The following is a 72,089-nucleotide window of genomic DNA, read 5'->3' as shown; positions in this document are numbered from 1 at the left end:
ATTGTATATATGTGCCACATCTTCTTTATCCATTCATCCGATGATGGACACTTAGGTTGCTTCCATGTCCTGGCTATTGTAAATAGAGCTGCAATGAACATTTTGGTACATGACTCTTTTTGAATTCTGGTTTTCTCAGGGTATATGCCCAGTAGTGGGATTGCTGGGTCGTATGGTAGTTCTATTTTTAGTTTTTTAAGGAACCTCCATACTGTACTCCATAGTGGCTGTATCAATTTACATTCCCACCAACAGTGCAAGAGTGGTCCCTTTTCTCCACACCCTCTCCAGCATTTATTGTTGCCAGATTTTTTGATGATGGTCATTCTGACCGGTGTGAGATGATACCTCATTGTAGTTTTGATTTGCATGTCTCTAATGATTAATGATGTTGAGCATTCTTTCTTGTGTCTGTTGGCCATCTGTATATCTTCTTTGGAGAAATGTCTGTTTAGGTCTTCTGCCCATTTTTGGATTGGGTTGTTTGTTTTTTTGTTATTTAGCTGCATGAGCTGCTTGTAAATCTTGGAGATTAATCCTTTGTCATTTGCTTCATTTGCAAATATTTTCTCTCATTCTGAGGGTTGTCTTTTGGTCTTGTTTATGGTTTCCTTTGCTGTGCAAAAGCTTTTAAGTTTCATTAGGTCCCATTTGTTTATTTGTGTTTTTATTTCCATTTCTCTAGGAGCTGGGTCAAAAAGGATCTTGCTGTGATGTATGTCATAGAGTGTTCTGCCTATGTTTTCCTCTAAGAGTTTGATAGTGTCTGGCTTTACACTTAGGTCTTTAATCCATTTTGAGTTTATTTTTGTGTATGGTGTCAGGGAGTGTTCTAATTTCATACTTTTACATGTACCTGTCCAATTTTCCCAGCACCACTTATTGAAGAGGCTGTCTTTTCTCCACTGTATATGCTTGCCTCCTTTATCAAAGATAAGGTGACCATGTGTGCGTGGGTTTATCTCTGGGCTTTCTATCCTGTTCCATTGATCTATATTTCTGTTTTTGTGCCAGTACCAAACTGTCTTGATTACTGTAGCTTTGTAATATAGTCTGAAGTCAGGGAGCCTGATTCCTCCAGCTCCATTTTTCATTCTCAAGATTGCTTTGGCTATTCGGGGTCTTTTGTGTCTCCATACAAATTGTGAAAATTTTTGTTCTAGTTCTGTGAAAAATGCCAGTGGTAGTTTGATAGGGATTGCATTGAATCTATAGATTGCTTTGGGTAGTAGAGTCATTTTCACAATGTTGATTTTTCCAATCCAAGAATGTGGTATCTCTCTCCATCTATTTGTATCATCTTTAATTTCTTTCATCAGTGTCCTATAATTTTCTGAATACAGGTCTTTTGTCTCCTTAGGTAGGTTTATTCCTAGATATTTTATTCTTTTTGTTTTTGCCTCCATTCTTTTGCCATGGTCTTGGATCATCTTCACTATCTTTATTCTGATTCTTTTTCTGGAAGTTTCCCTATCTCCACCTCATTTCGTTTTTTTTCTGGGGTTTTATCTTGTTCCTTGATCTGGTATAAAGTCCTCTGCCTTTTCATTTTGTCTATCTTTCTGTGAATGTGGTTTTCTTTCCACAGGCTTCAGAATTGTAGTTCTTCTTCCTTCTGCTGTCTGCTCTCCAGTGGATGAGTCTATCTTAGAGGCTTGTGCAAGCTTCCTGATGGGAGGGACTGGTGGTGGGTAGAGCTGGGTGTTGCTTTGGTGGGCAGAGCTTTAATCTGCTTGTCTGCGGATTAAATAAAACTTTAATAAAAAGTTTAATCTGCTTGTCTGCTGATCCATGGGGCTGGGTTCCCTCCCTGTTGGTTGTTTGGCCTGAGGCAACCCAGCACTGGAGCCTACCTTGCTCTTGGTGGGGCTAATGGCGGACTCTGGGAGGGCTCACACCAAGGAGTATTTCCCAGAACTTCTGCTGCCAGTGTCGTTGTCCTCACGGTGAGCCACAGCCACAGCCACCACCTGCCTCTGCAGGAGACCCTCTAAAACTATCAGGTAGTTCTGGTCATTCTCCTACGGGGTCACTGCTCCTTCCCCTGGGTTCTGATGTGCTCACTACTTTGTGTGTGCCCTCCAAGAGTGGAGTATCTGAGTGGAGTTGAGACTCTGAGACTCTGCGTGGAGTCGCACAGACTCTGGGTCCTGCGAAGCTTCGATGTTTTGTGGTTCTAGAAATCCTATAGGAGACGGTCCACAGCAGGTGAAGCTAATGCTCTCAGTAGAGGTGATGAAGCTAAAGATCTGCAGTTCCAACTAGAGGTGCCGATGTACATACAGGACAAAATCATCTCGTGTGAATGTAGTTCAGGCATGTTTAAGATGAATGGAGCCATGTTAATGCCTACCATATTCTATCTTGAGCCTCTCCTCAGGGAACCCCTCCTGAGTTCCTGAGGCTCCTGTAAGTCATGTACAGGGGACTGGAGAGTGGGCTCTGTCCAGTCTGAGCCCTGAGTTACCCTGTGTGTATCTTAGGATACTTTGTATTTCTGTGGTGTCTGTTGTAACATCATCTCTTTCATTTCAGATTTATTTGGGCCCTTTCTTTTTAAAAAAAAAAATACTATTGTTTTCTTTTATTCTTTACAGAAGTGTAATAAGTGTTTGATCTACTATCCTCACTCTATGTATACTTCTTGCAGTGAGATTTCTACTTTACTTTGTTGTCTTGCTACTATCAATAATTAGTGAGACTTCTTTTAAGCTATCTTCAACATTGCTTATAAAGCTGCTTTATTAGTGATGACAGAGCCTTAATGGAAGTCATGTTCTGGTTGTAAAGTAGAATGCAATGTGCCAGCAAAAAGCCCCTTAAGTTTATGTCTCATTACTTCTTGTTCTTTTTTTAATTTAATTTTTATTTTTTATCAGAGCAAATTTGATTAAAATGTTTTGTTTCTTCTAGGTGTGCAAGATGTGGTTCTTTTAAACATATACATATATCTATTCTTCTTTGGATCATTTTCCCATGTAGGTTATGACACAATGTTGAGTAATCTTCTCTTGGTATTACGCAGGTGTTTGGTGGTTACATATTTCACATGTGTTTCTATATCTATGTTAACCCCAATATCCTAATGTATCCAATCCTCACACCTTTCCATTTGGTAAAACATAAGTTTCTTTAATGAATCTGTGATTGTATTTCTCTGTGGAAATATCTTCATTGGTATCAATTTTTAGCTAAGACCTATAAGTGATATTATAGGATATGTGTCTTTTGTTTTCTGACTTAGTACAATTTGCCTGATTACCTGAAGAATCATACATGGTGCTACAAATGGCATTGTTTCATTTTTTTCCCTGGCTAATATTCCATCTGTACATGAACCAGTTCTTCTTTGGCCACGCAAATCTTGATGGACTTTTTGGTTGCATCCATGTCTTGGCTATTGTAATACTGCTGCAATGCACATTTGCTTGCCTGTGTCTTTCCAGTTCTATCTTCCTATGTTATAGGCCAAGGAGTGGGCTTGCTGTATTATATGGTAGCTCAGTGTGTACGTTTTAAAGGCACCACCATTCAGTTCTCATTAGTGGCTCTTTCCAGGTTACGTCCAACTTAAAGTTGAGGGTATGCATTTCTCCAAAACACCTTCAGTATTTATTGTTTGTAGTTTTATTGCTGATGGTTATTCTGACAGGTGCGAGCTGAGACCTCTTTGTGGTTGAACTTGCATGTGTGCCATAATCTGTTGAAATTGAGCTGTAAAGCATGTCCTTTTTATTTATCAAACTGTGATTACGGCTTAGTTCTTCAAAGTGTTTACTTAAAGTATGTGTCACATTTTGAAATTTTTTGGTCATTACCTCCCTCAAGACATTTTGAGGGCAGGTTTCATTTACAGCCCTGCAGTACTTGTTCATATGAAGTGACCATTAGCACAGGCTTTAAAGCTGCTTTTGCGGGTAACGGCCAGAAGGCGGCAGCCTTTCTATGTTCCCCACTCTGGTAACTAGGGAAACACACCTTCCGGCCACTGGTGGCCCTCGGTTATAAATTAGAGTGCAATGTGCCCAGATAAACCCACAAATGCTGATGTCGCCTTAATTTTGTTTTGTTTTTTAGATTTAATTTATATTTATTATTGGAGTAATATTCCATTGTGTACATGGACCACTTCTTCTTGGTGCATTCCTCGGTTGATGGACATTTTCATTGCTTCCAAGTGGTGGCTATGGTAAATATTGCTGGAGTGCGGGATTGCCAGCATGTGACTTTATGATTTTCATTTTCTCAGGTGATAGGCCCAGCAGTGGTTGTGACTGATTGACTGGTAGCTCAATGTTTCCCTTTTCAAAGCACCTACATTGTGTTTTAATTAGTGGCTCTTTACATGCCCCCCCTTATAACCGAGGGTACGCATTTCTCCACACTCCTTTCAGCATTTATTTTTTGCAGCATTTTTCCTAATGGCCATTCTGACTGGTGTGAGCTGATACGTTTTTTGTAATATGGGTATTCATGTCATTAAAATTTCTAAAATTCATCAGTTTTCCACACCTTTTTTTTCTGTTTAAAAAAAAAAGAAAAAAGTGTGCGTACAATATACCTCTTGAAAGTGTCTTCTTGGAACGTTGCCCTCATTTGAATTTTTTGGTCAATTTTCAACCCCAGGATTGTTTTGGAGGGTAGGTGTCATTTACAGGCCTGCGGTTATGTGAAAACTTAGTGACCTTAAGCAATGGGTTTAAAGCTGCTGTTGTGGGAAACGCCTACAATGAGGCAGCATTTCTCCATTCCCAAATCTGGGTACTAGGGCAAGAGCCTTTCTGGAAGTCGTGGTCCTAGGTTGTAAATTAGAATGGAATGTGCCAGGAGATAGTCCCATATGTTTAGGTCTCATTACTTCTTCTTGTTTTTTAAAATTTTTTAAATAGCGGTTAAGATTAGAATATTGTTTGTCCTAAATGTACACATTCTGGTTCATTTATACATTATATACGTCTATTCATGTACAGATCCTCTTCCCATGTAAAATATTACAGAGTGTTCCGTAGACCCCCCTTAATATATGGTCTGGCTTTTTGATAAATGTATATAATATGTATTTATATATGTAGAGTACACACTAATCTTCATTTATCCATTGCCCCCAACTTTCCTTATACAGGAGCAGAGTTTGATTTCGAAGCACGTGAGTGTCTTGCTCTTTGGAAATATGTTCATTTCTGTCAGTTATTAGATACCACCATAAGTGATATCATAGGTTATAGGTCTTTTGCTTTCCGACCTACCTCATGTTTTGTGATTATCTCCAGGCTCATCTATGGTGCCTCAAAGAGCCGTGATTCATTGTTTTCCATGGCTAATATTCCATTGTGTACATGGACCACTTCTTCTTGGTGCATTCCTCTGGTGATGGACATTTTCGTTGCTTCCAATTGTTGCCTATGGGAAATATTGCTGGAGTGCAGGATTGCCAGCCTGTGATTTTTGATTTTCATTTTCTCAGGTGATAGACTCAGCAGTGGATATGATTGATTGACTGGTATGGTTGCTCAATGTTTACCTTTTAAAGACACCTCAATTGTGCTTTCATTAGTGGTTCTTACAACGTCCCCCTTAGAATCGAGGGTACGCATTTCTCCACATTCACGTCAGCATTTATTGTTTGCAGCATTTTTGTTGATGGCCATTCTTACTGGTGTGAGTTGATAGGTTTTTGTAATTTGGGTTTACATGACTATAAAAATTCCTACAATTCATCATTTTTCCATGCCTTTTACTTTTCTGTTAAAAGAAAAAAAAAGTGTGAGTACAATATACCTCTTCAAATTTTCTTTTTGGAAGGTTGCACTCTAGATTTTTTCGTCGATTTTCGACCTCAGTTTTCTTGGAGGGCATGTGTCATTTACACAACAGCAATTGGTGAATATTTAGTGACCTTTTGCAGTGGGTTTAAAGCTGCTGTTGTGGGAAATGGCCACAAGAATGCAGCATTTCTCCATTCCCAAATCTGGGTACAAGGGCAGCAGAGCCGTTCTGGAAGTCGTTTGCCTATGTTGTAAATTTGAATGGAATGTGCCAGGAAAACCGCCCATGAGTTTATGTCTCATTACTCCTAGTTCGTTGTTTTAATTTTTTCAATTGGAGTAATGGTTAGAATGTTGCTTGTCCAAGGTGTACACACTCTTGTTCATCTACATATTCTATATACCTATTTACGTAGAGATCCTCTTCCCATGTAAATTATTACAGAGTGTTCCGTAAACCTTCCTTGCTATATGGTCGGTCTTTTTGATATATGTGTATAATATGTATGTGTATACATATGGTAACGCTAATCTTCATTTATCCATTCCCCCCACCTTTCCCTTTAGATAAGCATAGTTTGTTTTTAATAAGTCTGTGATTGACTTTCTCTGTAGAAACAAGTTCATTTGTGTCAGTTATTAGATAACGCCTATAAGTGATATCGTAGGATATGGGACTTTTGCTTTCCGACTTACCTCATGTTCTGTGATTATCTCCAAGATCGTCTATGCTGCCTCAAAGAGCAGTGTTTCATTGTTTTCCATGGCTAGTATTCATTGTGGACATGGACCACTTCTTCTTTATCCTTTCATCTGTTGATGGACATTTTGGTTGATTCACTGTCTTGTCTATTGTGAACAAGGCTGCAGTGCAGCTTTTGCAGACCGGGTCTTCTTCATTCTGGTCTTCTCAGGTGAGAGGCCCATTGGTGCGCCTGCTGGATTGAATGGTACCTCAATTTTTCCTTTTAAACGCAGCTCCTTTCTGTTCTCATTATTAGCGTTTAACCCTTTTACATCTCACCAGTAGCTAGAGGGTACAGAGTTCTCTAAAACCTCTTCAGCATTTATTGTTTGTAGACTTTTTGCCAATGGTCACTCGACTGGTGTGAGTTGAAAACTTTTTGTAGATTAGATTGCATGAGTCTAATACTTCCTGAGGTGAGCTTTTATCCATTTTCCTTTCTTGAAAAAGAGAGTGAGTAAAACTTACCTCTTCATACTATCTTCGTGACCATTTTGCCTGTTTTGAATTTTTTTTTTATCCATTCCCTACCTCAGCACAATTTTGAGGGCAGGTGTCCTTTACAGCCCTGAGTCCTTGTGAATGGTAAGTGACCATTAGCTGTGGGTTAAAAGCTGCTCTTGCGGGAACCGGCCACAAGGCGGCAGCATTTCTCCTTTACCAAATCTGGTTACTAGGGCAACAGAGCCTTACTGGAAGTGGTGTTCTAGGTTGTAAATTAGAATGGAATGTGCGAGGAAAAAGCCCTTTACATTTATGTCTCATTACTTCTTGTTGGTATTTTTAACTTAATTTTTATTTTTTATCACAGCAAACTTGATAACAATGTTTTGTTTGTTCTAGGTGTGCAAGATGTGGTTCTTTCACACATATACATATATCTATTCTTCTTTGGATCCTTTTCCCATGTAGGTTATGACACAACGTTGAGTAGTCTTCTCTTGGTATTGCGTAGGTCTTTGGTGATTATGTATTTCACATGTGTTTGTATCTCTCTGTTAACCTCAATATGGTAATGTATCCAATCCTCACACCTTTCCATTTGGTGAACCATAAGTTCTTTTAATGGATCTATGATAGTGTTTCTCTGTGGAAATATCTTTGTATCATTTTTTAGGTAACACCTATATGTGATATGATAGGATATGTGTCTTTCGCTTTCTCACTTACTCCAAGTTGCGTGATTACTTCTAGACTCATCTATGGTGCTGCAAATGGCATTGTTTCATTTTTTCACTAGCTCATATTCCATCTGTAGAGGTAGCAGTTCTTCTTTGTCCACCCATCTGTCGGTGGACTTTTTGGTTACTTCCATATCTTGGCTATTGTAATCCTATGCAATGCAGATTTGCGTGCCTGTGTCCTTCCAATTCTGTCTTCTTAGTTTATAGGTCCAGGAAGAGGTCTGCTGGATCATATGGTAGCTCAATGTTTACCTTTTAAAGGCACCTCTATTCTGTTCTGCTTAGTGGCTCTTTCCAGGTTACGTCCCACTTAAAGTGGAGGGTATGTATTACTTCCCAGCACCTTCAGCATTTATTCTTTGTAGTTTTTGCTGATGGTTATTCTGAGTGGTGTGAGCTGATACCTCTTTGTGGTTGAATTTGCATGTGTCTCATAACGCGTTGAAATTGAGCTTTAAGACATGTCCTTTTTATTTTTCCAGCTGTGATTAGAGCTTATTTCTTCAAAGTGTTTTCTTAAAGATTGTGTCACCGTTTTGAAATACTTTGGCCATTATCTCCCTCAAGACGTTTTGAGGGCAGGTTTCATTTACAGCCCTGCAGTACTTGTTCATATGAAGTGACCATTAGCTCAGGCTTTAAACCTGCTTTTGCAGGTAACGGCCAGAGAGCGGCAGCCTTTCTACGTTCCCCTTGCTGGTACTAGGGAAACAGAGCTACCGGCCAGTGGTGTTCTTCGGTTATAAATTAGAGTGCAATGTGCCCGGATAAACCCACAAATGTTGATGTCTCCTTGTTTTTGTTTGTTTTTAAATTTAATTTTTATTTATTATTAGAGTAATATTCCATTGTGTACGTGGACCACTTCTTCTTGGTGCATTCCTCGGTTGATGGACATTTTCATTGCTTCCAAGTGCTGGCTATGGTAAATATTGCTGGCGTACAGGTTTGTCCGCCTGTGACTTTTTGATTCTCATTTTCTCAGGTGATAGGCCAAGCAGTGGTTGTGATTGCTTGACTTGTAGCTCAATGTTTCCCTTTTCAAAGCACCTACATTGTGTTTTCATTAGTGGCTCTTTACATGCCCCCCCCCTTAAAACCGAGGGTACGCATTTCTCCACCCTCCCTTCACCGTTTATTTTTTGCAGCATTTTTCCTAATGGCCATTCTGACTGCTGTGAGCTGATAGGTTTTTGTAATATGGGTATGCATGTCATTAAAATTTTTTAAATTCATCATATTCCTACGCCTTTTTCTTTTCTCTTAAAAGAAAAAAAACGTGAGTACAATATAGCTCTTGAAATTGTCTTCTTCGAAGGTTGCCCTCTTCTGAATTTTTTGGTCGATTTTTGACCCCAGAAATTTTTTGGAGGGCAGGTGCCATTGACAGAACTGCAAGTTGGTGAAAATTGAGTGACCTTTTGCAGTGGGTTCAAAGCTGCTGTTGTGGGAAACGTCCACAAGGAGGTAGCATTTCTCCATTCCCCAATCTGGGTGCTAGGGCAGCAGAGCCTTTCTGGAAGTCATTGTCCTAGGTTGTAAATTAGAATGGAATTTGCCAGGAGAAATCCCCAGAAGTTTATGTCTCATTACTTCTTCTTGGTTTTTAAATTTTTTTTAATCTGGGTAAAGTTTAGAATATTGTTTGTCCTAGGTGTACACAATCTGGTTCATTTGTACATTATGTATGTCTATTAATGTACAGATCCTCTTCCCATGTAAAATATTACAGTGTTCCGTCGACCTCCCTTGCTATATGTTCGGTCTTTTTGATATATGTATATAATATGTATTTGTATATGTATGGTAACACTAATCTTCGTTTCTCAATTCCCCCCCTCCTTTCCTTTTAGATGAGCATAGTTTGTTTTCTAAGCCTGTGAGTGTCTTTCTCTTTGGAAATATGTTCATCTGTGTCAGTTATTAGATAATGCCATAAGTGATAATATAGGACATAGGTCTTTTGCTTTCCGACCAACTTCATGTTTTGTGATTATCTCCAGGCTCAACTATGGTGCCTCAAAGAGCAGTGCTTCAATGTTTTCAATGGCTAATATTCCATTTTGTACATGGACCACTTCTTCTTGGTGCAGTCCTCTGTTGATGGATATTTTCGTTGCTTCCAAGTGTTGCCTAAGGTAAATATTGCTGGAGTGCAGGATTGCCAGCCTGTGATTTTTGATTTTCATTTTCTCAGGTGATAGACCCAGCAGTGGGTATGATTGATTGACTTGTATGGTAGCTCAATGTTGACCTTTTCAAGGCACCTCAGTTGTGCTTTCATTAGTGGCTCTTACCACGTCCCCCTTAGAATCGAGGGTACGCATTTCTCCACAATCACGTCAGCATTTATTGTTTGCAGCATTTTTGTTGATGGCCATTCTGACTGGTGTGAGCTGATAGGTTTTCGTAATTTGGGTTTACATGTCTGTAAAAATTCCTACAATTCATCATTTTTCCACGCCTTTTTCTTTTCCGTTAAGAGAAAAAAGAAAAAAAGTGTGAGTATAAGATACCTCTTCAAATTTTCTTTTTGGAAGGTTGCACTCTAGAATTTTTTGGTCGATTTTCGACCTCAGTATTTTTTGGAGGGCAGGTGTCATTTACAGGACTGCAATTGGTGAATATTTAGTGACCTTTTGCAGTGGGTTTAAAGCTGCTGTAGTGGGAAACGGCCACAAGGATGCAGCATTTCCCCATTCCCAAATCTGGGTACTAGGGCAGCAGAGCCGTTCTGGAAGTCGTTGGCCTAGGTTGTAAATTTGAATGGAACGTGCCAGGAAAACCCCCCATAAGTTTATGTCTCATTATTCCTAGTTCGTTGTTTTAATTTTTTCAATTGGGGTAATGGTTAGAATGTTGCTTGTCCAAGGTGTACACACTCTGGTTCATCTACATATTCTATATACCTATTTATGTAGAGATCCTCTTCCCGTGTAAATTATTACAGAGTGTTCCGTAAACCTTCCTTGCTCTATGGTCGGTCTTTTTGATATATGTATATAATATGTATATGTATACATATGGTAACGCTAATCTTCATTTATCCATTCCCCCCACCTTTCCTTTTGGATAAGCATAGTTTTTTTTTTTTTAATAAGTCTGTGATTGACTTTCTCTGTGGAAATATGTTCATTTGTGTCAGTTATTAGATAACGCCTATAAGTGATATCGTAGGATATAGGACTTTTGCTTTCCGACTTACCTCATGTTCTGTGATTATCTCCAAGATCATCTATGCTGCCTCAAAGAGCAGTGTTTCATTGTTTTCCATGGCTAGTATTCATTGTGGACATGGACCACTTCTTCTTTATCCTTTCATCTGTTGATGGACATTTTGGTTGCTTCACTGTCTTGTCTATTGTGATTAAGGCTGCAGTGCAGCTTTTGCAGCCCGGATCTTCTTCATTCTGGTCTTCTCAGGTGAGAGGCTCATTGGGGCGCCTGCTGGATGGAATGGTACCTCAATTTTTCCTTTTAAACGCAGCTCCTTTCTGTTCTCATTATTAGCGTTTAACCCTTTTACATCTCACCAGCAGCTAGAGGGTACACAGTTCTCTAAAACCTCTTCAGCATTTATTGTTTGTAGACTTCTTGCCAATGGTCAGTCGACTGGTGTGAGTTGAAAACTTTTTGTAGATTAGATTGCATGAGTTTAATACTTCCTGAGGTGAGCTTTTATCCATTTTCCTTTCTTTAAAAAGAGAGTGAGTAAAACTTACCTCTTCATACTATCTTCGTGAACATTTTGCCTGTTTTGAATTTTTTTTTATCCATTCCCTACCTCAGCACAATTTTGAGGCCAGGTGTCCTTTACAGCCCTGAGTCCTTGTGAATGGTAAGTGACCATTAGCTGTGGGTTAAAAGCTGCTCTTGCGGGAACCGGCCACAAGGCGGCAGCATTTCTCCTTTACCAAATCTGGTTACTAGGGCAACAGAGCCTTACTGGAAGTGGTGTTCTAGGTTGTAAATTAGAATGGAATGTGCGAGGAAAAAGCCCTTTACATTTATGTCTCATTACTTCTTGTTGGTATTTTTAACTTAATTTTTATTTTTTATCACAGCAAACTTGATAACAATGTTTTGTTTGTTCTAGGTGTGCAAGATGTGGTTCTTTCACACATATACATATATCTATTCTTCTTCGGATCCTTTTCCCATGTAGGTTATGACACAACGTTGAGTAGTCTTCTCTTGGTATTGCGTACGGCTTTGGTGATTATGTATTTCACATGTGTTTGTATCTCTCTGTTAACCTCAATATGGTAATGTATCCAATCCTCACACCTTTCCATTTGGTGAACCATAAGTTCTTTTAATGGATCTATGATAGTGTTTCTCTGTGGAAATACCTTTGTTTGTATCATTTTTTAGGTAACACCTATATGTGATATGATAGGATATGTGTCTTTCGCTTTCTCACTTACTCCAAGTTGCGTGATTACTTCTAGACTCATCTATGGTGCTGCAAATGGCATTGTTTCATTTTTTCACTAGCTCATATTCCATCTGTAGAGGTAGCAGTTCTTCTTTGTCCACCCATCTGTCGGTGGACTTTTTGGTTACTTCCATATCTTGGCTATTGTAATCCTATGCAATGCAGATTTGCGTGCCTGTGTCCTTCCAATTCTGTCTTCTTAGTTTATAGGTCCAGGAAGAGGTCTGCTGGATCATATGGTAGCTCAATGTTTACCTTTTAAAGGCACCTCTATTCTGTTCTGCTTAGTGGCTCTTTCCAGGTTACGTCCCACTTAAAGTGGAGGGTATGTATTTCTTCCCATCACCTTCAGCATTTATTCTTTGTAGTTTTTGCTGATGGTTATTCTGAATGGTGTGAGCTGATACCTCTTTGTGGTTGAATTTGCATGTGTCTCATAACGCGTTGAAATTGAGCTTTAAGACATGTCCTTTTTATTTTTCCAGCTGTGATTAGAGCTTATTTCTTCAAAGTGTTTTCTTAAAGATTGTGTCACCGTTTTGAAATACTTTGGCCATTATCTCCCTCAAGACGTTTTGAGGGCAGGTTTCATTTATAGCCCTGCAGTACTTGTTCATATGAAGTGACCATTAGCTCAGGCTTTAAACCTGCTTTTGCAGGTAACGGCCAGAGAGCGGCAGCCTTTCTACGTTCCCCTTGCTGGTACTAGGGAAACAGAGCTACCGGCCAGTGGTGTTCTTCGGTTATAAATTAGAGTGCAATGTGCCCGGATAAACCCACAAATGTTGATGTCTCCTTGTTTTTGTTTGTTTTTAAATTTAATTTATATTTATTATTAGAGTAATATTCCATTGTGTACGTGGACCACTTCTTCTTGGTGCATTCCTCGGTTGATGGACATTTTCATTGCTTCCAAGTGCTGGCAATGGTAAATATTGCTGGCGTACAGGTTTGCCAGCCTGTGACTTTTTGATTCTCATTTTCTCAGGTGATAGGCCAAGCAGTGGTTGTGATTGCTTGACTTGTAACTCAATGTTTCCCTTTTCAAAGCACCTACATTGTGTTTTCATTAGTGGCTCTTTACATGCCCCCCCCCCCTTAAAACCGAGGGTACGCATTTCTCCACCCTCCCTTCACCGTTTATTTTTTGCAGCATTTTTCCTAATGGCCATTCTGACTGCTGTGAGCTGATAGGTTTTTGTAATATGGGTATGCATGTCATTAAAATTTTTTAAATTCATCATATTCCTACGCCTTTTTCTTTTCTCTTAAAAGAAAAAAAAAACGTGAGTACAATATAGCTCTTGAAATTGTCTTCTTCGAAGGTTGCCCTCTTCTGAATTTTTTGGTCGATTTTTGACCCCAGAAATTTTTTGGAGGGCAGGTGCCATTGACAGAACTGCAAGTTGGTGAAAATTGAGTGACCTTTTGCAGTGGGTTCAAAGCTGCTGTTGTGGGAAACGTCCACAAGGAGGTAGCATTTCTCCATTCCCCAATCTGGGTGCTAGGGCAGCAGAGCCTTTCTGGAAGTCATTGTCCTAGGTTGTAAATTAGAATGGAATTTGCCAGGAGAAATCCCCAGAAGTTTATGTCTCATTACTTCTTCTTGGTTTTTAAATTTTTTTTAATCTGGGTAAAGTTTAGAATATTGTTTGTCCTAGGTGTACACAATCTGGTTCATTTGTACATTATGTATGTCTATTAATGTACAGATCCTCTTCCCATGTAAAATATTACAGTGTTCCGTCGACCTCCCTTGCTATATGTTCGGTCTTTTTGATATATGTATATAATATGTATTTGTATATGTATGGTAACACTAATCTTCGTTTCTCAATTCCCCCCCTCCTTTCCTTTTAGATGAGCATAGTTTGTTTTCTAAGCCTGTGAGTGTCTTTCTCTTTGGAAATATGTTCATCTGTGTCAGTTATTAGATAATGCCATAAGTGATAATATAGGACATAGGTCTTTTGCTTTCCGACCAACTTCATGTTTTGTGATTATCTCCAGGCTCAACTATGGTGCCTCAAAGAGCAGTGCTTCAATGTTTTCAATGGCTAATATTCCATTTTGTACATGGACCACTTCTTCTTGGTGCAGTCCTCTGTTGATGGATATTTTCGTTGCTTCCAAGTGTTGCCTAAGGTAAATATTGCTGGAGTGCAGGATTGCCAGCCTGTGATTTTTGATTTTCATTTTCTCAGGTGATAGACCCAGCAGTGGGTATGATTGATTGACTTGTATGGTAGCTCAATGTTGACCTTTTCAAGGCACCTCAGTTGTGCTTTCATTAGTGGCTCTTACCACGTCCCCCTTAGAATCGAGGGTACGCATTTCTCCACAATCACGTCAGCATTTATTGTTTGCAGCATTTTTGTTGATGGCCATTCTGACTGGTGTGAGCTGATAGGTTTTCGTAATTTGGGTTTACATGTCTGTAAAAATTCCTACAATTCATCATTTTTCCACGCCTTTTTCTTTTCCGTTAAGAGAAAAAAGAAAAAAAGTGTGAGTATAAGATACCTCTTCAAATTTTCTTTTTGGAAGGTTGCACTCTAGAATTTTTTGGTCGATTTTCGACCTCAGTATTTTTTGGAGGGCAGGTGTCATTTACAGGACTGCAATTGGTGAATATTTAGTGACCTTTTGCAGTGGGTTTAAAGCTGCTGTAGTGGGAAACGGCCACAAGGATGCAGCATTTCCCCATTCCCAAATCTGGGTACTAGGGCAGCAGAGCCGTTCTGGAAGTCGTTGGCCTAGGTTGTAAATTTGAATGGAACGTGCCAGGAAAACCCCCCATAAGTTTATGTCTCATTATTCCTAGTTCGTTGTTTTAATTTTTTCAATTGGGGTAATGGTTAGAATGTTGCTTGTCCAAGGTGTACACACTCTGGTTCATCTACATATTCTATATACCTATTTATGTAGAGATCCTCTTCCCGTGTAAATTATTACAGAGTGTTCCGTAAACCTTCCTTGCTCTATGGTCGGTCTTTTTGATATATGTATATAATATGTATATGTATACATATGGTAACGCTAATCTTCATTTATCCATTCCCCCCAACTTTCCTTTTAGATAAGCATAGTTTGTTTTTAATAAGTCTGTGATTGACTTTCTCTGTGGAAATATGTTCATTTGTGTCAGTTATTAGATAACGCCTATAAGTGATATCGTAGGATATAGGACTTTTGCTTTCCGACTTACCTCATGTTCTGTGATTATCTCCAAGATCATCTATGCTGCCTCAAAGAGCAGTGTTTCATTGTTTTCCATGGCTAGTATTCATTGTGGACATGGACCATTTCTTCTTTATCCTTTCATCTGTTGATGGACATTTTGGTTGCTTCACTGTCTTGTCTATTGTGATTAAGGCTGCAGTGCAGCTTTTGCAGCCGGGGTCTTCTTCATTCTGGTCTTCTCAGGTGAGAGGCCCATTGGGGCACCTGCTGGATGGAATGGTGCCTCAATTTTTCCTTTTAAACGCAGCTCCTTTCTGTTCTCATTATTAGCGTTTAACCCTTTTACATCTCACCAGCAGCTAGAGGGTACACAGTTCTCTAAAACCTCTTCAGCATTTATTGTTTGTAGACTTTTTGCCAATGGTCAGTCGACTGGTGTGAGTTGAAAACTTTTTGTAGATTAGATTGCATGAGTTTAATACTTCCTGAGGTGAGCTTTTATCCATTTTCCTTTCTTTAAAAAGAGAGTGAGTAAAACTTACCTCTTCATACTATCTTCGTGAACATTTTGCCTGTTTTGAATTTTTTTTTATCCATTCCCTACCTCAGCACAATTTTGAGGCCAGGTGTCCTTTACAGCCCTGAGTCCTTGTGAATGGTAAGTGACCATTAGCTGTGGGTTAAAAGCTGCTCTTGCGGGAACCGGCCACAAGGCGGCAGCATTTCTCCTTTACCAAATCTGGTTACTAGGGCAACAGAGCCTTACTGGAAGTGGTGTTCTAGGTTGTAAATTAGAATGGAATGTGCGAGGAAAAAGCCCTTTACATTTATGTCTCATTACTTCTTGTTGGCATTTTTAACTTAATTTTTATTTTTTATCACAGCAAACTTGATTACAATGTTTTGTTTGTTCTAGGTGTGCAAGATGTGGTTCTTTCACACATATACATATATCTATTCTTCTTCGGATCCTTTTCCCATGTAGGTTATGACACAATGTTGAGTAGTCTTCTCTTGGTATTGCGTACGACTTTGGTGATTATATATTTCACATGTGTTTGTATCTCTCTGTTAACCTCAATATGGTAATGTATCCAATCCTCACACCTTTCCATTTGGTGAACCATAAGTTCTTTTAATGGATCTATGATAGTGTTTCTCTGTGGAAATACCTTTGTTTGTATCATTTTTTAGGTAACACCTATATGTGATATGATAGGATATGTGTCTTTCGCTTTCTCACTTACTCCAAGTTGCGTGATTACTTCTAGACTCATCTATGGTGCTGCAAATGGCATTGTTTCATTTTTTCACTAGCTCATATTCCATCTGTAGAGGTAGCAGTTCTTCTTTGTCCACCCATCTGTCGGTGGACTTTTTGGTTACTTCCATATCTTGGCTATTGTAATCCTATGCAATGCAGATTTGCGTGCCTGTGTCCTTCCAATTCTGTCTTCTTAGTTTATAGGTCCAGGAAGAGGTCTGCTGGATCATATGGTAGCTCAATGTTTACCTTTTAAAGGCACCTCTATTCTGTTCTGCTTAGTGGCTCTTTCCAGGTTACGTCCCACTTAAAGTGGAGGGTATGTATTTCTTCCCATCACCTTCAGCATTTATTCTTTGTAGTTTTTGCTGATGGTTATTCTGAGTGGTGTGAGCTGATACCTCTTTGTGGTTGAATTCGTGTGTGCCTCATAATCCGTTGAAATTGACCTTTAAGGCATGTCCATTTTATTTTTCAAGCTGTGATTACCCCTTAGTTTTTCAAAGTGTTCTCTTAAAGTATGTGTCACATTTTGAAATCTTTTGGCCATTACCTCCCTCAAGACATTTTGAGGGCAGGTTTCATTTACAGCCCTGCAGTACTTGTTCATATGAAGTGACCATTAACTCAGGCTTTAAACCTGCTTTTGCAGGTAACGGCCAGCGAGTGGCAGCCTTTCTACGTTCCCCACTCTGGTAACTAGGGAAACAGTCCTTCTGGCCAGTGGTGGTCCTGGGTTATAAATTAGCATGGAATGTGCCCCGATAAACCCACAAAAGCTGATGTCTCCTTACTTTTGTTTGTTTTTTAAATTTAACTTTTATTTTTATTGTTGTAATATTCCATTGTGTTCATGGAGCACATCTTCTTTGTGCATTCCTCTGGTGATGCACATATTCATTGCTTCCAAATATTGGCTATGGTAAATGTTGCTGGAGTGCAGCATTGCCAACTCCTGTCTTTTTTATCCTCATCTTCTCAGGTGATAGCCCCAGCAGTGGGCATGGAAAAATGCTCAACATCTTGAATTAATAAAGACATGCTAATCCAATGTACAAAAACATTTACCTCACAACAGTCAGAATGATCATCACCAAAAAATCTACAAACGATAAATGCTGAACGGGTATTAGAGAACTGTGTACCCTCTAGCAGCTGATTGGATGTAAACTGGTAACAGTCAGTAGTGAGAACATAATGGAGGTGAGTTTAAAGGTAAACATTGAGCTACTATATGATCTGGAAAGCCCACTGCTGGGACTATCACCTTAGAAGACCATAATCAAAAAGACACAGGCTGGCAATCCTGCACTGCAGCAATATTTACCATAGCCAAAAGTTGGAAACAACCAAAATGTCCTTCAACAGATGAATGCACAAAGAAGAAGTTTTCATTGTACACAGTCGAATATTAGCCATGGAAAAGAATGAAACAGTGACGTTTGCAACACCATAGAAAGACCTAGAGATAATCACACAACTTGAAGTAACGAAGAAACTGAAAGACAGATATCCTATGATATCACTTTTAGGTTTTACCTAAAAATTGATACACATGAACTTATTTCCAAGACAACGGCCCTAATGGATGAAGAAAACAAAATTATATTTAACCAAATGGAAAGGTGTGAGGCATGTATAAATTAGGATATGCTGGATGACAGACCTATACTAATACATATGAAAAATATAAATCACCAAAACCTAGGCTATACCTACAGAGGTCTACTCAACACTCTGTAATATCCTATGTGGGATAGGATCCAAAGATCTATAGATACATACATATAATGAACCAGATTCTGTACACCTAGAAGAAACACAACATTTTAATCAAATTTGCTCTAATAAAAAATAAATTTAAAAATCAAACATAAAGTAAGGAGATATAAGCTGTTGGGTGTAGTCTTGGCACATTCCACTCTAATTTTCAGCCTACTAACACGATTTCCACGAAGGCTCTGTTGCCCAAGTGCCGAGAGTTGGAAATGTAGAAATGCTGCCTCCTTGTGGCCATTTAACACAAGACCAGCTTTAACCCCACAGCTAATGGTCAGATAATATTCACAAGGAATCAGGGCTATAAAGGACACCTGCCCTCAAAAAATGTCCTGAGGCAGGGAATGGGCAAAAAACTCAACACACAGCAAATTTTTCAAGAAGATCATTGGTAAGCTTTACTCAATTTTTTTTAAGGGGTAAGTTTTTCTCACTTTTTTTTAAAAAGGAAAATGGATATAAACTAAAAATAAAGAATTATTAGACTAATGCAAATCTAATCTACAAAAAGTTTCAACTCGCACCAGTCAAATAACCATTAGCAAAACGTCTACGAACAATAAATGCTGAAGGGGTTTTAGCCAACTCTGTGCCCTGTAGCGGCTGGTGAGATGTAAAGTGGTAAGAGCCAATAATGAGAAGAGAAAGGAGCTGCGTTTAAAAGTAAAAATTGAGCCACCATTTGATCCAGCAGGACCAGAGCTGGGCCTATCACCAGAGAAGAGCAGAATCGAGAAGACACAGGCTGCAAAAGCTGCACTGAAGCAGTATTCACAATAGGCAAGACAAGGAAGCAACCAAAATGCCCATCAACATGAATAGACAAAGAAGAAGTGGTCGGGGTACACAATGGAATATTGGCCATGGAAAACAATGAAACTGCTCTTTGCAGCACCGTAGATGAGCCTAGATATAATCACAGAACATGAGGTAATTCGGAAAGAAAAAGACAAATATACTATGATATTACTTATAGGTATTATCTAACAATTGACACAAATGAACATATTTCCAAAGAGAAAGACACTCACAGAGTTAGAAGAAAAACTATGCTTATGTTTAAGATAACAGTGAGCAAACGTATAGAAATACATATTAAATACATATATCAAAAAGACCGACCATATAGAAATGGAGGTCTATGGAAAACTCTAATAATTTACATGAGAAGGTGCTCTGTACATGAAGAAATATATGTAATGTACAATTGAAAGAGAACTTGTACACCTAGGAAAAACAATATTCTAAAAATTAAAATAATGAACAAGAAGTAATGAGACATATATTTCAGGGTCTTTTTCCTGGCACATTCCATTCTAATTTACAACCTAGAGCACCATTTCCAGTAAGGCTCTGTTGCCCTAGTAACCAGATTTGGTAAAGGAGAAATGCTGCCGCCTTGAGGCCGATTCCTGCATGAGCAGCTTTTAACCCACAGCTAATGGTCACTTACCATTCACAAGGACTCAGGGCTGTAAAGGACGCCTGGCCTAAAAAATTCTGCTGAAGTAGGGAATGGACAAAAAAATTCAAAACAGGCAAATGTTTCAAGAAAAGAGTATGAAGAGTTAAGTTTTACTCACGCTCTTTTTAAAAAAAAAGGAAAATGGATAAAAGCTCAACCTCAGGGAGTGTTAGACCCATGCAATCTAATCTACAAAAAGTTTCAACTTACACTAGTCGACTGACCATCAGCAAAAAGTCTACAAACAATAAATGCTGAAGGGGTTTTAAAGAACTGTGTCGCCTCTACCTGCTGGTGAGACGTAAAGGGGTAAGAGCCAATAATGAGAAAAGAAAGGAGCTGTGTTGAAAAGTAAAAATGGAGGTACCATTCCATCCAGCAGGCGCACCAATGGACCTCTCACCTGAGAAGACAAGAATCGAGAAGACACAGGCCGCAAAAGCTGCAGTGCAGCCTTATTCACAATAGCCAAGACAGTGAAGCAATCAAAATGTCCAACAAGAGGTGAATGGAAAAAGAAGAAGTGGTCCATGCACACAATGGAATATTAGCCATGGAAAACAATGAACCATTGCTCTCTGAGACACCACAAATGAGTCTGGAGATAATCACGAAACATGAGGTAAGTCGGAAAGTAAAAGACCTATATTCTATGATATCACTTATAGGCGTTATCTAATAACTGACACAAATGAACATATTTCCACAGAGAAAGACACTCACAGACTTAGAAAACAAACTATGCTCATCTAAAAGGAAAGGTGGGGGGAATGGATAAATTAAGATTAGTGTTACTATATGTATACAAACGCATATTATATACATACCTCAAAAAGACCGACCATATAGCAAGGGAGATCTGGCGGAACCCTCTGTAACATTTTACATGGGAAGAGGATCTGTACTTGAATAGACATATATAATGTACAAATGAACCAGATTGTGTCCACCTAGGACAAACAATATTCTAAGCTTTACCCCAATTACAACACTTTTAAAAACCAAGAAGAAATAATGAGACATAAACTTATGGGGGTTTCTCCATGCACATTCCAATGTAATTTACAACCTAGGAACACGACTTCCAGAAAGGCTCTGCTGCCCTAGTACCCAGATTTGGGAATGGAGAAATGCTGCCTCCTTGAGGCCACTTCCCATAAGAGCAGCTTTAAACCCATTGCTAAAGGTCACTAAATATTCACCAAACTTGCAGTTCCGGAAATGACACCTGCTCTCTAAAAAAACTCTGGCGTGGAAAATCGACCAAAATATTCAAAAGAGGGCAACCTTCCAAGAGGACAATTTCAAGAGTTATATTGTACTCCCAATTGTTTCCTTTTTTTAACAGAAAAGAAAACGGCGGAGAAAAATGATGAGTTTTACGAATTTTCAAAGACATGCAAACCCAAATTACAAAACCCTATCAGCTCACAGCAGCCAGTAGGACCATTAGCATAAATGCTGCAAACAATAAATGCTAAATCGATTGTGGAGAAATGCGTACCCTCGATTCTAAGGGGGACGTGGTAAGAGCCACTAATGAAAACACAAAGAAGGTGCTTTGAAAAGGGAAACACGGTGCTACCAATCAATCAGTCACACCCACTGCTGGGCCTATCACCTGAGAAAATGAGAATCAAAAAGTCACAGGCTGGCAATCCTGCACTCCAACAATATTTACCATAGCCAACAATTGGAAGCAATGAAAATGTCCATCAACCGAGGAATGCACAAAGTAGAAGTGGTCCACGTACTCAGTGGAAAATACTCCAATAAAAAATAAAAATGACATTTAAAAATCCACCAAAAGTAAGGAGACATCAGCTTGTTTGGGTTGGTCCGGGCACACTCCACTCTAATTTATAACCGAGAAACACCACAGGCCGCAAGGGCTTTTCCCTAGTTACCAGGGTGGGGAACATAGAAAGGCTGCCGCCCTCTGGCAGTTAGCTGCAAAAGCAGCTTTAGAGCCTGTGCTAATGGTCATTTCGTAGGAACAAGTACTGCAGAAGTGTAAATGGAACCTGCCCTCAAAATGTCTTGAGGGAGGTAATGGCCAAAAGATTTCAAAATGTGACACATACTTTAAGAGAACTCTTTGAAGAACTAAGGGGTAATCACAGCTTGAAAAATAAAAAGAACATGCCTTAATGGTCAATTTCAACGGAATATGAGGCACACGCGAATTCAACCACAAAGAGGTATCAGCTCACACTTGTCAGAATAACCATCAGCAAGAAAACTACAAACAATAAATGCTGAAGGTGTTGTGGAGAAATGCATACCCTCAACCTCAAGTGGGACGTAACTTGGAAAGGGCCACGAATGAGAGCAGAATGGAGGTGCCTTACAAAGGTAAACACTGAGCTACCATATGATCCAGCAGGCCCACTCCTCGACCTGTAATCTAAGAAGAGAGAATTGGAAAGACACAGGCAGGCAAATCTGCATTGCACAGTATTACAATAGCCAAGATATGGAAGTAACCAAAAACTCCACCAACAGATGGGTGGAGAAAGAAGAACTCCTCCATGTACAGATGGAATGTTCACTAGTGAAAAAAATGAAACAATGCCATTTGCAGCACCATAGATGAGTCTAGACATAATCACGCAACCTGTAGTAAGTGAGAAAGCAGAAGACACATATCCTATCATATCACTTTCAGGAGTTACTTAAACATTGATACCAATGAAGATATTTCCAGAGAGAAAGGCAATCACAGATTCATCAAAAAACTTACGGTTCACCCAATAGAAAGGGATGAGGATTGGATACATTACCATATTGAGGTTAACAGAGATATACAAACCATGTGAAATATATAATCACCAAAGACGTCCGGAAGACCAGGAGAAGACTACTCAACATTGTGCCATAACCTACATGGGAAAAGGATGCGAGGAAGAATAGATACACGTATATGTGAGAAAGAACCACATCTTGCACACCTAGAACAAACAAACCATTGTAATCAAATTTGCTGGGATAAAAAATAAAAAGTAAATTACAAATATGAACAAGAAGTAATGAGACATAAACTTAAAGGGCTTTTTTCCTGGCACATTCCGTTCGAATTTACAACCTAGAACACCACTTCCATTAAGGCTCTGTTTCCCCAGTTACCAAATTTGGTAAATGAGAAGTGCTGCCACCTTGTGGCCGTTTCCTGCAAGAGCAGCTTTAAACTCACAGCTAATGGTCACTTAACATCCACAAGGACTCAGGGCTGTAAAGGACGCCTGGCCTAAAAAATTGTGCTGACGTAGGGAATGGACAAAAAAATTCAAAACAGGCAAATGTTTCAAGAAGACAGTATGAAGAGTTAAGTTTTACTCACGCTCTTTTAAATAAAAAGGAAAATGGATAAAAGCTCAACCTCAGGGAGTGTTAGACCCATGCAATCTAATCTACAAAACGTTTCAACTTACACCAGTCGACTGACCATCAGCAAAAAGTCTACAAGCAATACATGCTGAAGGGGTTTTAAAGAACTGTGTCCCCTCTACCTGCTGGTGAGACGTAAAGGGGTAACAGCCAAAAATGAGAAAAGAAAGGAGCTGTGTTGAAAAGTAAAAATGGAGGTACCATTCAATCCAGCAGGCGCACCAATGGACCTCTCACCTGAGAAGACAAGAATCGAGAAGACACAGGCCGCAAAAGCTGCAGTGCAGCCTTATTCACAATAGCCAAGACAGTGAAGCAATCAAAATGTCCAACAAGAGGTGAATGGATAAAGAAGAAGTGGTCCATGTACACAATGGAATATTAGCCATGGAAAACAATGAACCATTGCTCTCTGAGGCACCACAAATGAGTCTGGAGATAATCACGAAACATGAGGCAAGTCGGAAAGTAAAAGACCTATATTCTATGATATCACTTATAGGCGTTATCTAATAACTGACACAAATGAACATATTTCCACAGAGAAAGACACTCACAGACTTAGAAAACAAACTATGCTCATCTAAAAGGAAAGGTGGGGGGAATGGATAAATTAAGATTAGTGTTACTATATGTATACAAACGCATATTATATACATATCTCAAAAAGACCGACCATATAGCAAGGGAGGTCTGCGGAACCCTCTGTAACATTTTACACGGGAAGAGGATCTGTACTTGAATAAACATATATAATGTACAAATGAACTAGATTGTGTCCACCTAGGACAAACAATATTCTAAGCTTTACCCCAATTACAACACTTTTAAAAACCAAGAAGAAATACTGAGACATAAACTTATGGGGGTTTCTCCATGCACATTCCAATGTAATTTACAACCTAGGAACACGACTTCCAGAAAGGCTCTGCTGCCCTAGTACCCAGATTTGGGAATGGAGAAACGCTGCCTCCTTGAGGCCACTTAACAGAAGAGCAGCTTTAAACCCATTGCTAAAGGTCACTAAATATTCACCAAACTTGCAGGTCCGGAAATGACACCTGCTCTCTAAAAAAACTCTGGCGTGGAAAATCAACCAGAAAATTCAAAAGAGGGCAACCTTCCAAGAGGACAATTTCAAGAGTTATATTGTACTCCCAATTGTTTCCTTTTTTTAACAGAAAAGAAAACGGCGGAGAAAAACGATGAGTTTTACGAATTTTCAAAGACATGCAAACCCAAATTACAAAACCCTATCAGCTCACAGCAGCCAGTAGGGCCATTAGCATAAATGCTGCAAACAATAAATGCTAAATCGATTGTGGAGAAATGCGTACCCTCGATTCTAAGGGGGACGTGGTAAGAGCCACTAATGAAAACACAAAGAAGGTGCTTTGAAAAGGGAAACACGGTGCTACCAGTCAATCAGTCACACCCACTGCTGGGCCTATCACCTGAGAAAATGAGAATCAAAAAGTCACAGGCTGGCAATCCTGCACTCCAACAATATTTACCATAGCCAACACTTGGAAGCAATGAAAATGTCCATCAACCGAGGAATGCACAAAGTAGAAGTGGTCCACGTACTCAGTGGAAAATACTCCAATAAAAAATAAAAGTGACATTTAAAAATCCAACAAAAGTAAGGAGACATCAGCTTGTGTGGGTTTGTCCGGGCACACTCCACTCTAATTTATAACCGAGAAACACCACAGGCCGCAAGGGCTTTTCCCTAGTTACCAGGGTGGGGAACATAGAAAGGCTGCCGCCCTCTGGCAGTTAGCTGCAAAAGCAGCTTTAGAGCCTGTGCTAATGGTCATTTCGTAGGAACAAGTACTGCAGAAGTGTAAATGGAAACTGCCCTCAAAATGTCTTGAGGGAGGTAATGGCCAAAAGATTTCAAAATGTGACACATACTTTAAGAGAACTCTTTGAAGAACTAAGGGGTAATCACAGCTTGAAAAATAAAAAGGACATGCCTTAAAGGTCAATTTCAACAGAATATGAGGCACACGCGAATTCAAACACAAAGAGGTATCAGCTCACACTTGTCAGAATAACCATCCGCAAGAAAACTACAAACAATAAATGCTGAAGGTGTTGTGGAGAAATGCATACCCTCAACCTCAAGTGGGACGTAACTTGGAAAGGGCCACGAATGAGAGCAGAATGGAGGTGCCTTACAAAGGTAAACACTGAGCTACCATATGATCCAGCAGGCCCACTCCTCGACCTGTAATCTAAGAAGAGAGAATTGGAAAGACACAGGCAGGCAAATCTGCATTGCACAGTATTACAATAGCCAAGATATGGAAGTAACCAAAAACTCCACCAACAGATGGGTGGACAAAGAAGAAGTCCTCCATGTACAGATGGAATATTCGCTAGTGAAAAAAATGAAACAATGCCATTTGCAGCACCATAGATGAGTCTAGACATAATCACGCAACCTGTAGTAAGTGAGAAAGCAGAAGACACATATCCTATCATATCACTTTCAGGAGTTACTTAAAAATTGATACCAATGAAGATACTTCCAGAGAGAAAGGCAATCACAGATTCATTAAAAAAACTTACGGTTCACCCAATAGAAAGGGATGAGGATTGGATACATTACCATATTGGGGTTAACAGAGATATACAAACCATGTGAAATATATAATCACCAAAGACGTCCGGAAGACCAGGAGAAGACTACTCAACATTGTGCCATAACCTACATGGGAAAAGGATGCGAGGAAGAATAGATACACGTATATGTGAGAAAGAACCACATCTTGCACACCTAGAACAAACAAACCATTGTAATCAAATTTGCTGGGATAAAAAATAAAAAGTAAATTACAAATATGAACAAGAAGTAATGAGACATAAACTTAAAGGGCTTTTTTCCTGGCACATTCCGTTCGAATTTACAACCTAGAACACCACTTCCATTAAGGCTCTGTTTCCCCAGTTACCAAATTTGGTAAATGAGAAGTGCTGCCACCTTGTGGCCGTTTCCTGCAAGAGCAGCTTTAAACTCACAGCTAATGGTCACTTAACATTCACAAGGACTCAGGGCTGTAAAGGAAGCCTGGCCTAAAAAATTGTGCTGACGTAGGGAATGGACAAAAAAATTCAAAACAGGCAAATGTTTCAAGAAGACAGTATGAAGAGTTAAGTTTTACTCACGCTCTTTTAAATAAAAAGGAAAATGGATAAAAGCTCAACCTCAGGGAGTGTTAGACCCATGCAATCTAATCTACAAAAAGTTTCAACTTACACCAGTCGACTGACCATCAGCAAAAAGTCTACAAGCAATACATGCTGAAGGGGTTTTAAAGAACTGTGTCCCCTCTACCTGCTGGTGAGACGTAAAGGGGTAAGAGCCAATAATGAGAAAAGAAAGGAGCTGTGTTGAAAAGTAAAAATGGAGGTACCATTCAATCCAGCAGGCGCACCAATGGACCTCTCACCTGAGAAGACAAGAATCGAGAAGACACAGGCCGCAAAAGCTGCAGTGCAGCCTTATTCACAATAGCCAAGACAGTGAAGCAATCAAAATGTCCAACAAGAGGTGAATGGATAAGGAAGAAGTGGTCCATGTACACAATGGAATATTAGCCATGGAAAACAATGAACCATTGCTCTCTGAGGCACCACAAATGAGTCTGGAGATAATCACGAAACATGAGGCAAGTCGGAAAGTAAAAGACCTATATTCTATGATATCACTTATAGGCGTTATCTAATAACTGACACAAATGAACATATTTCCACAGAGAAAGACACTCACAGACTTAGAAAACAAACTATGCTCATCTAAAAGGAAAGGTGGGGGGAATGGATAAATTAACATTAGTGTTACTATATGTATACAAACGCATATTATATACATATCTCAAAAAGACCGACCATATAGCAAGGGAGGTCTGCGGAACCCTCTGTAACATTTTACACGGGAAGAGGATCTGTACTTGAATAGACATATATAATGTACAAATGAACCAGATTGTGTCCACCTAGGACAAACAATATTCTAAGCTTTACCCCAATTACAACACTTTTAAAAACCAAGAAGAAATACTGAGACATAAACTTATGGGGGTTTCTCCATGCACATTCCAATGTAATTTACAACCTAGGAACACGACTTCCAGAAAGGCTCTGCTGCCCTAGTACCCAGATTTGGGAATGGAGAAACGCTGCCTCCTTGAGGCCACTTCACACAAGAGCAGCTTTAAACCCATTGCTAAAGGTCACTAAATATTCACCAAACTTGCAGTTCCGGAAATGACACCTGCTCTCTAAAAAAACTCTGGCGTGGAAAATCGACCAGAAAATTCAAAAGAGGGCAACCTTCCAAGAGGACAATTTCAAGAGTTATATTGTACTCCCAATTGTTTCCTTTTTTTAACAGAAAAGAAAACGGCGGAGAAAAACGATGAGTTTTACGAATTTTCAAAGACATGCAAACCCAAATTACAAAACCCTATCAGCTCACAGCAGCCAGTAGGGCCATTAGCATAAGTGCTGCAAACAATAAATGCTAAATCGATTGTGGAGAAATGCGTACCCTCGATTCTAAGGGGGACGTGGTAAGAGCCACTAATGAAAACACAAAGAAGGTGCTTTGAAAAGGGAAACACGGTGCTACAAGTCAATCAGTCACACCCACTGCTGGGCCTATCACCTGAGAAAATGAGAATCAAAAAGTCACAGGCTGGCAATCCTGCACTCCAACAATATTTACCATAGCCAACACTTGGAAGCAATGAAAATGTCCATCAACCGAGGAATGCACAAAGTAGAAGTGGTCCACGTACTCAGTGGAAAATACTCCAATAAAAAATAAAAATGACATTTAAAAATCCAACAAAAGTAAGGAGACATCAGCTTGTGTGGGTTTGTCCGGGCACACTCCACTCTAATTTATAACCGAGAAACACCACAGGCCGCAAGGGCTTTTCCCTAGTTACCAGGGTGGGGAACATAGAAAGGCTGCCGCCCTCTGGCAGTTAGCTGCAAAAGCAGCTTTAGAGCCTGTGCTAATGGTCATTTCGTAGGAACAAGTACTGCAGAAGTGTAAATGGAAACTGCCCTCAAAATGTCTTGAGGGAGGTAATGGCCAAAAGATTTCAAAATGTGACACATACTTTAAGAGAACTCTTTGAAGAACTAAGGGGTAATCACAGCTTGAAAAATAAAAAGGACATGCCTTAAAGGTCAATTTCAACAGAATATGAGGCACACGCGAATTCAAACACAAAGAGGTATCAGCTCACACTTGTCAGAATAACCATCAGCAAGAAAACTACAAACAATAAATGCTGAAGGTGTTGTGGAGAAATGCATACCCTCAACCTCAAGTGGGACGTAACTTGGAAAGGGCCACGAATGAGAGCAGAATGGAGGTGCCTTACAAAGGTAAACACTGAGCTACCATATGATCCAGCAGGCCCACTCCTCGACCTGTAATCTAAGAAGAGAGAATTGGAAAGACACAGGCAGGCAAATCTGCATTGCACAGTATTACAATAGCCAAGATATGGAAGTAACCAAAAACTCCACCAACAGATGGGTGGACAAAGAAGAACTCCTCCATGTACAGATGGAATATTCGCTAGTGAAAAAAATGAAACAATGCCATTTGCAGCACCATAGATGGGTCTAGACATAATCACGCAACCTGTAGTAAGTGAGAAAGCAGAAGACACATATCCTATCATATCACTTTCAGGAGTTATTTAAAAATTGATACCAATGAAGATACTTCCAGAGAGAAAGGCAATCACAGATTCATTAAAAAAACTTACGGTTCACCCAATAGAAAGGGATGAGGATTGGATACATTACCATATTGGGGTTAACAGAGATATACAAACCATGTGAAATATATAATCACCAAAGACGTACGGAAGACCAGGAGAAGACTACTCAACATTGTGCCATAACCTACATGGGAAAAGGATGCGAGGAAGAATAGATACACGTATATGTGAGAAAGAAGCACATCTTGCACACCTAGAACAAACAAACCATTGTAATCAAATTTGCTGGGATAAAAAATAAAAAGTAAATTACAAATATGAACAAGAAGTAATGAGACATAAACTTAAAGGGCTTTTTTCCTGGCACATTCCGTTCGAATTTACAACCTAGAACACCACTTCCATTAAGGCTCTGTTTCCCCAGTTACCAAAATTGGTAAATGAGAAGTGCTGCCACCTTGTGGCCGTTTCCTGCAAGAGCAGCTTTAAACTCACAGCTAATGGTCACTTAACATTCACAAGGACTCAGGGCTGTAAAGGACGCCTGGCCTAAAAAATTGTGCTGACGTAGGGAATGGACAAAAAAATTCAAAACAGGCAAATGTTTCAAGAAGACAGTATGAAGAGTTAAGTTTTACTCACGCTCTTTTAAATAAAAAGGAAAATGGATAAAAGCTCAACCTCAGGGAGTGTTAGACCCATGCAATCTAATCTACAAAAAGTTTCAACTTACACCAGTCGACTGACCATCAGCAAAAAGTCTACAAGCAATACATGCTGAAGGGGTTTTAAAGAACTGTGTCCCCTCTACCTGCTGGTGAGACGTAAAGGGGTAAGAGCCAATAATGAGAAAAGAAAGGAGCTGTGTTGAAAAGTAAAAATGGAGGTACCATTCAATCCAGCAGGCGCACCAATGGACCTCTCACCTGAGAAGACAAGAATCGAGAAGACACAGGCCGCAAAAGCTGCAGTGCAGCCTTATTCACAATAGCCAAGACAGTGAAGCAATCAAAATGTCCAACAAGAGGTGAATGGATAAAGAAGAAGTGGTCCATGTACACAATGGAATATTAGCCATGGAAAACAATGAACCATTGCTCTCTGAGGCACCACAAATGAGTCTGGAGATAATCACGAAACATGAGGCAAGTCGGAAAGTAAAAGACCTATATTCTATGATATCACTTATAGGCGTTATCTAATAACTGACACAAATGAACATATTTCCACAGAGAAAGACACTCACAGACTTAGAAAACAAACTATGCTCATCTAAAAGGAAAGGTGGGGGGAATGGATAAATTAAGATTAGTGTTACTATATGTATACAAACGCATATTATATACATATCTCAAAAAGACCGACCATATAGCAAGGGAGGTCTGCGGAACCCTCTGTAACATTTTACACGGGAAGAGGATCTGTACTTGAATAGACATATATAATGTACAAATGAACCAGATTGTGTCCACCTAGGACAAACACTATTCTAAGCTTTACCCCAATTACAACACTTTTAAAAACCAAGAAGAAATACTGAGACATAAACTTATGGGGGTTTCTCCATGCACATTCCAATGTAATTTACAACCTAGGAACACGACTTCCAGAAAGGCTCTGCTGCCCTAGTACCCAGATTTTGGAATGGAGAAACGCTGCCTCCTTGAGGCCACTTCACACAAGAGCAGCTTTAAACCCATTGCTAAAGGTCACTAAATATTCACCAAACTTGCAGTTCCGGAAATGACACCTGCTCTCTAAAAAAACTCTGGCGTGGAAAATCGACCAGAAAATTCAAAAGAGGGCAACCTTCCAAGAGGACAATTTCAAGAGTTATATTGTACTCCCAATTGTTTCCTTTTTTTAACAGAAAAGAAAACGGCGGAGAAAAACGATGAGTTTTACGAATTTTCAAAGACATGCAAACCCAAATTACAAAACCCTATCAGCTCACAGCAGCCAGTAGGGCCATTAGCATAAATGCTGCAAACAATAAATGCTAAATCGATTGTGGAGAAATGCGTACCCTCGATTCTAAGGGGGACGTGGTAAGAGCCACTAATGAAAACACAAAGAAGGTGCTTTGAAAAGGGAAACACGGTGCTACCAGTCAATCAGTCACACCCACTGCTGGGCCTATCACCTGAGAAAATGAGAATCAAAAAGTCACAGGCTGGCAATCCTGCACTCCAACAATATTTACCATAGCCAACACTTGGAAGCAATGAAAATGTCCATCAACCGAGGAATGCACAAAGTAGAAGTGGTCCACGTACTCAGTGGAAAATACTCCAATAAAAAATAAAAGTGACATTTAAAAATCCAACAAAAGTAAGGAGACATCAGCTTGTGTGGGTTTGTCCGGGCACACTCCACTCTAATTTATAACCGAGAAACACCACAGGCCGCAAGGGCTTTTCCCTAGTTACCAGGGTGGGGAACATAGAAAGGCTGCCGCCCTCTGGCAGTTAGCTGCAAAAGCAGCTTTAGAGCCTGTGCTAATGGTCATTTCGTAGGAACAAGTACTGCAGAAGTGTAAATGGAAACTGCCCTCAAAATGTCTTGAGGGAGGTAATGGCCAAAAGATTTCAAAATGTGACACATACTTTAAGAGAACTCTTTGAAGAACTAAGGGGTAATCACAGCTTGAAAAATAAAAAGGACATGCCTTAAAGGTCAATTTCAACAGAATATGAGGCACACGCGAATTCAAACACAAAGAGGTATCAGCTCACACTTGTCAGAATAACCATCCGCAAGAAAACTACAAACAATAAATGCTGAAGGTGTTGTGGAGAAATGCATACCCTCAACCTCAAGTGGGACGTAACTTGGAAAGGGCCACGAATGAGAGCAGAATGGAGGTGCCTTACAAAGGTAAACACTGAGCTACCATATGATCCAGCAGGCCCACTCCTCGACCTGTAATCTAAGAAGAGAGAATTGGAAAGACACAGGCAGGCAAATCTGCATTGCACAGTATTACAATAGCCAAGATATGGAAGTAACCAAAAACTCCACCAACAGATGGGTGGACAAAGAAGAAGTCCTCCATGTACAGATGGAATATTCGCTAGTGAAAAAAATGAAACAATGCCATTTGCAGCACCATAGATGAGTCTAGACATAATCACGCAACCTGTAGTAAGTGAGAAAGCAGAAGACACATATCCTATCATATCACTTTCAGGAGTTACTTAAAAATTGATACCAATGAAGATACTTCCAGAGAGAAAGGCAATCACAGATTCATTAAAAAAACTTACGGTTCACCCAATAGAAAGGGATGAGGATTGGATACATTACCATATTGGGGTTAACAGAGATATACAAACCATGTGAAATATATAATCACCAAAGACGTCCGGAAGACCAGGAGAAGACTACTCAACATTGTGCCATAACCTACATGGGAAAAGGATGCGAGGAAGAATAGATACACGTATATGTGAGAAAGAAGCACATCTTGCACACCTAGAACAAACAAACCATTGTAATCAAATTTGCTGGGATAAAAAATAAAAAGTAAATTACAAATATGAACAAGAAGTAATGAGACATAAACTTAAAGGGCTTTTTTCCTGGCACATTCCGTTCGAATTTACAACCTAGAACACCACTTCCATTAAGGCTCTGTTTCCCCAGTTACCAAATTTGGTAAATGAGAAGTGCTGCCACCTTGTGGCCGTTTCCTGCAAGAGCAGCTTTAAACTCACAGCTAATGGTCACTTAACATTCACAAGGACTCAGGGCTGTAAAGGAAGCCTGGCCTAAAAAATTGTGCTGACGTAGGGAATGGACAAAAAAATTCAAAACAGGCAAATGTTTCAAGAAGACAGTATGAAGAGTTAAGTTTTACTCACGCTCTTTTAAATAAAAAGGAAAATGGATAAAAGCTCAACCTCAGGGAGTGTTAGACCCATGCAATCTAATCTACAAAAAGTTTCAACTTACACCAGTCGACTGACCATCAGCAAAAAGTCTACAAGCAATACATGCTGAAGGGGTTTTAAAGAACTGTGTCCCCTCTACCTGCTGGTGAGACGTAAAGGGGTAAGAGCCAATAATGAGAAAAGAAAGGAGCTGTGTTGAAAAGTAAAAATGGAGGTACCATTCAATCCAGCAGGCGCACCAATGGACCTCTCACCTGAGAAGACAAGAATCGAGAAGACACAGGCCGCAAAAGCTGCAGTGCAGCCTTATTCACAATAGCCAAGACAGTGAAGCAATCAAAATGTCCAACAAGAGGTGAATGGATAAAGAAGAAGTGGTCCATGTACACAATGGAATATTAGCCATGGAAAACAATGAACCATTGCTCTCTGAGGCACCACAAATGAGTCTGGAGATAATCACGAAACATGAGGCAAGTCGGAAAGTAAAAGACCTATATTCTATGATATCACTTATAGGCGTTATCTAATAACTGACACAAATGAACATATTTCCACAGAGAAAGACACTCACAGACTTAGAAAACAAACTATGCTCATCTAAAAGGAAAGGTGGGGGGAATGGATAAATTAACATTAGTGTTACTATATGTATACAAACGCATATTATATACATATCTCAAAAAGACCGACCATATAGCAAGGGAGGTCTGCGGAACCCTCTGTAACATTTTACACGGGAAGAGGATCTGTACTTGAATAGACATATATAATGTACAAATGAACCAGATTGTGTCCACCTAGGACAAACACTATTCTAAGCTTTACCCCAATTACAACACTTTTAAAAACCAAGAAGAAATACTGAGACATAAACTTATGGGGGTTTCTCCATGCACATTCCAATGTAATTTACAACCTAGGAACACGACTTCCAGAAAGGCTCTGCTGCCCTAGTACCCAGATTTGGGAATGGAGAAACGCTGCCTCCTTGAGGCCACTTCACACAAGAGCAGCTTTAAACCCATTGCTAAAGGTCACTAAATATTCACCAAACTTGCAGTTCCGGAAATGACACCTGCTCTCTAAAAAAACTCTGGCGTGGAAAATCGACCAGAAAATTCAAAAGAGGGCAACCTTCCAAGAGGACAATTTCAAGAGTTATATTGTACTCCCAATTGTTTCCTTTTTTTAACAGAAAAGAAAACGGCGGAGAAAAACGATGAGTTTTACGAATTTTCAAAGACATGCAAACCCAAATTACAAAACCCTATCAGCTCACAGCAGCCAGTAGGGCCATTAGCATAAGTGCTGCAAACAATAAATGCTAAATCGATTGTGGAGAAATGCGTACCCTCGATTCTAAGGGGGACGTGGTAAGAGCCACTAATGAAAACACAAAGAAGGTGCTTTGAAAAGGGAAACACGGTGCTACCAGTCAATCAGTCACACCCACTGCTGGGCCTATCACCTGAGAAAATGAGAATCAAAAAGTCACAGGCTGGCAATCCTGCACTCCAACAATATTTACCATAGCCAACACTTGGAAGCAATGAAAATGTCCATCAACCGAGGAATGCACAAAGTAGAAGTGGTCCACGTACTCAGTGGAAAATACTCCAATAAAAAATAAAAATGACATTTAAAAATCCAACAAAAGTAAGGAGACATCAGCTTGTGTGGGTTTGTCCGGGCACACTCCACTCTAATTTATAACCGAGAAACACCACAGGCCGCAAGGGCTTTTCCCTAGTTACCAGGGTGGGGAACATAGAAAGGCTGCCGCCCTCTGGCAGTTAGCTGCAAAAGCAGCTTTAGAGCCTGTGCTAATGGTCATTTCGTAGGAACAAGTACTGCAGAAGTGTAAATGGAAACTGCCCTCAAAATGTCTTGAGGGAGGTAATGGCCAAAAGATTTCAAAATGTGACACATACTTTAAGAGAACTCTTTGAAGAACTAAGGGGTAATCACAGCTTGAAAAATAAAAAGGACATGCCTTAAAGGTCAATTTCAACAGAATATGAGGCACACGCGAATTCAAACACAAAGAGGTATCAGCTCACACTTGTCAGAATAACCATCAGCAAGAAAACTACAAACAATAAATGCTGAAGGTGTTGTGGAGAAATGCATACCCTCAACCTCAAGTGGGACGTAACTTGGAAAGGGCCACGAATGAGAGCAGAATGGAGGTGCCTTACAAAGGTAAACACTGAGCTACCATATGATCCAGCAGGCCCACTCCTCGACCTGTAATCTAAGAAGAGAGAATTGGAAAGACACAGGCAGGCAAATCTGCATTGCACAGTATTACAATAGCCAAGATATGGAAGTAACCAAAAACTCCACCAACAGATGGGTGGACAAAGAAGAACTCCTCCATGTACAGATGGAATATTCGCTAGTGAAAAAAATGAAACAATGCCATTTGCAGCACCATAGATGGGTCTAGACATAATCACGCAACCTGTAGTAAGTGAGAAAGCAGAAGACACATATCCTATCATATCACTTTCAGGAGTTATTTAAAAATTGATACCAATGAAGATACTTCCAGAGAGAAAGGCAATCACAGATTCATTAAAAAAACTTACGGTTCACCCAATAGAAAGGGATGAGGATTGGATACATTACCATATTGGGGTTAACAGAGATATACAAACCATGTGAAATATATAATCACCAAAGACGTACGGAAGACCAGGAGAAGACTACTCAACATTGTGCCATAACCTACATGGGAAAAGGATGCGAGGAAGAATAGATACACGTATATGTGAGAAAGAAGCACATCTTGCACACCTAGAACAAACAAACCATTGTAATCAAATTTGCTGGGATAAAAAATAAAAAGTAAATTACAAATATGAACAAGAAGTAATGAGACATAAACTTAAAGGGCTTTTTTCCTGGCACATTCCGTTCGAATTTACAACCTAGAACACCACTTCCATTAAGGCTCTGTTTCCCCAGTTACCAAATTTGGTAAATGAGAAGTGCTGCCACCTTGTGGCCGTTTCCTGCAAGAGCAGCTTTAAACTCACAGCTAATGGTCACTTAACATTCACAAGGACTCAGGGCTGTAAAGGACGCCTGGCCTAAAAAATTGTGCTGACGTAGGGAATGGACAAAAAAATTCAAAACAGGCAAATGTTTCAAGAAGACAGTATGAAGAGTTAAGTTTTACTCACGCTCTTTTAAATAAAAAGGAAAATGGATAAAAGCTCAACCTCAGGGAGTGTTAGACCCATGCAATCTAATCTACAAAAAGTTTCAACTTACACCAGTCGACTGACCATCAGCAAAAAGTCTACAAGCAATACATGCTGAAGGGGTTTTAAAGAACTGTGTCCCCTCTACCTGCTGGTGAGACGTAAAGGGGTAAGAGCCAATAATGAGAAAAGAAAGGAGCTGTGTTGAAAAGTAAAAATGGAGGTACCATTCAATCCAGCAGGCGCACCAATGGACCTCTCACCTGAGAAGACAAGAATCGAGAAGACACAGGCCGCAAAAGCTGCAGTGCAGCCTTATTCACAATAGCCAAGACAGTGAAGCAATCAAAATGTCCAACAAGCGGTGAATGGATAAAGAAGAAGTGGTCCATGTACACAATGGAATATTAGCCATGGAAAACAATGAACCATTGCTCTCTGAGGCACCACAAATGAGTCTGGAGATAATCACGAAACATGAGGCAAGTCGGAAAGTAAAAGACCTATATTCTATGATATCACTTATAGGCGTTATCTAATAACTGACACAAATGAACATATTTCCACAGAGAAAGACACTCACAGACTTAGAAAACAAACTATGCTCATCTAAAAGGAAAGGTGGGGGGAATGGATAAATTAAGATTAGTGTTACTATATGTATACAAACGCATATTATATACATATCTCAAAAAGACCGACCATATAGCAAGGGAGGTCTGCGGAACCCTCTGTAACATTTTACACGGGAAGAGGATCTGTACTTGAATAGACATATATAATGTACAAATGAACCAGATTGTGTCCACCTAGGACAAACACTATTCTAAGCTTTACCCCAATTACAACACTTTTAAAAACCAAGAAGAAATACTGAGACATAAACTTATGGGGGTTTCTCCATGCACATTCCAATGTAATTTACAACCTAGGAACACGACTTCCAGAAAGGCTCTGCTGCCCTAGTACCCAGATTTGGGAATGGAGAAATGCTGCCTCCTTGAGGCCACTTCCCACAACAGCAGCTTTAAACCCATTGCTAAAGGTCACTAAATATTCACCAAACTTGCAGTTCTGGAAATGACACCTGCTCTCTAAAAAAACTCTGGCGTGGAAAATCGACCAAAAAATTCAAAAGAGGGCAACCTTCCAAGAGGACAATTTCAAGAGTTATATTGTACTCCCAATTGTTTCCTTTTTTTAACAGAAAAGAAAACGGCGGAGAAAAATGATGAGTTTTACGAATTTTCAACGACATGCAAACCCAAATTACAAAACCCTATCAGCTCACAGCAGCCAGTAGGGCCATTAGCATAAATGCTGCAAACAATAAATGCTAAATCGATTGTGGAGAAATGAGTACCCTCGATTCTAAGGGGGACGGGGTAAGAGCCACTAATGAAAACACAAAGAAGGTGCTTTGAAAAGGGAAACACGGTGCTACCAGTCAATCAGTCACACCCACTGCTGGGCCTATCACCTGAGAAAATGAGAATCAAAAAGTCACAGGCTGGCAATCCTGCACTCCAACAATATTTACCATAGCCAACACTTGGAAGCAATGAAAATGTCCATCAACCGAGGAATGCACAAAGTAGAAGTGGTCCACGTACTCAGTGGAAAATTACTCCAATAAAAAATAAAAATGACATTTAAAAATCCAACAAAAGTAAGGAGACATCAGCTTGTGTGGGTTTGTCCGGGCACACTCCACTCTAATTTATAAGCGAGAAACACCACAGGCCGCAAGGGCTTTTCCCTAGTTACCAGGGTGGGGAACATAGAAAGGCTGCCGCCCTCTGGCAGTTAGCTGCAAAAGCAGCTTTAGAGCCTGTGCTAATGGTCATTTCGTAGGAACAAGTACTGCAGAAGTGTAAATGGAACCTGCCCTCAAAATGTCTTGAGGGAGGTAATGGCCAAAATATTTCAAAATGTGACACATACTTTAAGAGAACTCTTTGAAGAACTAAGGGGTAATCACAGCTTGAAAAATAAAAAGGACATGCCTTAAAGGTCAATTTCAACGGAATATGAGGCACACGCGAATTCAACCACAAAGAGGTATCAGCTCACACTTGTCAGAATAACCATCAGCAAGAAAACTACAAACAATAAATGCTGAAGGTGTTGTGGAGAAATGCATACCCTCAACCTCAAGTGGGACGTAACTTGGAAAGGGCCACGAATGAGAGCAGAATGGAGGTGCCTTACAAAGGTAAACATTGAGCTACCATATGATCCAGCAGGCCCACTCCTCGACCTGTAATCTAAGAAGAGAGAATTGGAAAGACACAGGCAGGCAAATCTGCATTGCACAGTATTACAATAGCCAAGATATGGAAATAACCAAAAACTCCACCAACAGATGGGTGGACAAAGAAGAACTCCTCCATGTACAGATGGAATATTCGCTAGTGAAAAAAATGAAACAATGCCATTTGCAGCACCATAGATGAGTCTAGACATAATCACGCAACCTGTAGTAAGTGAGAAAGCAGAAGACACATATCCTATCATATCACTGTTAGGAGTTACTTAAAAATTGATACCAATGAAGATATTTCCAGAGAGAAAGGCAATCACAGATTCATTAAAAAAAACTTACGGTTCACCCAATAGAAAGGGATGAGGATTGGATACATTACCATATTGGGGTTAACAGAGATATACAAACCATGTGAAATATATAATCACCAAAGACGTACGGAAGACCAGGAGAAGACTACTCAACATTGTGCCATAACCTACATGGGAAAAGGATGCGAGGAAGAATAGATACACGTATATGTGAGAAAGAACCACATCTTGCACACCTAGAACAAACAAACCATTGTAATCAAATTTGCTGGGATAAAAAATAAAAAGTAAATTACAAATATGAACAAGAAGTAATGAGACATAAACTTAAAGGGCTTTTTTCCTGGCACATTCCGTTCGAATTTACAACCTAGAACACCACTTCCATTAAGGCTCTGTTTCCCCAGTTACCAAATTTGGTAAATGAGAAATGCTGCCACCTCGTGGCCGTTTCCTGCAAGAGCAGCTTTAAACTCACAGCTAATGGTCACTTAACATTCACAAGGACTCAGGGCTGTAAAGGACGCCTGGCCTACAAAATTGTGCTGACGTAGGGAATGGACAAAAAAATTCAAAACAGGCAAATGTTTCAAGAAGAGAGTATGAAGAGTTAAGTTTTACTCACGCTCTTTTAAAAAAAAAGGAAAATGGATAAAAGCTCAACCTCAGGGAGTGTTAGACCCATGCAATCTAATCTACAAAAAGTTTCAACTTACACCAGTCGACTGACCATCAGCAAAAAGTCTACAAGCAATACATGCTGAAGGGGTTTTAAAGAACTGTGTCCCCTCTACCTGCTGGTGAGACGTAAAGGGGTAACAGCCAATAATGAGAAGAGAAAGGAGCTGTGTTGAAAAGTAAAAATGGAGGTACCATTCAATCCAGCAGGCGCACCAATGGACCTCTCACCTGAGAAGACAAGAATCGAGAAGACACAGGCCGCAAAAGCTTCAGTGCAGCCTTATTCACAATAGCCAAGACAGTGAAGCAATCAAAATGTCCAACAAGAGGTGAATGGATAAAGAAGAAGTGGTCCATGTACACAATGGAATATTAGCCATGGAAAACAATGAACCATTGCTCTCTGAGGCACCACAAATGAGTCTGGAGATAATCACGAAACATGAGGTAAGTCGGAAAGTAAAAGACCTATTATCTAAGATATCACTTATAGGCGTTATCTAATAACTGACACAAATGAACATATTTCCACAGAGAAAGACACTCACAGACTTAGAAAACAAACTATGCTCATCTAAAAGGAAAGGTGGGGGGAATGGATAAATTAAGATTAGTGTTACTATATGTATACAAACGCATATTATATACATATCTCAAAAAGACCGACCATATAGCAAGGGAGGTCTGCGGAACCCTCTGTAACATTTTACACGGGAAGAGGATCTGTACTTGAATAGACGTATATAATGTACAAATGAACCAGATTGTGTCCACCTAGGACAAACAATATTCTAAGCTTTACCCCAATTACAACACTTTTAAAAACCAAGCAGAATTAATGAGACATAAACTTATGGGGGTTTCTCCATGCACATTCCAATGTAATTTACAACCTAGGAACACGACTTCCAGAAAGGCTCTGCTGCCCTAGTACCCAGATTTGGGAATGGAGAAATGCTGCCTCCTTGAGGCCACTTCCCACAACAGCAGCTTTAAACCCATTGCTAAAGGTCACTAAATATTCACCAAACTTGCAGTTCTGGAAATGACACCTGCTCTCTAAAAAAACTCTGGCGTGGAAAATCGACCAAAAAATTCAAAAGAGGGCAACCTTCCAAGAGGACAATTTCAAGAGTTATATTGTACTCCCAATTGTTTCCTTTTTTTAACAGAAAAGAATACGGCGGAGAAAAATGATGAGTTTTACGAATTTTCAACGACATGCAAACCCAAATTACAAAACCCTATCAGCTCACAGCAGCCAGTAGGGCCATTAGCATAAATGCTGCAAACAATAAATGCTAAATCGATTGTGGAGAAATGAGTACCCTCGATTCTAAGGGGGACGGGGTAAGAGCCACTAATGAAAACACAAAGAAGGTGCTTTGAAAAGGGAAACACGGTGCTACCAGTCAATCAGTCACACCCACTGCTGGGCCTATCACCTGAGAAAATGAGAATCAAAAAGTCACAGGCTGGCAATCCTGCACTCCAACAATATTTACCATAGCCAACACTTGGAAGCAATGAAAATGTCCATCAACCGAGGAATGCACAAAGTAGAAGTGGTCCACGTACTCAGTGGAAAATTACTCCAATAAAAAATAAAAATGACATTTAAAAATCCAACAAAAGTAAGGAGACATCAGCTTGTGTGGGTTTGTCCGGGCACACTCCACTCTAATTTATAAGCGAGAAACACCACAGGCCGCAAGGGCTTTTCCCTAGTTACCAGGGTGGGGAACATAGAAAGGCTGCCGCCCTCTGGCAGTTAGCCGCAAAAGCAGCTTTAGAGCCTGTGCTAATGGTCATTTCGTAGGAACAAGTACTGCAGAAGTGTAAATGGAACCTGCCCTCAAAATGTCTTGAGGGAGGTAATGGCCAAAAGATTTCAAAATGTGACACATACTTTAAGAGAACTCTTTGAAGAACTAAGGGGGTAATCACAGCTTGAAAAATAAAAAGGACATGCCTTAAAGGTCAATTTCAACGGAATATGAGGCACACGCGAATTCAACCACAAAGAGGTATCAGCTCACACTTGTCAGAATAACCATCAGCAAGAAAACTACAAACAATAAATGCTGAAGGTGTTGTGGAGAAATGCATACCCTCAACCTCAAGTGGGACGTAACTTGGAAAGGGCCACGAATGAGAGCAGAATGGAGGTGCCTTACAAAGGTAAACATTGAGCTACCATATGATCCAGCAGGCCCACTCCTCGACCTGTAATCTAAGAAGAGAGAATTGGAAAGACACAGGCAGGCAAGTCTGCATTGCACAGTATTACAATAGCCAAGATATGGAAATAACCAAAAACTCCACCAACAGATGGGTGGACAAAGAAGAACTCCTCCATGTACAGATGGAATATTCGCTAGTGAAAAAAATGAAACAATGCCATTTGCAGCACCATAGATGAGTCTAGACATAATCACGCAACCTGTAGTAAGTGAGAAAGCAGAAGACACATATCCTATCATATCACTTTTAGGAGTTACTTAAAAATTGATACCAATGAAGATATTTCCAGAGAGAAAGGCAATCACAGATTCATTAAAAAAACTTACGGTTCACCCAATAGAAAGGGATGAGGATTGGATACATTACCATATTGGGGTTAACAGAGATATACAAACCATGTGAAATATATAATCACCAAAGACGTACGGAAGACCAGGAGAAGACTACTCAACATTGTGCCATAACCTACATGGGAAAAGGATGCGAGGAAGAATAGATACACGTATATGTGAGAAAGAACCACATCTTGCACACCTAGAACAAACAAACCATTGTAATCAAATTTGCTGGGATAAAAAATAAAAAGTAAATTACAAATATGAACAAGAAGTAATGAGACATAAACTTAAAGGGCTTTTTTCCGGGCACATTCCGTTCGAATTTACAACCTAGAACACCACTTCCATTAAGGCTCTGTTTCCCCAGTTACCAAATTTGGTAAATGAGAAATGCTGCCACCTCGTGGCCGTTTCCTGCAAGAGCAGCTTTAAACTCAGAGCTAATGGTCACTTAACATTCACAAGGACTCAGGGCTGTAAAGGACGCCTGGCCTACAAAATTGTGCTGACGTAGGGAATGGACAAAAAATTCAAAACAGGCAAATGTTTCAAGAAGAGAGTATGAAGAGTTAAGTTTTACTCACGCTCTTTTAAAAAAAAAGGAAAATGGATAAAAGCTCAACCTCAGGGAGTGTTAGACCCATGCAATCTAATCTACAAAAAGTTTCAACTTACACCAGTCGACTGACCATCAGCAAAAAGTCTACAAGCAATACATGCTGAAGGGGTTTTAAAGAACTGTGTCCCCTCTACCTGCTGGTGAGACGTAAAGGGGTAACAGCCAATAATGAGAAGAGAAAGGAGCTGTGTTGAAAAGTAAAAATGGAGGTACCATTCAATCCAGCAGGCGCACCAATGGACCTCTCACCTGAGAAGACAAGAATCGAGAAGACACAGGCCGCAAAATCTTCAGTGCAGCCTTATTCACAATAGCCAAGACAGTGAAGCAATCAAAATGTCCAACAAGAGGTGAATGGATAAAGAAGAAGTGGTCCATGTACACAATGGAATATTAGCCATGGAAAACAATGAACCATTGCTCTCTGAGGCACCACAAATGAGTCTGGAGATAATCACGAAACATGAGGTAAGTCGGAAAGTAAAAGATCTATTATCTATGATAACACTTATAGGCGTTATCTAATAACTGACACAAATGAACATATTTCCACAGAGAAAGACACTCACAGACTTAGAAAACAAACTATGCTCATCTAAAAGGAAAGGTGGGGGGAATGGATAAATTAAGATTAGTGTTACTATATGTATACAAACGCATATTATATACATATCTCAAAAAGACCGACCATATAGCAAGGGAGGTCTGCGGAACCCTCTGTAACATTTTACACGGGAAGAGGATCTGTACTTGAATAGACGTATATAATGTACAAATGAACCAGATTGTGTCCACCTAGGACAAACAATATTCTAAGCTTTACCCCAATTACAACACTTTTAAAAACCAAGCAGAATTAATGAGACATAAACTTATGGGGGTTTCTCCATGCACATTCCAATGTAATTTACAACCTAGGAACACGACTTCCAGAAAGGCTCTGCTGCCCTAGTACCCAGATTTGGGAATGGAGAAATGCTGCCTCCTTGAGGCCACTTCCCACAACAGCAGCTTTAAACCCATTGCTAAAGGTCACTAAATATTCACCAAACTTGCAGTTCTGGAAATGACACCTGCTCTCTAAAAAAACTCTGGCGTGGAAAATCGACCAAAAAATTCAAAAGAGGGCAACCTTCCAAGAGGACAATTTCAAGAGTTATATTGTACTCCCAATTGTTTCCTTTTTTTAACAGAAAAGAAAACGGCGGAGAAAAATGATGAGTTTTACGAATTTTCAACGACATGCAAACCCAAATTACAAAACCCTATCAGCTCACAGCAGCCAGTAGGGCCATTAGCATAAATGCTGCAAACAATAAATGCTAAATCGATTGTGGAGAAATGAGTACCCTCGATTCTAAGGGGGACGGGGTAAGAGCCACTAATGAAAACACAAAGAAGGTGCTTTGAAAAGGGAAACACGGTGCTACCAGTCAATCAGTCACACCCACTGCTGGGCCTATCACCTGAGAAAATGAGAATCAAAAAGTCACAGGCTGGCAATCCTGCACTCCAACAATATTTACCATAGCCAACACTTGGAAGCAATGAAAATGTCCATCAACCGAGGAATGCACAAAGTAGAAGTGGTCCACGTACTCAGTGGAAAATTACTCCAATAAAAAATAAAAATGACATTTAAAAATCCAACAAAAGTAAGGAGACATCAGCTTGTGTGGGTTTGTCCGGGCACACTCCACTCTAATTTATAAGCGAGAAACACCACAGGCCGCAAGGGCTTTTCCCTAGTTACCAGGGTGGGGAACATAGAAAGGCTGCCACCCTCTGGCAGTTAGCCGCAAAAGCAGCTTTAGAGCCTGTGCTAATGGTCATTTCGTAGGAACAAGTACTGCAGAAGTGTAAATGGAACCTGCCCTCAAAATGTCTTGAGGGAGGTAATGGCCAAAAGATTTCAAAATGTGACACATACTTTAAGAGAACTCTTTGAAGAACTAAGGGGGTAATCACAGCTTGAAAAATAAAAAGGACATGCCTTAAAGGTCAATTTCAACGGAATATGAGGCACACGCGAATTCAACCACAAAGAGGTATCAGCTCACACTTGTCAGAATAACCATCAGCAAGAAAACTACAAACAATAAATGCTGAAGGTGTTGTGGAGAAATGCATACCCTCAACCTCAAGTGGGACGTAACTTGGAAAGGGCCACGAATGAGAGCAGAATGGAGGTGCCTTACAAAGGTAAACATTGAGCTACCATATGATCCAGCAGGCCCACTCCTCGACCTGTAATCTAAGAAGAGAGAATTGGAAAGACACAGGCAGGCAAGTCTGCATTGCACAGTATTACAATAGCCAAGATATGGAAATAACCAAAAACTCCACCAACAGATGGGTGGACAAAGAAGAACTCCTCCATGTACAGATGGAATATTCGCTAGTGAAAAAAATGAAACAATGCCATTTGCAGCACCATAGATGAGTCTAGACATAATCACGCAACCTGTAGTAAGTGAGAAAGCAGAAGACACATATCCTATCATATCACTTTTAGGAGTTACTTAAAAATTGATACCAATGAAGATATTTCCAGAGAGAAAGGCAATCACAGATTCATTAAAAAAACTTACGGTTCACCCAATAGAAAGGGATGAGGATTGGATACATTACCATATTGGGGTTAACAGAGATATACAAACCATGTGAAATATATAATCACCAAAGACGTACGGAAGACCAGGAGAAGACTACTCAACATTGTGCCATAACCTACATGGGAAAAGGATGCGAGGAAGAATAGATACACGTATATGTGAGAAAGAACCACATCTTGCACACCTAGAACAAACAAACCATTGTAATCAAATTTGCTGGGATAAAAAATAAAAAGTAAATTACAAATATGAACAAGAAGTAATGAGACATAAACTTAAAGGGCTTTTTTCCTGGCACATTCCGTTCGAATTTACAACCTAGAACACAACTTCCATTAAGGCTCTGTTTCCCCAGTTACCAAATTTGGTAAATGAGAAATGCTGCCACCTCGTGGCCGTTTCCTGCAAGAGCAGCTTTAAACTCACAGCTAATGGTCACTTAACATTCACAAGGACTCAGGGCTGTAAAGGACGCCTGGCCTAAAAAATTGTGCTGACGTAGGGAATGGACAAAAAAATTCAAAACAGGCAAATGTTTCAAGAAGACAGTATGAAGAGTTAAGTTTTACTCACGCTCTTTTAAATAAAAAGGAAAATGGATAAAAGCTCAACCTCAGGGAGTGTTAGACCCATGCAATCTAATCTACAAAAAGTTTCAACTTACACCAGTCGACTGACCATCAGCAAAAAGTCTACAAGCAATACATGCTGAAGGGGTTTTAAAGAACTGTGTCCCCTCTACCTGCTGGTGAGACGTAAAGGGGTAAGAGCCAATAATGAGAAAAGAAAGGAGCTGTGTTGAAAAGTAAAAATGGAGGTACCATTCAATCCAGCAGGCGCACCAATGGACCTCTCACCTGAGAAGACAAGAATCGAGAAGACACAGGCCGCAAAAGCTGCAGTGCAGCCTTATTCACAATAGCCAAGACAGTGAAGCAATCAAAATGTCCAACAAGAGGTGAATGGATAAAGAAGAAGTGGTCCATGTACACAATGGAATATTAGCCATGGAAAACAATGAACCATTGCTCTCTGAGGCACCACAAATGAGTCTGGAGATAATCACGAAACATGAGGCAAGTCGGAAAGTAAAAGACCTATATTCTATGATATCACTTATAGGCGTTATCTAATAACTGACACAAATGAACATATTTCCACAGAGAAAGACACTCACAGACTTAGAAAACAAACTATGCTCATCTAAAAGGAAAGGTGGGGGGAATGGATAAATTAACATTAGTGTTACTATATGTATACAAACGCATATTATATACATATCTCAAAAAGACCGACCATATAGCAAGGGAGGTCTGCGGAACCCTCTGTAACATTTTACACGGGAAGAGGATCTGTACTTGAATAGACATATATAATGTACAAATGAACCAGATTGTGTCCACCTAGGACAAACACTATTCTAAGCTTTACCCCAATTACAACACTTTTAAAAACCAAGAAGAAATACTGAGACATAAACTTATGGGGGTTTCTCCATGCACATTCCAATGTAATTTACAACCTAGGAACACGACTTCCAGAAAGGCTCTGCTGCCCTAGTACCCAGATTTTGGAATGGAGAAACGCTGCCTCCTTGAGGCCACTTCACACAAGAGCAGCTTTAAACCCATTGCTAAAGGTCACTAAATATTCACCAAACTTGCAGTTCCGGAAATGACACCTGCTCTCTAAAAAAACTCTGGCGTGGAAAATCGACCAGAAAATTCAAAAGAGGGCAACCTTCCAAGAGGACAATTTCAAGAGTTATATTGTACTCCCAATTGTTTCCTTTTTTTAACAGAAAAGAAAACGGCGGAGAAAAACGATGAGTTTTACGAATTTTCAAAGACATGCAAACCCAAATTACAAAACCCTATCAGCTCACAGCAGCCAGTAGGGCCATTAGCATAAGTGCTGCAAACAATAAATGCTAAATCGATTGTGGAGAAATGCGTACCCTCGATTCTAAGGGGGACGTGGTAAGAGCCACTAATGAAAACACAAAGAAGGTGCTTTGAAAAGGGAAACACGGTGCTACAAGTCAATCAGTCACACCCACTGCTGGGCCTATCACCTGAGAAAATGAGAATCAAAAAGTCACAGGCTGGCAATCCTGCACTCCAACAATATTTACCATCGCCAACACTTGGAAGCAATGAAAATGTCCATCAACCGAGGAATGCACAAAGTAGAAGTGGTCCACGTACTCAGTGGAAAATACTCCAATAAAAAATAAAAATGACATTTAAAAATCCAACAAAAGTAAGGAGACATCAGCTTGTGTGGGTTTGTCCGGGCACACTCCACTCTAATTTATAACCGAGAAACACCACAGGCCGCAAGGGCTTTTCCCTAGTTACCAGGGTGGGGAACATAGAAAGGCTGCCGCCCTCTGGCAGTTAGCTGCAAAAGCAGCTTTAGAGCCTGTGCTAATGGTCATTTCGTAGGAACAAGTACTGCAGAAGTGTAAATGGAAACTGCCCTCAAAATGTCTTGAGGGAGGTAATGGCCAAAAGATTTCAAAATGTGACACATACTTTAAGAGAACTCTTTGAAGAACTAAGGGGTAATCACAGCTTGAAAAATAAAAAGGACATGCCTTAAAGGTCAATTTCAACAGAATATGAGGCACACGCGAATTCAAACACAAAGAGGTATCAGCTCACACTTGTCAGAATAACCATCAGCAAGAAAACTACAAACAATAAATGCTGAAGGTGTTGTGGAGAAATGCATACCCTCAACCTCAAGTGGGACGTAACTTGGAAAGGGCCACGAATGAGAGCAGAATGGAGGTGCCTTACAAAGGTAAACACTGAGCTACCATATGATCCAGCAGGCCCACTCCTCGACCTGTAATCTAAGAAGAGAGAATTGGAAAGACACAGGCAGGCAAATCTGCATTGCACAGTATTACAATAGCCAAGATATGGAAGTAACCAAAAACTCCACCAACAGATGGGTGGACAAAGAAGAACTCCTCCATGTACAGATGGAATATTCGCTAGTGAAAAAAATGAAACAATGCCATTTGCAGCACCATAGATGGGTCTAGACATAATCACGCAACCTGTAGTAAGTGAGAAAGCAGAAGACACATATCCTATCATATCACTTTCAGGAGTTATTTAAAAATTGATACCAATGAAGATACTTCCAGAGAGAAAGGCAATCACAGATTCATTAAAAAAACTTACGGTTCACCCAATAGAAAGGGATGAGGATTGGATACATTACCATATTGGGGTTAACAGAGATATACAAACCATGTGAAATATATAATCACCAAAGACGTACGGAAGACCAGGAGAAGACTACTCAACATTGTGCCATAACCTACATGGGAAAAGGATGCGAGGAAGAATAGATACACGTATATGTGAGAAAGAAGCACATCTTGCACACCTAGAACAAACAAACCATTGTAATCAAATTTGCTGGGATAAAAAATAAAAAGTAAATTACAAATATGAACAAGAAGTAATGAGACATAAACTTAAAGGGCTTTTTTCCTGGCACATTCCGTTCGAATTTACAACCTAGAACACCACTTCCATTAAGGCTCTGTTTCCCCAGTTACCAAATTTGGTAAATGAGAAGTGCTGCCACCTTGTGGCCGTTTCCTTCAAGAGCAGCTTTAAACTCACAGCTAATGGTCACTTAACATTCACAAGGACTCAGGGCTGTAAAGGACGCCTGGCCTAAAAAATTGTGCTGACGTAGGGAATGGACAAAAAAATTCAAAACAGGCAAATGTTTCAAGAAGACAGTATGAAGAGTTAAGTTTTACTCACGCTCTTTTAAATAAAAAGGAAAATGGATAAAAGCTCAACCTCAGGGAGTGTTAGACCCATGCAATCTAATCTACAAAAAGTTTCAACTTACACCAGTCGACTGACCATCAGCAAAAAGTCTACAAGCAATACATGCTGAAGGGGTTTTAAAGAACTGTGTCCCCTCTACCTGCTGGTGAGACGTAAAGGGGTAAGAGCCAATAATGAGAAAAGAAAGGAGCTGTGTTGAAAAGTAAAAATGGAGGTACCATTCAATCCAGCAGGCGCACCAATGGACCTCTCACCTGAGAAGACAAGAATCGAGAAGACACAGGCCGCAAAAGCTGCAGTGCAGCCTTATTCACAATAGCCAAGACAGTGAAGCAATCAAAATGTCCAACAAGAGGTGAATGGATAAAGAAGAAGTGGTCCATGTACACAATGGAATATTAGCCATGGAAAACAATGAACCATTGCTCTCTGAGGCACCACAAATGAGTCTGGAGATAATCACGAAACATGAGGCAAGTCGGAAAGTAAAAGACCTATATTCTATGATATCACTTATAGGCGTTATCTAATAACTGACACAAATGAACATATTTCCACAGAGAAAGACACTCACAGACTTAGAAAACAAACTATGCTCATCTAAAAGGAAAGGTGGGGGGAATGGATAAATTAAGATTAGTGTTACTATATGTATACAAACGCATATTATATACATATCTCAAAAAGACCGACCATATAGCAAGGGAGGTCTGCGGAACCCTCTGTAACATTTTACACGGGAAGAGGATCTGTACTTGAATAGACATATATAATGTACAAATGAACCAGATTGTGTCCACCTAGGACAAACACTATTCTAAGCTTTACCCCAATTACAACACTTTTAAAAACCAAGAAGAAATACTGAGACATAAACTTATGGGGGTTTCTCCATGCACATTCCAATGTAATTTACAACCTAGGAACACGACTTCCAGAAAGGCTCTGCTGCCCTAGTACCCAGATTTGGGAATGGAGAAACGCTGCCTCCTTGAGGCCACTTCACACAAGAGCAGCTTTAAACCCATTGCTAAAGGTCACTAAATATTCACCAAACTTGCAGTTCCGGAAATGACACCTGCTCTCTAAAAAAACTCTGGCGTGGAAAATCGACCAGAAAATTCAAAAGAGGGCAACCTTCCAAGAGGACAATTTCAAGAGTTATATTGTACTCCCAATTGTTTCCTTTTTTTAACAGAAAAGAAAACGGCGGAGAAAAACGATGAGTTTTACGAATTTTCAAAGACATGCAAACCCAAATTACAAAACCCTATCAGCTCACAGCAGCCAGTAGGGCCATTAGCATAAATGCTGCAAACAATAAATGCTAAATCGATTGTGGAGAAATGCGTACCCTCGATTCTAAGGGGGACGTGGTAAGAGCCACTAATGAAAACACAAAGAAGGTGCTTTGAAAAGGGAAACACGGTGCTACCAGTCAATCAGTCACACCCACTGCTGGGCCTATCACCTGAGAAAATGAGAATCAAAAAGTCACAGGCTGGCAATCCTGCACTCCAACAATATTTACCATAGCCAACACTTGGAAGCAATGAAAATGTCCATCAACCGAGGAATGCACAAAGTAGAAGTGGTCCACGTACTCAGTGGAAAATACTCCAATAAAAAATAAAAGTGACATTTAAAAATCCAACAAAAGTAAGGAGACATCAGCTTGTGTGGATTTGTCCGGGCACACTCCACTCTAATTTATAACCGAGAAACACCACAGGCCGCAAGGGCTTTTCCCTAGTTACCAGGGTGGGGAACATAGAAAGGCTGCCGCCCTCTGGCAGTTAGCTGCAAAAGCAGCTTTAGAGCCTGTGCTAATGGTCATTTCGTAGGAACAAGTACTGCAGAAGTGTAAATGGAAACTGCCCTCAAAATGTCTTGAGGGAGGTAATGGCCAAAAGATTTCAAAATGTGACACATACTTTAAGAGAACTCTTTGAAGAACTAAGGGGTAATCACAGCTTGAAAAATAAAAAGGACATGCCTTAAAGGTCAATTTCAACAGAATATGAGGCACACGCGAATTCAAACACAAAGAGGTATCAGCTCACACTTGTCAGAATAACCATCCGCAAGAAAACTACAAACAATAAATGCTGAAGGTGTTGTGGAGAAATGCATACCCTCAACCTCAAGTGGGACGTAACTTGGAAAGGGCCACGAATGAGAGCAGAATGGAGGTGCCTTACAAAGGTAAACACTGAGCTACCATATGATCCAGCAGGCCCACTCCTCGACCTGTAATCTAAGAAGAGAGAATTGGAAAGACACAGGCAGGCAAATCTGCATTGCACAGTATTACAATAGCCAAGATATGGAAGTAACCAAAAACTCCACCAACAGATGGGTGGACAAAGAAGAAGTCCTCCATGTACAGATGGAATATTCGCTAGTGAAAAAAATGAAACAATGCCATTTGCAGCACCATAGATGAGTCTAGACATAATCACGCAACCTGTAGTAAGTGAGAAAGCAGAAGACACATATCCTATCATATCACTTTCAGGAGTTACTTAAAAATTGATACCAATGAAGATACTTCCAGAGAGAAAGGCAATCACAGATTCATTAAAAAAACTTACGGTTCACCCAATAGAAAGGGATGAGGATTGGATACATTACCATATTGGGGTTAACAGAGATATACAAACCATGTGAAATATATAATTACCAAAGACGTCCGGAAGACCAGGAGAAGACTACTCAACATTGTGCCATAACCTACATGGGAAAAGGATGCGAGGAAGAATAGATACACGTATATGTGAGAAAGAACCACATCTTGCACACCTAGAACAAACAAACCATTGTAATCAAATTTGCTGGGATAAAAAATAAAAAGTAAATTACAAATATGAACAAGAAGTAATGAGACATAAACTTAAAGGGCTTTTTTCCTGGCACATTCCGTTCGAATTTACAACCTAGAACACCACTTCCATTAAGGCTCTGTTTCCCCAGTTACCAAATTTGGTAAATGAGAAGTGCTGCCACCTTGTGGCCGTTTCCTGCAAGAGCAGCTTTAAACTCACAGCTAATGGTCACTTAACATTCACAAGGACTCAGGGCTGTAAAGGAAGCCTGGCCTAAAAAATTGTGCTGACGTAGGGAATGGACAAAAAAATTCAAAACAGGCAAATGTTTCAAGAAGACAGTATGAAGAGTTAAGTTTTACTCACGCTCTTTTAAATAAAAAGGAAAATGGATAAAAGCTCAACCTCAGGGAGTGTTAGACCCATGCAATCTAATCTACAAAAAGTTTCAACTTACACCAGTCGACTGACCATCAGCAAAAAGTCTACAAGCAATACATGCTGAAGGGGTTTTAAAGAACTGTGTCCCCTCTACCTGCTGGTGAGACGTAAAGGGGTAAGAGCCAATAATGAGAAAAGAAAGGAGCTGTGTTGAAAAGTAAAAATGGAGGTACCATTCAATCCAGCAGGCGCACCAATGGACCTCTCACCTGAGAAGACAAGAATCGAGAAGACACAGGCCGCAAAAGCTGCAGTGCAGCCTTATTCACAATAGCCAAGACAGTGAAGCAATCAAAATGTCCAACAAGAGGTGAATGGATAAAGAAGAAGTGGTCCATGTACACAATGGAATATTAGCCATGGAAAACAATGAACCATTGCTCTCTGAGGCACCACAAATGAGTCTGGAGATAATCACGAAACATGAGGCAAGTCGGAAAGTAAAAGACCTATATTCTATGATATCACTTATAGGCGTTATCTAATAACTGACACAAATGAACATATTTCCACAGAGAAAGACACTCACAGACTTAGAAAACAAACTATGCTCATCTAAAAGGAAAGGTGGGGGGAATGGATAAATTAACATTAGTGTTACTATATGTATACAAACGCATATTATATACATATCTCAAAAAGACCGACCATATAGCAAGGGAGGTCTGCGGAACCCTCTGTAACATTTTACACGGGAAGAGGATCTGTACTTGAATAGACATATATAATGTACAAATGAACCAGATTGTGTCCACCTAGGACAAACACTATTCTAAGCTTTACCCCAATTACAACACTTTTAAAAACCAAGAAGAAATACTGAGACATAAACTTATGGGGGTTTCTCCATGCACATTCCAATGTAATTTACAACCTAGGAACACGACTTCCAGAAAGGCTCTGCTGCCCTAGTACCCAGATTTGGGAATGGAGAAACGCTGCCTCCTTGAGGCCACTTCACACAAGAGCAGCTTTAAACCCATTGCTAAAGGTCACTAAATATTCACCAAACTTGCAGTTCCGGAAATGACACCTGCTCTCTAAAAAAACTCTGGCGTGGAAAATCGACCAGAAAATTCAAAAGAGGGCAACCTTCCAAGAGGACAATTTCAAGAGTTATATTGTACTCCCAATTGTTTCCTTTTTTTAACAGAAAAGAAAACGGCGGAGAAAAACGATGAGTTTTACGAATTTTCAAAGACATGCAAACCCAAATTACAAAACCCTATCAGCTCACAGCAGCCAGTAGGGCCATTAGCATAAGTGCTGCAAACAATAAATGCTAAATCGATTGTGGAGAAATGCGTACCCTCGATTCTAAGGGGGACGTGGTAAGAGCCACTAATGAAAACACAAAGAAGGTGCTTTGAAAAGGGAAACACGGTGCTACCAGTCAATCAGTCACACCCACTGCTGGGCCTATCACCTGAGAAAATGAGAATCAAAAAGTCACAGGCTGGCAATCCTGCACTCCAACAATATTTACCATAGCCAACACTTGGAAGCAATGAAAATGTCCATCAACCGAGGAATGCACAAAGTAGAAGTGGTCCACGTACTCAGTGGAAAATACTCCAATAAAAAATAAAAATGACATTTAAAAATCCAACAAAAGTAAGGAGACATCAGCTTGTGTGGGTTTGTCCGGGCACACTCCACTCTAATTTATAACCGAGAAACACCACAGGCCGCAAGGGCTTTTCCCTAGTTACCAGGGTGGGGAAAATAGAAAGGCTGCCGCCCTCTGGCAGTTAGCTGCAAAAGCAGCTTTAGAGCCTGTGCTAATGGTCATTTCGTAGGAACAAGTACTGCAGAAGTGTAAATGGAAACTGCCCTCAAAATGTCTTGAGGGAGGTAATGGCCAAAAGATTTCAAAATGTGACACATACTTTAAGAGAACTCTTTGAAGAACTAAGGGGTAATCACAGCTTGAAAAATAAAAAGGACATGCCTTAAAGGTCAATTTCAACAGAATATGAGGCACACGCGAATTCAAACACAAAGAGGTATCAGCTCACACTTGTCAGAATAACCATCAGCAAGAAAACTACAAACAATAAATGCTGAAGGTGTTGTGGAGAAATGCATACCCTCAACCTCAAGTGGGACGTAACTTGGAAAGGGCCACGAATGAGAGCAGAATGGAGGTGCCTTACAAAGGTAAACACTGAGCTACCATATGATCCAGCAGGCCCACTCCTCGACCTGTAATCTAAGAAGAGAGAATTGGAAAGACACAGGCAGGCAAATCTGCATTGCACAGTATTACAATAGCCAAGATATGGAAGTAACCAAAAACTCCACCAACAGATGGGTGGACAAAGAAGAACTCCTCCATGTACAGATGGAATATTCGCTAGTGAAAAAAATGAAACAATGCCATTTGCAGCACCATAGATGGGTCTAGACATAATCACGCAACCTGTAGTAAGTGAGAAAGCAGAAGACACATATCCTATCATATCACTTTCAGGAGTTATTTAAAAATTGATACCAATGAAGATACTTCCAGAGAGAAAGGCAATCACAGATTCATTAAAAAAACTTACGGTTCACCCAATAGAAAGGGATGAGGATTGGATACATTACCATATTGGGGTTAACAGAGATATACAAACCATGTGAAATATATAATCACCAAAGACGTACGGAAGACCAGGAGAAGACTACTCAACATTGTGCCATAACCTACATGGGAAAAGGATGCGAGGAAGAATAGATACACGTATATGTGAGAAAGAAGCACATCTTGCACACCTAGAACAAACAAACCATTGTAATCAAATTTGCTGGGATAAAAAATAAAAAGTAAATTACAAATATGAACAAGAAGTAATGAGACATAAACTTAAAGGGCTTTTTTCCTGGCACATTCCGTTCGAATTTACAACCTAGAACACCACTTCCATTAAGGCTCTGTTTCCCCAGTTACCAAATTTGGTAAATGAGAAGTGCTGCCACCTTGTGGCCGTTTCCTGCAAGAGCAGCTTTAAACTCACAGCTAATGGTCACTTAACATTCACAAGGACTCAGGGCTGTAAAGGACGCCTGGCCTAAAAAATTGTGCTGACGTAGGGAATGGACAAAAAAATTCAAAACAGGCAAATGTTTCAAGAAGACAGTATGAAGAGTTAAGTTTTACTCACGCTCTTTTAAATAAAAAGGAAAATGGATAAAAGCTCAACCTCAGGGAGTGTTAGACCCATGCAATCTAATCTACAAAAAGTTTCAACTTACACCAGTCGACTGACCATCAGCAAAAAGTCTACAAGCAATACATGCTGAAGGGGTTTTAAAGAACTGTGTCCCCTCTACCTGCTGGTGAGACGTAAAGGGGTAAGAGCCAATAATGAGAAAAGAAAGGAGCTGTGTTGAAAAGTAAAAATGGAGGTACCATTCAATCCAGCAGGCGCACCAATGGACCTCTCACCTGAGAAGACAAGAATCGAGAAGACACAGGCCGCAAAAGCTGCAGTGCAGCCTTATTCACAATAGCCAAGACAGTGAAGCAATCAAAATGTCCAACAAGAGGTGAATGGATAAAGAAGAAGTGGTCCATGTACACAATGGAATATTAGCCATGGAAAACAATGAACCATTGCTCTCTGAGGCACCACAAATGAGTCTGGAGATAATCACGAAACATGAGGCAAGTCGGAAAGTAAAAGACCTATATTCTATGATATCACTTATAGGCGTTATCTAATAACTGACACAAATGAACATATTTCCACAGAGAAAGACACTCACAGACTTAGAAAACAAACTATGCTCATCTAAAAGGAAAGGTGGGGGGAATGGATAAATTAACATTAGTGTTACTATATGTATACAAACGCATATTATATACATATCTCAAAAAGACCGACCATATAGCAAGGGAGGTCTGCGGAACCCTCTGTAACATTTTACACGGGAAGAGGATCTGTACTTGAATAGACATATATAATGTACAAATGAACCAGATTGTGTCCACCTAGGACAAACACTATTCTAAGCTTTACCCCAATTACAACACTTTTAAAAACCAAGAAGAAATACTGAGACATAAACTTATGGGGGTTTCTCCATGCACATTCCAATGTAATTTACAACCTAGGAACACGACTTCCAGAAAGGCTCTGCTGCCCTAGTACCCAGATTTGGGAATGGAGAAACGCTGCCTCCTTGAGGCCACTTCACACAAGAGCAGCTTTAAACCCATTGCTAAAGGTCACTAAATATTCACCAAACTTGCAGTTCCGGAAATGACACCTGCTCTCTAAAAAAACTCTGGCGTGGAAAATCGACCAGAAAATTCAAAAGAGGGCAACCTTCCAAGAGGACAATTTCAAGAGTTATATTGTACTCCCAATTGTTTCCTTTTTTTAACAGAAAAGAAAACGGCGGAGAAAAACGATGAGTTTTACGAATTTTCAAAGACATGCAAACCCAAATTACAAAACCCTATCAGCTCACAGCAGCCAGTAGGGCCATTAGCATAAGTGCTGCAAACAATAAATGCTAAATCGATTGTGGAGAAATGCGTACCCTCGATTCTAAGGGGGACGTGGTAAGAGCCACTAATGAAAACACAAAGAAGGTGCTTTGAAAAGGGAAACACGGTGCTACCAGTCAATCAGTCACACCCACTGCTGGGCCTATCACCTGAGAAAATGAGAATCAAAAAGTCACAGGCTGGCAATCCTGCACTCCAACAATATTTACCATAGCCAACACTTGGAAGCAATGAAAATGTCCATCAACCGAGGAATGCACAAAGTAGAAGTGGTCCACGTACTCAGTGGAAAATACTCCAATAAAAAATAAAAATGACATTTAAAAATCCAACAAAAGTAAGGAGACATCAGCTTGTGTGGGTTTGTCCGGGCACACTCCACTCTAATTTATAACCGAGAAACACCACAGGCCGCAAGGGCTTTTCCCTAGTTACCAGGGTGGGGAACATAGAAAGGCTGCCGCCCTCTGGCAGTTAGCTGCAAAAGCAGCTTTAGAGCCTGTGCTAATGGTCATTTCGTAGGAACAAGTACTGCAGAAGTGTAAATGGAAACTGCCCTCAAAATGTCTTGAGGGAGGTAATGGCCAAAAGATTTCAAAATGTGACACATACTTTAAGAGAACTCTTTGAAGAACTAAGGGGTAATCACAGCTTGAAAAATAAAAAGGACATGCCTTAAAGGTCAATTTCAACAGAATATGAGGCACACGCGAATTCAAACACAAAGAGGTATCAGCTCACACTTGTCAGAATAACCATCAGCAAGAAAACTACAAACAATAAATGCTGAAGGTGTTGTGGAGAAATGCATACCCTCAACCTCAAGTGGGACGTAACTTGGAAAGGGCCACGAATGAGAGCAGAATGGAGGTGCCTTACAAAGGTAAACACTGAGCTACCATATGATCCAGCAGGCCCACTCCTCGACCTGTAATCTAAGAAGAGAGAATTGGAAAGACACAGGCAGGCAAATCTGCATTGCACAGTATTACAATAGCCAAGATATGGAAGTAACCAAAAACTCCACCAACAGATGGGTGGACAAAGAAGAACTCCTCCATGTACAGATGGAATATTCGCTAGTGAAAAAAATGAAACAATGCCATTTGCAGCACCATAGATGGGTCTAGACATAATCACGCAACCTGTAGTAAGTGAGAAAGCAGAAGACACATATCCTATCATATCACTTTCAGGAGTTATTTAAAAATTGATACCAATGAAGATACTTCCAGAGAGAAAGGCAATCACAGATTCATTAAAAAAACTTACGGTTCACCCAATAGAAAGGGATGAGGATTGGATACATTACCATATTGGGGTTAACAGAGATATACAAACCATGTGAAATATATAATCACCAAAGACGTACGGAAGACCAGGAGAAGACTACTCAACATTGTGCCATAACCTACATGGGAAAAGGATGCGAGGAAGAATAGATACACGTATATGTGAGAAAGAAGCACATCTTGCACACCTAGAACAAACAAACCATTGTAATCAAATTTGCTGGGATAAAAAATAAAAAGTAAATTACAAATATGAACAAGAAGTAATGAGACATAAACTTAAAGGGCTTTTTTCCTGGCACATTCCGTTCGAATTTACAACCTAGAACACCACTTCCATTAAGGCTCTGTTTCCCCAGTTACCAAATTTGGTAAATGAGAAGTGCTGCCACCTTGTGGCCGTTTCCTGCAAGAGCAGCTTTAAACTCACAGCTAATGGTCACTTAACATTCACAAGGACTCAGGGCTGTAAAGGACGCCTGGCCTAAAAAATTGTGCTGACGTAGGGAATGGACAAAAAAATTCAAAACAGGCAAATGTTTCAAGAAGACAGTATGAAGAGTTAAGTTTTACTCACGCTCTTTTAAATAAAAAGGAAAATGGATAAAAGCTCAACCTCAGGGAGTGTTAGACCCATGCAATCTAATCTACAAAAAGTTTCAACTTACACCAGTCGACTGACCATCAGCAAAAAGTCTACAAGCAATACATGCTGAAGGGGTTTTAAAGAACTGTGTCCCCTCTACCTGCTGGTGAGACGTAAAGGGGTAAGAGCCAATAATGAGAAAAGAAAGGAGCTGTGTTGAAAAGTAAAAATGGAGGTACCATTCAATCCAGCAGGCGCACCAATGGACCTCTCACCTGAGAAGACAAGAATCGAGAAGACACAGGCCGCAAAAGCTGCAGTGCAGCCTTATTCACAATAGCCAAGACAGTGAAGCAATCAAAATGTCCAACAAGAGGTGAATGGATAAAGAAGAAGTGGTCCATGTACACAATGGAATATTAGCCATGGAAAACAATGAACCATTGCTCTCTGAGGCACCACAAATGAGTCTGGAGATAATCACGAAACATGAGGCAAGTCGGAAAGTAAAAGACCTATATTCTATGATATCACTTATAGGCGTTATCTAATAACTGACACAAATGAACATATTTCCACAGAGAAAGACACTCACAGACGTAGAAAACAAACTATGCTCATCTAAAAGGAAAGGTGGGGGGAATGGATAAATTAAGATTAGTGTTACTATATGTATACAAACGCATATTATATACATATCTCAAAAAGACCGACCATATAGCAAGGGAGGTCTGCGGAACCCTCTGTAACATTTTACACGGGAAGAGGATCTGTACTTGAATAGACATATATAATGTACAAATGAACCAGATTGTGTCCACCTAGGACAAACACTATTCTAAGCTTTACCCCAATTACAACACTTTTAAAAACCAAGAAGAAATACTGAGACATAAACTTATGGGGGTTTCTCCATGCACATTCCAATGTAATTTACAACCTAGGAACACGACTTCCAGAAAGGCTCTGCTGCCCTAGTACCCAGATTTGGGAATGGAGAAATGCTGCCTCCTTGAGGCCACTTCCCACAAGAGCAGCTTTAAACCCATTGCTAAAGGTCACTAAATATTCACCAAACTTGCAGTTCTGGAAATGACACCTGCTCTCTAAAAAAACTCTGGCGTGGAAAATCGACCAAAAAATTCAAAAGAGGGCAACCTTCCAAGAGGACAATTTCAAGAGTTATATTGTACTCCCAATTGTTTCCTTTTTTTAACAGAAAAGAAAACGGCGGAGAAAAATGATGAGTTTTACGAATTTTCAACGACATGCAAACCCAAATTACAAAACCCTATCAGCTCACAGCAGCCAGTAGGGCCATTAGCATAAATGCTGCAAACAATAAATGCTAAATCGATTGTGGAGAAATGAGTACCCTCGATTCTAAGGGGGACGGGGTAAGAGCCACTAATGAAAACACAAAGAAGGTGCTTTGAAAAGGGAAACACGGTGCTACCAGTCAATCAGTCACACCCACTGCTGGGCCTATCACCTGAGAAAATGAGAATCAAAAAGTCACAGGCTGGCAATCCTGCACTCCAACAATATTTACCATAGCCAACACTTGGAAGCAATGAAAATGTCCATCAACCGAGGAATGCACAAAGTAGAAGTGGTCCACGTACTCAGTGGAAAATTACTCCAATAAAAAATAAAAATGACATTTAAAAATCCAACAAAAGTAAGGAGACATCAGCTTGTGTGGGTTTGTCCGGGCACACTCCACTCTAATTTATAAGCGAGAAACACCACAGGCCGCAAGGGCTTTTCCCTAGTTACCAGGGTGGGGAACATAGAAAGGCTGCCGCCCTCTGGCAGTTAGCTGCAAAAGCAGCTTTAGAGCCTGTGCTAATGGTCATTTCGTAGGAACAAGTACTGCAGAAGTGTAAATGGAACCTGCCCTCAAAATGTCTTGAGGGAGGTAATGGCCAAAATATTTCAAAATGTGACACATACTTTAAGAGAACTCTTTGAAGAACTAAGGGGTAATCACAGCTTGAAAAATAAAAAGGACATGCCTTAAAGGTCAATTTCAACGGAATATGAGGCACACGCGAATTCAACCACAAAGAGGTATCAGCTCACACTTGTCAGAATAACCATCAGCAAGAAAACTACAAACAATAAATGCTGAAGGTGTTGTGGAGAAATGCATACCCTCAACCTCAAGTGGGACGTAACTTGGAAAGGGCCACGAATGAGAGCAGAATGGAGGTGCCTTACAAAGGTAAACATTGAGCTACCATATGATCCAGCAGGCCCACTCCTCGACCTGTAATCTAAGAAGAGAGAATTGGAAAGACACAGGCAGGCAAATCTGCATTGCACAGTATTACAATAGCCAAGATATGGAAATAACCAAAAACTCCACCAACAGATGGGTGGACAAAGAAGAACTCCTCCATGTACAGATGGAATATTCGCTAGTGAAAAAAATGAAACAATGCCATTTGCAGCACCATAGATGAGTCTAGACATAATCACGCAACCTGTAGTAAGTGAGAAAGCAGAAGACACATATCCTATCATATCACTGTTAGGAGTTACTTAAAAATTGATACCAATGAAGATATTTCCAGAGAGAAAGGCAATCACAGATTCATTAAAAAAAACTTACGGTTCACCCAATAGAAAGGGATGAGGATTGGATACATTACCATATTGGGGTTAACAGAGATATACAAACCATGTGAAATATATAATCACCAAAGACGTACGGAAGACCAGGAGAAGACTACTCAACATTGTGCCATAACCTACATGGGAAAAGGATGCGAGGAAGAATAGATACACGTATATGTGAGAAAGAACCACATCTTGCACACCTAGAACAAACAAACCATTGTAATCAAATTTGCTGGGATAAAAAATAAAAAGTAAATTACAAATATGAACAAGAAGTAATGAGACATAAACTTAAAGGGCTTTTTTCCTGGCACATTCCGTTCGAATTTACAACCTAGAACACCACTTCCATTAAGGCTCTGTTTCCCCAGTTACCAAATTTGGTAAATGAGAAATGCTGCCACCTCGTGGCCGTTTCCTGCAAGAGCAGCTTTAAACTCACAGCTAATGGTCACTTAACATTCACAAGGACTCAGGGCTGTAAAGGACGCCTGGCCTACAAAATTGTGCTGACGTAGGGAATGGACAAAAAAATTCAAAACAGGCAAATGTTTCAAGAAGAGAGTATGATGAGTTAAGTTTTACTCACGCTCTTTTAAAAAAAAAGGAAAATGGATAAAAGCTCAACCTCAGGGAGTGTTAGACCCATGCAATCTAATCTACAAAAAGTTTCAACTTACACCAGTCGACTGACCATCAGCAAAAAGTCTACAAGCAATACATGCTGAAGGGGTTTTAAAGAACTGTGTCCCCTCTACCTGCTGGTGAGACGTAAAGGGGTAACAGCCAATAATGAGAAGAGAAAGGAGCTGTGTTGAAAAGTAAAAATGGAGGTACCATTCAATCCAGCAGGCGCACCAATGGACCTCTCACCTGAGAAAACAAGAATCGAGAAGACACAGGCCGCAAAAGCTTCAGTGCAGCCTTATTCACAATAGCCAAGACAGTGAAGCAATCAAAATGTCCAACAAGAGGTGAATGGATAAAGAAGAAGTGGTCCATGTACACAATGGAATATTAGCCATGGAAAACAATGAACCATTGCTCTCTGAGGCACCACAAATGAGTCTGGAGATAATCACGAAACATGAGGTAAGTCGGAAAGTAAAAGACCTATTATCTAAGATATCACTTATAGGCGTTATCTAATAACTGACACAAATGAACATATTTCCACAGAGAAAGACACTCACAGACTTAGAAAACAAACTATGCTCATCTAAAAGGAAAGGTGGGGGGAATGGATAAATTAAGATTAGTGTTACTATATGTATACAAACGCATATTATATACATATCTCAAAAAGACCGACCATATAGCAAGGGAGGTCTGCGGAACCCTCTGTAACATTTTACACGGGAAGAGGATCTGTACTTGAATAGACGTATATAATGTACAAATGAACCAGATTGTGTCCACCTAGGACAAACAATATTCTAAGCTTTACCCCAATTACAACACTTTTAAAAACCAAGCAGAATTAATGAGACATAAACTTATGGGGGTTTCTCCATGCACATTCCAATGTAATTTACAACCTAGGAACACGACTTCCAGAAAGGCTCTGCTGCCCTAGTACCCAGATTTGGGAATGGAGAAATGCTGCCTCCTTGAGGCCACTTCCCACAACAGCAGCTTTAAACCCATTGCTAAAGGTCACTAAATATTCACCAAACTTGCAGTTCTGGAAATGACACCTGCTCTCTAAAAAAACTCTGGCGTGGAAAATCGACCAAAAAATTCAAAAGAGGGCAACCTTCCAAGAGGACAATTTCAAGAGTTATATTGTACTCCCAATTGTTTCCTTTTTTTAACAGAAAAGAAAACGGCGGAGAAAAATGATGAGTTTTACGAATTTTCAACGACATGCAAACCCAAATTACAAAACCCTATCAGCTCACAGCAGCCAGTAGGGCCATTAGCATAAATGCTGCAAACAATAAATGCTAAATCGATTGTGGAGAAATGAGTACCCTCGATTCTAAGGGGGACGGGGTAAGAGCCACTAATGAAAACACAAAGAAGGTGCTTTGAAAAGGGAAACACGGTGCTACCAGTCAATCAGTCACACCCACTGCTGGGCCTATCACCTGAGAAAATGAGAATCAAAAAGTCACAGGCTGGCAATCCTGCACTCCAACAATATTTACCATAGCCAACACTTGGAAGCAATGAAAATGTCCATCAACCGAGGAATGCACAAAGTAGAAGTGGTCCACGTACTCAGTGGAAAATTACTCCAATAAAAAATAAAAATGACATTTAAAAATCCAACAAAAGTAAGGAGACATCAGCTTGTGTGGGTTTGTCCGGGCACACTCCACTCTAATTTATAAGCGAGAAACACCACAGGCCGCAAGGGCTTTTCCCTAGTTACCAGGGTGGGGAACATAGAAAGGCTGCCGCCCTCTGGCAGTTAGCCGCAAAAGCAGCTTTAGAGCCTGTGCTAATGGTCATTTCGTAGGAACAAGTACTGCAGAAGTGTAAATGGAACCTGCCCTCAAAATGTCTTGAGGGAGGTAATGGCCAAAATATTTCAAAATGTGACACATACTTTAAGAGAACTCTTTGAAGAACTAAGGGGTAATCACAGCTTGAAAAATAAAAAGGACATGCCTTAAAGGTCAATTTCAACGGAATATGAGGCACACGCGAATTCAACCACAAAGAGGTATCAGCTCACACTTGTCAGAATAACCATCAGCAAGAAAACTACAAACAATAAATGCTGAAGGTGTTGTGGAGAAATGCATACCCTCAACCTCAAGTGGGACGTAACTTGGAAAGGGCCACGAATGAGAGCAGAATGGAGGTGCCTTACAAAGGTAAACATTGAGCTACCATATGATCCAGCAGGCCCACTCCTCGACCTGTAATCTAAGAAGAGAGAATTGGAAAGACACAGGCAGGCAAATCTGCATTGCACAGTATTACAATAGCCAAGATATGGAAATAACCAAAAACTCCACCAACAGATGGGTGGACAAAGAAGAACTCCTCCATGTACAGATGGAATATTCGCTAGTGAAAAAAATGAAACAATGCCATTTGCAGCACCATAGATGAGTCTAGACATAATCACGCAACCTGTAGTAAGTGAGAAAGCAGAAGACACATATCCTATCATATCACTGTTAGGAGTTACTTAAAAATTGATACCAATGAAGATATTTCCAGAGAGAAAGGCAATCACAGATTCATTAAAAAAACTTACGGTTCACCCAATAGAAAGGGATGAGGATTGGATACATTACCATATTGGGGTTAACAGAGATATACAAACCATGTGAAATATATAATCACCAAAGACGTACGGAAGACCAGGAGAAGACTACTCAACATTGTGCCATAACCTACATGGGAAAAGGATGCGAGGAAGAATAGATACACGTATATGTGAGAAAGAACCACATCTTGCACACCTAGAACAAACAAACCATTGTAATCAAATTTGCTGGGATAAAAAATAAAAAGTAAATTACAAATATGAACAAGAAGTAATGAGACATAAACTTAAAGGGCTTTTTTCCTGGCACATTCCGTTCGAATTTACAACCTAGAACACCACTTCCATTAAGGCTCTGTTTCCCCAGTTACCAAATTTGGTAAATGAGAAATGCTGCCACCTCGTGGCCGTTTCCTGCAAGAGCAGCTTTAAACTCACAGCTAATGGTCACTTAACATTCACAAGGACTCAGGGCTGTAAAGGACGCCTGGCCTACAAAATTGTGCTGACGTAGGGAATGGACAAAAAAATTCAAAACAGGCAAATGTTTCAAGAAGAGAGTATGATGAGTTAAGTTTTACTCACGCTCTTTTAAAAAAAAAGGAAAATGGATAAAAGCTCAACCTCAGGGAGTGTTAGACCCATGCAATCTAATCTACAAAAAGTTTCAACTTACACCAGTCGACTGACCATCAGCAAAAAGTCTACAAGCAATACATGCTGAAGGGGTTTTAAAGAACTGTGTCCCCTCTACCTGCTGGTGAGACGTAAAGGGGTAACAGCCAATAATGAGAAGAGAAAGGAGCTGTGTTGAAAAGTAAAAATGGAGGTACCATTCAATCCAGCAGGCGCACCAATGGACCTCTCACCTGAGAAAACAAGAATCGAGAAGACACAGGCCGCAAAAGCTTCAGTGCAGCCTTATTCACAATAGCCAAGACAGTGAAGCAATCAAAATGTCCAACAAGAGGTGAATGGATAAAGAAGAAGTGGTCCATGTACACAATGGAATATTAGCCATGGAAAACAATGAACCATTGCTCTCTGAGGCACCACAAATGAGTCTGGAGATAATCACGAAACATGAGGTAAGTCGGAAAGTAAAAGACCTATTATCTAAGATATCACTTATAGGCGTTATCTAATAACTGACACAAATGAACATATTTCCACAGAGAAAGACACTCACAGACTTAGAAAACAAACTATGCTCATCTAAAAGGAAAGGTGGGGGGAATGGATAAATTAAGATTAGTGTTACTATATGTATACAAACGCATATTATATACATATCTCAAAAAGACCGACCATATAGCAAGGGAGGTCTGCGGAACCCTCTGTAACATTTTACACGGGAAGAGGATCTGTACTTGAATAGACGTATATAATGTACAAATGAACCAGATTGTGTCCACCTAGGACAAACAATATTCTAAGCTTTACCCCAATTACAACACTTTTAAAAACCAAGCAGAATTAATGAGACATAAACTTATGGGGGTTTCTCCATGCACATTCCAATGTAATTTACAACCTAGGAACACGACTTCCAGAAAGGCTCTGCTGCCCTAGTACCCAGATTTGGGAATGGAGAAATGCTGCCTCCTTGAGGCCACTTCCCACAACAGCAGCTTTAAACCCATTGCTAAAGGTCACTAAATATTCACCAAACTTGCAGTTCTGGAAATGACACCTGCTCTCTAAAAAAACTCTGGCGTGGAAAATCGACCAAAAAATTCAAAAGAGGGCAACCTTCCAAGAGGACAATTTCAAGAGTTATATTGTACTCCCAATTGTTTCCTTTTTTTAACAGAAAAGAAAACGGCGGAGAAAAATGATGAGTTTTACGAATTTTCAACGACATGCAAACCCAAATTACAAAACCCTATCAGCTCACAGCAGCCAGTAGGGCCATTAGCATAAATGCTGCAAACAATAAATGCTAAATCGATTGTGGAGAAATGAGTACCCTCGATTCTAAGGGGGACGGGGTAAGAGCCACTAATGAAAACACAAAGAAGGTGCTTTGAAAAGGGAAACACGGTGCTACCAGTCAATCAGTCACACCCACTGCTGGGCCTATCACCTGAGAAAATGAGAATCAAAAAGTCACAGGCTGGCAATCCTGCACTCCAACAATATTTACCATAGCCAACACTTGGAAGCAATGAAAATGTCCATCAACCGAGGAATGCACAAAGTAGAAGTGGTCCACGTACTCAGTGGAAAATTACTCCAATAAAAAATAAAAATGACATTTAAAAATCCAACAAAAGTAAGGAGACATCAGCTTGTGTGGGTTTGTCCGGGCACACTCCACTCTAATTTATAAGCGAGAAACACCACAGGCCGCAAGGGCTTTTCCCTAGTTACCAGGGTGGGGAACATAGAAAGGCTGCCGCCCTCTGGCAGTTAGCCGCAAAAGCAGCTTTAGAGCCTGTGCTAATGGTCATTTCGTAGGAACAAGTACTGCAGAAGTGTAAATGGAACCTGCCCTCAAAATGTCTTGAGGGAGGTAATGGCCAAAAGATTTCAAAATGTGACACATACTTTAAGAGAACTCTTTGAAGAACTAAGGGGGTAATCACAGCTTGAAAAATAAAAAGGACATGCCTTAAAGGTCAATTTCAACGGAATATGAGGCACACGCGAATTCAACCACAAAGAGGTATCAGCTCACACTTGTCAGAATAACCATCAGCAAGAAAACTACAAACAATAAATGCTGAAGGTGTTGTGGAGAAATGCATACCCTCAACCTCAAGTGGGACGTAACTTGGAAAGGGCCACGAATGAGAGCAGAATGGAGGTGCCTTACAAAGGTAAACATTGAGCTACCATATGATCCAGCAGGCCCACTCCTCGACCTGTAATCTAAGAAGAGAGAATTGGAAAGACACAGGCAGGCAAGTCTGCATTGCACAGTATTACAATAGCCAAGATATGGAAATAACCAAAAACTCCACCAACAGATGGGTGGACAAAGAAGAACTCCTCCATGTACAGATGGAATATTCGCTAGTGAAAAAAATGAAACAATGCCATTTGCAGCACCATAGATGAGTCTAGACATAATCACGCAACCTGTAGTAAGTGAGAAAGCAGAAGACACATATCCTATCATATCACTTTTAGGAGTTACTTAAAAATTGATACCAATGAAGATATTTCCAGAGAGAAAGGCAATCACAGATTCATTAAAAAAACTTACGGTTCACCCAATAGAAAGGGATGAGGATTGGATACATTACCATATTGGGGTTAACAGAGATATACAAACCATGTGAAATATATAATCACCAAAGACGTACGGAAGACCAGGAGAAGACTACTCAACATTGTGCCATAACCTACATGGGAAAAGGATGCGAGGAAGAATAGATACACGTATATGTGAGAAAGAACCACATCTTGCACACCTAGAACAAACAAACCATTGTAATCAAATTTGCTGGGATAAAAAATAAAAAGTAAATTACAAATATGAACAAGAAGTAATGAGACATAAACTTAAAGGGCTTTTTTCCGGGCACATTCCGTTCGAATTTACAACCTAGAACACCACTTCCATTAAGGCTCTGTTTCCCCAGTTACCAAATTTGGTAAATGAGAAATGCTGCCACCTCGTGGCCGTTTCCTGCAAGAGCAGCTTTAAACTCAGAGCTAATGGTCACTTAACATTCACAAGGACTCAGGGCTGTAAAGGACGCCTGGCCTACAAAATTGTGCTGACGTAGGGAATGGACAAAAAATTCAAAACAGGCAAATGTTTCAAGAAGAGAGTATGAAGAGTTAAGTTTTACTCACGCTCTTTTAAAAAAAAAGGAAAATGGATAAAAGCTCAACCTCAGGGAGTGTTAGACCCATGCAATCTAATCTATAAAAAGTTTCAACTTACACCAGTCGACTGACCATCAGCAAAAAGTCTACAAGCAATACATGCTGAAGGGGTTTTAAAGAACTGTGTCCCCTCTACCTGCTGGTGAGACGTAAAGGGGTAACAGCCAATAATGAGAAGAGAAAGGAGCTGTGTTGAAAAGTAAAAATGGAGGTACCATTCAATCCAGCAGGCGCACCAATGGACCTCTCACCTGAGAAGACAAGAATCGAGAAGACACAGGCCGCAAAAGCTTCAGTGCAGCCTTATTCACAATAGCCAAGACAGTGAAGCAATCAAAATGTCCAACAAGAGGTGAATGGATAAAGAAGAAGTGGTCCATGTACACAATGGAATATTAGCCATGGAAAACAATGAACCATTGCTCTCTGAGGCACCACAAATGAGTCTGGAGATAATCACGAAACATGAGGTAAGTCGGAAAGTAAAAGACCTATTATCTATGATATCACTTATAGGCGTTATCTAATAACTGACACAAATGAACATATTTCCACAGAGAAAGACACTCACAGACTTAGAAAACAAACTATGCTCATCTAAAAGGAAAGGTGGGGGGAATGGATACATTAAGATTAGTGTTACTATATGTATACAAACGCATATTATATACATATCTCAAAAAGACCGACCATATAGCAAGGGAGGTCTGCGGAACCCTCTGTAACATTTTACACGGGAAGAGGATCTGTACTTGAATAGACGTATATAATGTACAAATGAACCAGATTGTGTCCACCTAGGACAAACAATATTCTAAGCTTTACCCCAATTACAACACTTTTAAAAACCAAGCAGAATTAATGAGACATAAACTTATGGGGGTTTCTCCATGCACATTCCAATGTAATTTACAACCTAGGAACACGACTTCCAGAAAGGCTCTGCTGCCCTAGTACCCAGATTTGGGAATGGAGAAATGCTGCCTCCTTGAGGCCACTTCCCACAAGAGCAGCTTTAAACCCATTGCTAAAGGTCACTAAATATTCACCAAACTTGCAGTTTTGGAAATGACACCTGCTCTCTAAAAAAACTCTGGCGTGGAAAATCGACCAAAAAATTCAAAAGAGGGCAACCTTCCAAGAGGACAATTTCAAGAGTTATATTGTACTCCCAATTGTTTCCTTTTTTTAACAGAAAAGAAAACGGCGGAGAAAAATGATGAGTTTTACGAATTTTCAACGACATGCAAACCCAAATTACAAAACCCTATCAGCTCACAGCAGCCAGTAGGGCCATTAGCATAAATGCTGCAAACAATAAATGCTAAATCGATTGTGGAGAAATGAGTACCCTCGATTCTAAGGGGGACGGGGTAAGAGCCACTAATGAAAACACAAAGAAGGTGCTTTGAAAAGGGAAACACGGTGCTACCAGTCAATCAGTCACACCCACTGCTGGGCCTATCACCTGAGAAAATGAGAATCAAAAAGTCACAGGCTGGCAATCCTGCACTCCAACAATATTTACCATAGCCAACACTTGGAAGCAATGAAAATGTCCATCAACCGAGGAATGCACAAAGTAGAAGTGGTCCACGTACTCAGTGGAAAATTACTCCAATAAAAAATAAAAATGACATTTAAAAATCCAACAAAAGTAAGGAGACATCAGCTTGTGTGGGTTTGTCCGGGCACACTCCACTCTAATTTATAAGCGAGAAACACCACAGGCCGCAAGGGCTTTTCCCTAGTTACCAGGGTGGGGAACATAGAAAGGCTGCCGCCCTCTGGCAGTTAGCCGCAAAAGCAGCTTTAGAGCCTGTGCTAATGGTCATTTCGTAGGAACAAGTACTGCAGAAGTGTAAATGGAACCTGCCCTCAAAATGTCTTGAGGGAGGTAATGGCCAAAAGATTTCAAAATGTGACACATACTTTAAGAGAACTCTTTGAAGAACTAAGGGGTAATCACAGCTTGAAAAATAAAAAGGACATGCCTTAAAGGTCAATTTCAACGGAATATGAGGCACACGCGAATTCAACCACAAAGAGGTATCAGCTCACACTTGTCAGAATAACCATCAGCAAGAAAACTACAAACAATAAATGCTGAAGGTGTTGTGGAGAAATGCATACCCTCAACCTCAAGTGGGACGTAACTTGGAAAGGGCCACGAATGAGAGCAGAATGGAGGTGCCTTACAAAGGTAAACATTGAGCTACCATATGATCCAGCAGGCCCACTCCTCGACCTGTAATCTAAGAAGAGAGAATTGGAAAGACACAGGCAGGCAAATCTGCATTGCACAGTATTACAATAGCCAAGATATGGAAATAACCAAAAACTCCACCAACAGATGGGTGGACAAAGAAGAACTCCTCCATGTACAGATGGAATATTCGCTAGTGAAAAAAATGAAACAATGCCATTTGCAGCACCATAGATGAGTCTAGACATAATCACGCAACCTGTAGTAAGTGAGAAAGCAGAAGACACATATCCTATCATATCACTGTTAGGAGTTACTTAAAAATTGATACCAATGAAGATATTTCCAGAGAGAAAGGCAATCACAGATTCATTAAAAAAAACTTACGGTTCACCCAATAGAAAGGGATGAGGATTGGATACATTACCATATTGGGGTTAACAGAGATATACAAACCATGTGAAATATATAATCACCAAAGACGTACGGAAGACCAGGAGAAGACTACTCAACATTGTGCCATAACCTACATGGGAAAAGGATGCGAGGAAGAATAGATACACGTATATGTGAGAAAGAACCACATCTTGCACACCTAGAACAAACAAACCATTGTAATCAAATTTGCTGGGATAAAAAATAAAAAGTAAATTACAAATATGAACAAGAAGTAATGAGACATAAACTTAAAGGGCTTTTTTCCGGGCACATTCCGTTCGAATTTACAACCTAGAACACCACTTCCATTAAGGCTCTGTTTCCCCAGTTACCAAATTTGGTAAATGAGAAATGCTGCCACCTCGTGGCCGTTTCCTGCAAGAGCAGCTTTAAACTCAGAGCTAATGGTCACTTAACATTCACAAGGACTCAGGGCTGTAAAGGACGCCTGGCCTACAAAATTGTGCTGACGTAGGGAATGGACAAAAAAATTCAAAACAGGCAAATGTTTCAAGAAGAGAGTATGAAGAGTTAAGTTTTACTCACGCTCTTTTAAAAAAAAGGAAAATGGATAAAAGCTCAACCTCAGGGAGTGTTAGACCCATGCAATCTAATCTACAAAAAGTTTCAACTTACCCCAGTCGACTGACCATCAGCAAAAAGTCTACAAGCAATACATGCTGAAGGGGTTTTAAAGAACTGTGTCCCCTCTACCTGCTGGTGAGACGTAAAGGGGTAACAGCCAATAATGAGAAGAGAAAGGAGCTGTGTTGAAAAGTAAAAATGGAGGTACCATTCAATCCAGCAGGCGCACCAATGGACCTCTCACCTGAGAAGACAAGAATCGAGAAGACACAGGCCGCAAAAGCTGCAGTGCAGCCTTATTCACAATAGCCAAGACAGTGAAGCAATCAAAATGTCCAACAAAAGGTGAATGGATAAAGAAGAAGTGGTCCATGTACACAATGGAATATTAGCCATGGAAAACAATGAACCATTGCTCTCTGAGGCACCACAAATGAGTCTGGAGATAATCACGAAACATGAGGTAAGTCGGAAAGTAAAAGACCTATATTCTATGATATCACTTATAGGCGTTATCTAATAACTGACACAAATGAACATATTTCCACAGAGAAAGACACT

Source organism: Eschrichtius robustus, chromosome 1, assembly GCF_028021215.1.
Source record: "Eschrichtius robustus isolate mEscRob2 chromosome 1, mEscRob2.pri, whole genome shotgun sequence".
In the NCBI taxonomy this organism is placed as follows: Eukaryota; Metazoa; Chordata; class Mammalia; order Artiodactyla; family Eschrichtiidae; genus Eschrichtius; species Eschrichtius robustus.
Note: the sequence above shows the minus strand (reverse complement) of the source record.